Source organism: Salmo salar, chromosome 10 (genome assembly GCF_965601325.2).
Source record: "Salmo salar chromosome 10, fSalSal1, whole genome shotgun sequence".
Taxonomy (NCBI): Eukaryota; Metazoa; Chordata; class Actinopteri; order Salmoniformes; family Salmonidae; genus Salmo; species Salmo salar.
This window is the reverse complement of record NC_138300.1, coordinates 75,541,122-75,613,210: the sequence shown is the minus strand read 5'-3', so window position 1 is coordinate 75,613,210 and position 72,089 is coordinate 75,541,122. Positions and strand designations below refer to the sequence as shown.

General features: G+C 42.6%; 4 protein-coding genes across 6 annotated transcripts; 3 read left to right on the top strand and 1 right to left on the bottom strand.

Annotated features, from left to right (window-relative positions):
- The first annotated feature begins 12,840 nt into the window (after positions 1–12,840).
- LOC106561094 (creatine kinase U-type, mitochondrial) lies at positions 12,841–31,181 on the top strand. Of its 2 annotated transcripts, none has more exons than XM_082957168.1 (10): positions 12,841–12,956; positions 15,341–15,553; positions 16,573–16,771; positions 17,850–17,945; positions 18,977–19,198; positions 19,350–19,435; positions 23,281–23,404; positions 27,314–27,448; positions 28,861–28,986; positions 30,400–31,181. In XM_082957168.1, exons 2-10 carry the CDS (start codon positions 15,405–15,407, stop codon positions 30,505–30,507), a joined length of 1,245 nt encoding a protein of 414 aa, XP_082813294.1. In that variant the 5' UTR covers positions 12,841–12,956; positions 15,341–15,404; the 3' UTR covers positions 30,508–31,181. The 2 variants fall into 2 exon arrangements, with proteins under 2 accessions (XP_082813294.1, XP_082813295.1); XM_082957169.1 differs by lacking the exon at positions 12,841–12,956 and adding an exon at positions 12,997–13,015.
- Positions 31,182–39,118: 7,937 nt separating this feature from the next.
- On the bottom strand, positions 39,119–56,798 carry LOC106561095 (cation channel sperm-associated protein 2). The gene is made up of 11 exons (XM_082956617.1): positions 56,224–56,798; positions 55,506–55,736; positions 55,075–55,187; positions 52,917–53,174; positions 49,507–49,668; positions 43,764–43,888; positions 43,280–43,458; positions 42,871–42,970; positions 42,369–42,376; positions 39,981–40,139; positions 39,119–39,546 (listed from the first exon to the last, which is right to left on the bottom strand). Exons 1-11 carry the CDS (start codon positions 56,420–56,422, stop codon positions 39,515–39,517), a joined length of 1,566 nt encoding a protein of 521 aa, XP_082812743.1. The 5' UTR covers positions 56,423–56,798; the 3' UTR covers positions 39,119–39,514.
- A 534-nt stretch (positions 56,799–57,332) lies between these two features.
- pdia3 (protein disulfide isomerase family A, member 3) lies at positions 57,333–65,608 on the top strand. The gene is given in 13 exon segments (NM_001168519.1): positions 57,333–57,487; positions 58,522–58,600; positions 58,792–58,909; positions 59,033–59,140; positions 59,274–59,403; positions 60,665–60,781; positions 61,094–61,219; positions 61,514–61,696; positions 64,493–64,601; positions 64,872–65,000; positions 65,097–65,176; positions 65,307–65,364; positions 65,504–65,608. Coding segments are annotated over 13 exon segments (1,476 nt in total). The 5' UTR covers positions 57,333–57,353.
- A 2,123-nt stretch (positions 65,609–67,731) lies between these two features.
- isg20 (interferon stimulated exonuclease gene) lies at positions 67,732–70,637 on the top strand. Of its 2 annotated transcripts, none has more exons than XM_014124075.3 (4): positions 67,732–67,779; positions 68,108–68,865; positions 69,220–69,420; positions 69,623–70,457. In XM_014124075.3, the coding sequence occupies exons 2-4, from the start codon at positions 68,131–68,133 to the stop codon at positions 69,821–69,823; spliced, it is 1,137 nt and encodes a 378-aa protein (XP_013979550.1). In that variant the 5' UTR covers positions 67,732–67,779; positions 68,108–68,130; the 3' UTR covers positions 69,824–70,457.
- The last annotated feature ends 1,452 nt before the right edge of the window (positions 70,638–72,089 follow it).

Here is a 72,089-nt window from a genome sequence, read left to right as displayed (position 1 = left end):
CAAAGACTCCTGTCAAAACCAACTGAATAAAACGACTGTTGCCATCTCTATAGGATCAAGGATTATCAAAAGCCGTGCTATAAATCCTCAGACAACCCAAAGATTCCTAGATGCACTTCCAAACTCCCTCCACCTACCCAATGACGTCAGAGTACAAAAATCGGTTAACCACCTAACTGAGGAACTAAATTTAACATTGCGTAATTTTACCATACCCTAATTGCAGTCGCACCCCTAAAAAATTTAAACATTTGTCATAAGTAACTAGCTCCCTGGTGTACAGAAAATACCCATGCCCTGAAGCAAGCTTCCAGAAAATTGGAATGGAAATGGTGCCTCACCAAACTGGAAGTCTTCTGACTAGCTTGGAAAGACAGTACCATGCAGTATCGAAAGCCCTCACTGCTGCTCGATCATCCTATTTTTTTCAACTTAATTGAGGAGAATAAGAACAATCCCAAATTTATTTTTGATACTGTCACAAAGCTAACTAAAAAGCAGCATTCCTCAAGAGAGGATGGCTTTCACCTCAGCAATGATAAATTCCTGAACTTCTTTGATGAAAAGATCATGATCATTAGAAAGCAAATTACGGACTCCTCTTTAAATCTGCGTATTTCTCCAAAGCTCAGTTGTCCTGAGTCTGCACATCACTGCTTGTTTGGAAGCAAGACGTCGGTGTCCACGACGTGGCTGGTTTTCTCTTTGTAGTCCGTAATTGTCTGGAAACCCTGCCACATACGTCTTGTGTTTGAGCCGATGAACTGCGACTCCACTTTGGCTCTGTACTGATATTTTGCCTGTTTGATTGCCTTACGGAGGGAATAACTACACTGTTTGTATTCTGACATATTCCCAGTCACCTTGCCATGGTTAAGTGCGGTAGTTCGCGCTTTCCGTTTTGCACGAATGCTGCCATCTCTCCACGGTTTCTGGTTTGGGTAGGTTTTAATAGCCACAGTGGGTATAACATTTCCTATACACTTCTGATGAACTCAGTCATCATATCCGTGTATTCGTCAATGTTATACTCAAAGGCTACCTGGAACATATCCCAGTCCACGTGATCAAAACAATCTTGAAGCATGGATTCCCGATTGGTCAGACCAGCGTTGAATAGACCTTAGCACAGGTACTTCCTGTTTGAGTTTCTGCCTATAGGAAGGGAGGAGCAAAATGGAGTCGTGATCAGATTTGCCGAAAGGAAGGCGGGGGGAGGGCCCTGTAGCCATCCCGGAAGAGAGAGTAACAATGGTTGAGAGATTTTGAAGTGTGAGAACTACAGATAATGTGTTGATAGAACATCGGTAGCGTTTTCCTAAAATGTACTTTGTTAAAGTCCCCAGCTACAATAATTACAGCCTCGGGATATGTGGTTTCCAGTTTGCACAAAATCAAGTGTTATTCCTTGAGGGCCGTCATGATATCGGCTTCAGGGGGAATATACACGGCTGTGACTATAACTGGGAGGTAATATGGGAGGTAATATGGTCGGCATTTGATTGCGGTATTCTAGGTCGGGTGAATAAAAGGACTTGAGTTCCTGTACATTATCACAATCACCCCATGAGTAGTTAATCATGAAACATACACCTCCGCCTTTCTTCTTCCCGGAGAGTTCTTTATTCCTGTTAGCGCGATGTATTGAGAACCCAGCTGGCTGTATGGACGGGGACGGTATGTGCGGAGAGAGCCATGATTCCGTGAAACAGAGTATGTTCTGGGGCGGCAGGTAGCCTAGTGGTTAGAGCGTTGGGCCAGTAACCGAAAGGTTGCTGTAACGAATCCCGAGCTGACAAGGTAAAAAAATCTGTCGTTTTGCCCCTGAACAAGGCAGCTAACCCACTGTACCCTGGTAGGCCGTCATTGTAAATAAGAATTTGTTCTTAACTGACTCGCCAAGTTAAATAAAGGTTATACAGTGGGGGAAAAAAGTATTTGATCCCCTGCTGATTTTGTACGTTTTCCCACTTAAAAAGAAATGATCAGTCTATAATTTTAATAGTAGGTTTATTTGAACAGTGAGAGACAGAATAACAACAAAAACATCCAGAAAAACGCATGTCAAAAATGTTATAAAATGATTTGCATTTTAATGAGGGAAATAAGTATTTGACCCCTCTGCAAAACATGACTTAGTACTTGGTGGCAAAACCCTTGTTGGCAATCACAGAGGTCAGACGTTTCTTGTACTTGGCTAGGCCACTCCAGGACCTTAATGTGCTTCTTCTTGTTGCCTTCTTCTTTGTTGCCTTGGCCGTGTGTTTTGGGTCATTGTCATGCTGGAATACCCATCCATGACCCATTTTCAATGCCCTGGCTAAGGGAAGGAGGTTTTCACCCAAGATTTGACGGTACATGGCCCCGTCCATCGTCCCTTTGATGCGGTGAAGTTGTCCCGTCCCCTTAGCAGAAAAACACCCCCAAAGCATAATGTTTCTACCTCCATGTTTGACGGTGGAGAGTGTGTCCTTGGGGTCATAGGCAGCATTCCTCCGCCTCCAAACACGGCGAGTTGAGTTGATGTCAAAGAGCTCCATTTTGGTCTCATCTGACCACAACACTTTCACCAGTTGTCCTCTGAATCATTCAGATGTTCATTGGCAGACTTCAGACGGGCCTGTATATGTATTCTTGAGCAGGGGGACCTTGCGGGCGCTGCAGGATTTCAGTCCTTCACGGTGTAGTGTGTTACCAATTGTTTTCTTGGTGACTATGGTCCCAGCTGCCTTGAGATCATTGACAAGATCCTCCTGTGTAGTTCTCGGCTGACTCCTCACCATTCTCATGATCATTGCAACTCCACGAGGTGAGATCTTGCATGGAGCCCCAGGCCGAGGGATATTGACAGTTCTTTTGTGTTTCTTCCATTTGCGAATAATCGCACCAACTGTTGTCACCTTCTCACCAAGCTGCTTGGCGATGGTCTTGTAGCCCATTCCAGCCTTGTGTAGGTCTACAATCTTGTCCCTGACATCCTTGGAGAGCTCTTTGGTCTTGGCCATGGTGGAGAGTTTGGAACCTGATTGATTGATTGCTTCCGTGGACAGGTGTCTCTTTTACAGGTAACAAGCTGCGGTTAGGAGCACTCCCTTTAAGAGTGTGCTCCTAATCTCAGCTCGTTACCTGTATAAAAGACACCTGGGAGCCAGAAATCTTTCTGATTGAGAGGGGGTCAAATATTTATTTCCCTCATTAAAATGCAAATCATTTTATAACATTTTTGACATGCGTTTTTTTCAGGATTTTTTTGTTGTTATTCTGTCTCTCACTGTTCAAATAAACCTTCTATTAAAATTATAGACTGATCATTTCTTTGTAAGTGGGCAAACGTACAAAATCAGCAGGAGATCAAATACTTTTTCCCCCCACTGTATTCTCCTTCTCTCTGGAAGGAGATCCTCGCCCTGAGCTCGTCTACTTTATTGTCCAGGGTCTGAACATTAGCGAGTAATATACTCGGAAGCGGTGGATGGTGTGCACACCTCCTGAGTCTGACTAGAAGTCCACTCCGAATACCTCTTCTCCACTGCGGTGTCTTGGATCCAATTCAGGAAAGTTGTATTCCTGATTGGAAAGCTGTAATAACACAAAAAAAACGTTCTGGACTAATAATGAAAGAAATAACACAAAAACATATATATATTGCAAAGTTGCATAGGAGCTAGAAGCAGAGCTGCCATGTCTGTCGGTGCCATCTTACTCTACCAAGTAGAATTGGATAGGACACAACCTACACAAATCATCTGGACTGCTTAACAAGAGAGAATATACATCTAAAGCCAGGTGTACACTACACAACTTTCAAAATCCTAATATCGCTGAGCCTCTCACATTAAAGGACTGTCTTTCCCGTAGTTTCTTTGTCTTGCCAATGTAGTGTTGTGCACACTAAATGATGTGGCACAGACTTGGGTCACACACTACAAAATTAATCACTTGGTGAGCTCTCATTGGCTATTGCTGATCACCGTTCTCAAAACTTGTCGTTGCACATTACACACTACAAGAGCATTGCAGATTTTGTGCCGACATGTTTGTAAAATATCGGGACGTCTGGGACTGCTCAAAGATGAGATCGTTAGCCCTCAAATTGCGTCTCTGACCCTCTCACATTAAACGAATGTCGGCGATGGCCTCTCGCCCCTTTGTAGGCAACGACATGGGGATTTTGTCTCCAACCTCAAACTTGTCTGGGACAGCTAAATCGGGGCCAAAATCGCGTAGTGTACACCCGGCTTAAGGATGGGAGAGACATCACATCCATCACAGCTCCTTGCTGAAGGTGACGTTGATCATGCACTGCTTCTCGTGGGGTGAGCCTGATGTTAGGCATGTCACGCCTCATGTCTGAAAAATCAAAAATACCTATGCATTTACAAATCAATGTTTTACACAATATTGGATCATATTTTGAGTTGCTGACCTGTTCATCCACAGGCTTGATGTGCTGTAGTCTCCACAACTGGATCAGACTGACTCAGGATTTCCATTCACCGGATGGTCTGAGGGATGCACTCATGTTGGACTGGAAAACAAAGAGACATTTGGTCAGTGCTGTATCAACATCTTTATCTGGACAGAAAATGTACTGTTTGTCATAACACAAACCCACCTTGGACAATGTGACAAATGGTCCCTCAACAACCAATCCTCATGCCTCATTGTTTGTTCTTGTTTCCCAATCAACAGTCTGGATCTTCCTCTCTGCCATGGTAGATGAATTACCTTTCCTGGTAAATTTCCCCACTGGAAAATGGCAGCTGCAGACCCGAGTGTTGTCACTGGGTTTTCTCTCCGCCCATCACAAAGACAAAAAACAAGCTACTTTTACTAGCTAACTAAGTTGATTACTAAAATGGAAACATCTATATTGAAATTCCATAACCCACAGACTTGACTATAGCAATGGTAAAATAAACTGGTCTATCTGCACATATACAATCCTACTATGTGGATGGGACATTTCTGCTGGGATGGAGGAAATATCTGGAATGCTCAACTAGATGATCAGGACACTCTAGGGTACTATTTGCCCGAAGAGGTGAAGTATTGAGATGAGCTATATAATATATGAGGGATTGGAAATGATGCAGACAATTACATAGAGAGAAGCTGTTAGGTTCTCAATAAACAGAGGAAAAGTCTCACGGACGCTTAGTAAAGCTCAAACCAGGTTTATTCACCCACATACAGCTGCATAAGACAAAGAACATATTAACACAAGTACTGGCATTTAACCCTTTCTCCCTTGCTGAGTCTCCAACACATCTGAACAGCCAATACATCTCTGTTGCTAGACATAACCTTTGTGATATCTGTTCTTCCTCACTTCATCTGACCTGACCTCGGCCCCAAATTCCTCACTCCTCCCCATAGGATCCCTGATGTCTAACAATAAAATATTCTGACGGAATGTAAATGTTCTACATTCCCCTCTCTCCCTTAGTGACATGAATAATGATACTTCATATTTTCAAGTTTAGAACTCAGAACCAATCAAAGCCTTTGGTTGGAAAACCATTCCTCATGAAGCTGGTTGAGAGAATGCCAAGAGTATGCAAAGTTGTTATCAAGGTAAAGGGTGGCTACTTTCAAGAATCTCAAATATAAAATATATTTTGATTTCATTAACACTTTTTTTCTTACTACATGATTCCATATGTGTTATTTCAAAGTTTTGATGTCTCCACTATTATTCTAAAATGTAGAAATGAGTAAAAATAAAGAAAAACACTGGAATGAGTAGGTGTGTCCAAACTTTTGACTGGTACTGTATAAGAGGTGTGAACTGTTGACCACACCCCCTGACTTTGAGAAGCTCCGACGCTACCTGAATCAAGCACACACATAAAAACATTTCTTCAGGATTTTGGAAATTCTCCCGTGAACCCCTTTTTATCAGTTGACCCCACATGGAGTCGTGATCCCTGGTTTGGGAGATAACATTATAATTTAGTTCTCAGGCAAGGCTTGATCATGCAAATCAGTTTTGTTATGTCATAAACCTCTTTTGTTCATTTCCAGTTTAAATTTCTGTACCTGTCACAATTTTTTTAAACAAGCAACTAGTTATTATTTATCACAGTTTTGGTTCATGACTGGACACAGTGAACGGGCAATAAATCTAACTGCTTTAAAAGTGTCTAGGTTTTTCCTGGCCAACTCTATTGTCCTTCGCTTATCAGCAAGTATATGTGATAAAAAGGCACCTGATAGTCTAAATCAGAAATCACCCGATCCTGTTCAAAGGTCAGAGCTGTAAAGCACATTATCCTACACGGCAGACAATCAGTGATACAGTGCCTACAGAAAGTACACACCCACTGACTTTTTGCACATTTTGTTGTTACAGATTAATTTAAATTGATTAAATTGAGATGTGTTTGTCACTTACCACATAATATCAATGAAATTATGTTTTTTAAAACATTTTTATAAATTAATTATCTGAAATGTCTTGAGTCAATAACTATTCAAATAAAATCTAATTGTATTTGTCACAAACACGTGTTTAGCAGATGTTATCGCGGGTGTAGCAAAATGCTTGTGTTTCTAGCTCTAACAGGGCAGTAATATCTAACAATACACACAATCTAAAGAAAAGGAATGGAATTAAGAATATATAAATATTTTGACGAGCAATATCAGAGCGGCATAGACTAAGATACAGTAGAATAGTATAGAATACAGTAAATACATATGAGATGAGTAATGCAAAATATGTAAACATTATTAAAAGTGGCTGGTGTTTCATTATTAAAGTGGCCAGTAATTTCAAGTCTATGTATATAGGGCAGCAGCCTCTAATGTGCTGGTGATGGCTATTTAACAGTCTGATGGACTTGAGATAGAAACTGTTTTTCAGTCTCTTGGTCCCAGCTTTGATGCACCTGTACTGACCTCGCCTTCTGCATGATAGCGGGGTGAACAGGCAGTGGCTCGGGTGGTTGTTGTCCTTGATGATCTTTTTGGCCTTCCTGTGACATCGGGTGCTGTAGGTGTCCTGGAGGGCAGGTAGTTTGCCCCCGCTGATCAGTTGGGCAGACCGCACCACCCTCAGGAGAGCCCTGCGGTTGCGGGCAGTGCAGTTTCCGTACCAGGTGGTGATACAGCCCGACAGGATGCTCTCAATCGTGTGTCTGTAAAAGTGTGTGAGGGTTTTAGGTGCCAAGGCAAATTTCTTCAGCCTCCTGAGGTTGAAGAGGCGCTTTTGCGCCTTCTTCACCACACTGTCTGTGTGGGTGGACCATTTCAGTTTGTCAGTGATGTGTACGCTGAGGAACTTGAAGCTTTCCACCTTCTCTGCCGCGGTCCCATCGATGTGGAAAGAGGGGTGCTCCCTCTGCTGTTTCCTGAAGTCCATGATCCTTTGTTTTGTTGATGTTGGGTGAGAGGTTATTTTCCTAGCACCACACTCCCAGGGCTCTCAACTCCTCCCTGTAGGCTGTTTCATCATTGTTGGTAATCAGGCCTACTACTGTTGTGTCGTCTGCAAACTTGATGATTGAGTTGGAGGTGTGCGTAGCCACACAGTCATGGGTGAACAGGGAGTACAGGAGGGGGCTGAGCACGCACCCTTGCAGGGCCCCAGTGTTGAGGATCAACGAAGTGGAGGTGTTGTTTCCCATCTTCACCACCTGGGGGCGACCCGTCAGGAAGTCCAGGACCCAGTTGCACAGGGCAGGGTCAAGACCCAGGGCCTCTAGCTTAATGATGAGCTTGGAGGGTACTATAGTGTTGAATGCTGAGATATAGTCAATGAACAGCATTCTTACATAGGTATTCCTCTTGTCCAAATGGGATAGGGCAGTGCGATGGCGATTGCATCTATTGGGGCAGTAAGCAAATTGAAGTGGGTCTAGGGTGTCAGGCCGAGTTGCAGTTATTCAGCCCCTTTGTTATGGCAAGCCTAAATAAGTTAAGGAGTAAACATTTGCTTAACAAGTCGCATAATTGCATGGACTCTGTAACCCACACATACAATTATCTGTAAGGTCCCTCAGTCGAGCAGTGAATTTCAAACACAGATTCAACCACAAAGACCAGGGAGGTTTTCTAATGCCTCACAAAGAAGATCACCTATTGGTAGATTAGTATTAATAAAAAATCTGATATTGAATATCCCCTTTGAGCATGGTGAAGTTATTAATTACACTTAGGATGCTGTATCAATACACCCGGTAACTATAAAGATACAGGTGCTGATTCCTAACTCAGTTGCCGGAGAGGAAGGAAACCACTCAGGGATTTCACCATGAGGCAAATGGTGACTTTAAAACAGTTACAGAGTTTAATGGCTGTGATAGGAGAAAACTGAGGATGGACAAACAACATTGTAGTTACTCCACAATACCAACCTAATTGACAGAGTGAAAAGAAGGAAGCATGTACAGAATATTCCTAAACATGCATCCTGTTTGCAACAAGTGTAATACTGCAGAAAATGTGGCAAAGCAATTAACCTTATGTCCTGAATGCAAAGTGTTATGTTTTAGGGAAAATCCAATACAACACATTACTGAGTACCACTCTCCATATTTTCAAGCATAGTTGTGGCTGCATCATGTTATGGTACGCTTGTAATCGTTAAGGACTGGGGAGGTTTTCAGGGTAAAAAATAAACTAAATGGAGCTAAGCACAGGCAAAATCCTAGAGGAAAACCTGGTTCAGTCTGCTTTCGACCAGACACTGGGAGATGAGATGAATTCACCTTTCAGCAGAATGCCAAGTCTAGATTGGAATTGCTTACAAGAAGACAGTGAATGTTCATGAGTAGCCGAGTTGCAGTTTTGACTTAAATCTACCTCAAAATCTATGGCAAGACCTGAAAATGGTTATCTAGTAATGATCAACAACCAATTGGATAGAGCTTGAAGAAGTGTGAAAATAGTAATAGGGAAATATGGCACAATCCAGGTATGGAAAGATGTTAGAAACTTACCCAGAAAGACTTACAACTGTGATCGCTCCCAAAGATGTTTCTACAAAGTATTGACTCAGGGGTGTCAATACTTATGTCAATTAGATATTTCTGTTTTTCATTTTAAATAATTTTCAACCATTTCTAAAAACATGTTTTCACTTTGTCATTATGGGGTATTGTGTGTAGATGGCCGAGAAAGAGAGAGAGAGCATTTTTTTGTTGTTAATTCATTTTTAATGGACTCTACAAGGTGTCGTGTTTCATAGTGATGCTGGACCATGTTGACTCCAATGCTTCCCACAGTGTCAAGTTGGCTGGATGTCCTTTGTGTGATGGACCATTCTTGATTCACGCTGGAAACTGTTGAGTGTGGAAAACCCAGCAGCGTTGCATTCTTGACACAAACTGGTGCGCTTGGCACCTACTACCATACCCCGTTCAAAGGCAATTAAATATTTGATCTTTCCCATTCACCCTCAGAATGGCACACATACACAATCCATGTCTCAATTGTCTCAAGGCTTAAAAATCCTTATTTAAATGGTCTTCCCCCTTTCATCTACACTGATTGAAGTAGATTTAACAAGCCACATCATTAAAGGATCATAGCTTTCACCTGTATTCACCTGGTCAGTATGTCATGGAAAGAGCAGGTGTTCTTTATGTTTTGCACAGTCAGTGTGTATATATACACTGCTCAAAAAAATAAAGGGAACACTAAAATAACACATCCTAGATCTGAATGAATGAAATACCCTTATTAAATACGTTTTTCTTTACATAGCTGAATGTGCTGACAACAAAATCACACAAAAATAATCAATGGAAATCCAATTTATCAACCCATGGAGGTCTGGATTTGGAGTCACACTCAAAATTAAAGTGGAAAACCACACTACAGGCTGATCCAACTTTGATGTAATGTCCTTAAAACAAGTCAAAATGAGGCTCAGTAGTGTGTGTGGCCTCCACGTGCCTGTTTTGACCTCCCTACAACGCCTGGGCATGCTCCTGATGAGGTGGCGGATAGTCTCCTAAGGGATCTCCTCCCAGACCTGGACTAAAGCATCCGCCAACTCCTGGACAGTCTGTGGTGCAACGTGGCGTTGGTGGATGGAGTGAGACATGACGTCCCAGATGTGCTCAATTGGATTCAGGTCTGGGGAACGGGCGGGCCAGTCCATAGCATCAATGCCTTCCTCTTGCAGGAACTGCTGACACACTCCAGCCACATGAGGTCTAGCATTGTCTTGCATTAGGAGGAACCCAGGGCCAACCGCACCAGCATATGGTCTCACAAGGGGTCTGAGGATCTCATCTCGGTACCTAATGGCAGTCAGGCAGTCTGGCGAGCACATGGAGGGCTGTGCGGCCCCCCCAAAGAAATGCCACCCCACACCATGACTGACCCACCGCCAAGAGCGGGGCTTCTCCACGGCGTCTCCAGACTCTGTCACGTCTGTCACATGTGCTCAGTGTGAACCTGCTTTCATCTGTGAAGAGCACAGGGCACCAGTGGCGAATTTGCCAATCTTGGTGTTCTCTGGCAAATGCCAAACGTCCTGCACGGTGTTGGGCTGTAAGCACAACCCCCACCTGTGGACGTCGGGCCCTCATACCACCCTCATGGAGTCTGTTTCTGACCGTTTGAGCAGACACATGCACATTTGTGGCCTGCTGGAGGTCATTTTGCAGGGCTCTGGCAGTGCTCCTCCTGCTCCTCCTTGCACAAAGGCGGAGGTAGCGGTCCTGCTGCTGGGTTGTTGCCCTCCTACGGCCTCCTCCACGTCTCCTGATGTACTGGCCTGTCTCCTGGTAGCGCCTCCATGCTCTGGACACTACGCTGACAGACACAGCAAACCTTCTTGCCACAGCTCGCATTGATGTGCCATCCTGGATGAGCTGCACTTCCTGAGCCACTTGTGTGGGTTGTAGACTCCGTCTCATGCTACCACTAGAATGAAAGCACCGCCAGCATTCAAACATCAGCCAGGAAGCATAGGAACTGAGAAGTGGTCTGTGGTCACCACCTGCAGAACCACTCCTTTATTGGGGGTGTCTTGCTAATTGCCTATAATTTCCACCTGTTGTCTATTCCATTTGCACAACAGCATGTGAAATGTATTGTCAATCAGTGTTGCTTCCTAAGTGGACAGTTTGATTTCACAGAAGTGTGATTGACTTGGAGTTACATTGTGTTGTTTAAGTGTTCCCTTTATTTTTTTGAGCAGTGTATGTATACACACTATGCATACAATACCATAATATCTACCCTTATCTGAAACCCAAATAATCTGCATAATAGGATAATCATTCAAGATAAGATAACTATTAGGTTATTGGGAGTTAAAAAGGCCATATATATATATATAGTGAGGGAAAAAAGTATTTGATCCCCTGCTGATTTTGTATGTTTGCCCACTGACAAAGAAATGATCAGTCTATCATTTTAATGGTAGGTTTATTTGAACAGTGAGAGACAGAATACCAACAAAAATATCCAGAAGAAAACGCATGTCAAAAATGTTATAAATTGATTTGCATTTTAATGAGGGAAATAAGTATTTGACCCCCTCTCAATCAGAAAGATTTATGGCTCCCAGATGTCTTTTATACAGGTAATGAGCTGAGAGGGAGTGCTCCTAATCTCAGTTTGTGCTCCTAATCTCAGTTTGTTACCTGTATAAAAGACACCTGTCCACAGAAGCAATCAATCAATCAGATTCCAAACTCTCCACCATGGCCAAGACCAAAGAGCTCTCCAAGGATGTCAGGGACAAGATTGTAGACCTACACAAGGCTGGAATGGGCTACAAGACCATCAACAAGCAGCTTGGTGAGAAGGTGACAACAGTTGGTGCGATTATTCGCAAATGGAAGAAACACAAAAGAACTGCCAATCTCCCTCGGCCTGGGGCTCCTTGCAAGATCTCACCTCGTGGAGTTGCAATGATCACGAGAACGGTGAGGAATCAGCCCAGAACTACACGGGAGGATCTTGTCAATGATCTCAAGGTAGCTGGGACCATAGTCACCAAGAAACAATTGGTAACACACTACGCCGTGAAGGACTGAAATCCTGCAGCGCCCGCAATGTTCCCCAGCTCTTTGGCATCAACTCAACTCGCCGTGTTTGGAGGAGGAGGAATGCTGCCTATGACCCCAAGAACACCATCCCCACCGTCAAACATGGAGGTGGAAACATTATGCTTTGGGGGTGTTTTTCTGCTAAGGGGACAGGACCACTTCACCGCATCAAAGGGACGATGGACGGGGCCATGTACTGTCAAATCTTGGGTGAGAACCTCCTTCCCTCAGCCAGGGCATTGAAAATGGGTCGTGGATGGGTATTCCAGCATGACAATGACCCAAAACACACGGCCAAGGCAACAAAGGAGTGGCTCAAGAAGAAGCACATTAAGGTCCTGGAGTGGCCTAGCCAGTCTCCAGACCTTAATCCCATAGAAAATCTGTGGAGGGAGCTGAAGGTTCGAGTTGCCAAACGTCAGCCTCGAAACCTTAATGACTTGGAGAAGATCTGCAAAGAGGGGTGGGACAAAATCTCTCCTGAGATGTGTGCAAACCTGGTGGCCAACTACAAGAAACGTCTGACCTCTGTGATTGCCAACAAGGGTTTTGCCACCAAGTATTAAGTCATGTTTTGCAGAGGGGGTCAAATACTTATTTCCCTCATTAAAATGCAAATCAATTTATAACATTTTTGACATGCGTTTTTTTCTGGATTTTTTGCTGTTGTTATTCTGTCTCTCGCTGTTCAAATAAACCTACCATTACAATGATAGACTGATTATATATATATATATATATATATATTACATTCAGGGTAGATATTATGGTACTGGGGGGAGGGGCGCATGTAAAGTCTTAGTCATAATGTGTGTATCAGGTGCTCTGGTAGGCACAATCAACTCTAAGGGAGATAAGGAGACACCACGCCTCTCACAGGTCTGCCAGGCAGCCAAAGGCATCAACGGGCAGTGCCATCCAGTACCTGGGTACTGCAACAAGGTGAGACTATCCTGCATATATTTTACATCTGTAGTGTGCCACAAGAATTGACTTCCAAGGTATAAATGTACACATTTTTAGAATTGGTTTTCCATGAATGTTAACTCAATTGCAATTGTTTCTGTACTGTATTATGTTTAACGATTATTATTTATTGCAGTTACACCAAATATTTAGTAGATTTGGCTATTTCAGCCACACCCGTCGCTAACAGGTGTATAAAATTGAGCACGTAGCCATGCAATCTCCATAGACAAACATTGGCAGTAGAATTGCCTTTCTGAAGAGATCAGTGACTCAACGTGGCACCATCATAGGATGCCACCTTTCCAACAAGTCAGTTTGTCAAATTTCTGCCCTGCTAGAGCTGTTATTGTGAAGTGAAAATGTCTAGGAGCAACAACAGTTCAGCCGCAAAATGGTAAGCCACACAAGCTCACAGAATAGGACCAACGAATGCTGAAGCGTGTAGGGCGTAAAAATCGTCTGTCCTCGGTTGCCATGCTCACTACCGAGTTCCAAACTGCCTCTGGAAGCAACGTCAGCACAAGAACTGTTACTGTTCGTCGGAAGCTTCATGAAATGGGTTTCCGTGGCTGAACAAGCCTAAGGTTACCATGTGCAATGCCAAGAGTCGACCTGAGTGGTGTAAAGCTTGCAGCCATTGTACTCTGGAGCAGTGGAAACACGTTCTCTGGAGTGATGAATCACGCTCCACCATCTGGCAGTCTGACGGATGAATCTGGGTTTGGCGGATGCCAGCAGAATGCTTGGTGCCCCAATGCATAGTGCCAACTGTAAAGTTTGGTGCAGGTGGAATAATGGTCTGGGGCTGTTTTTCATGGTTCGGGCTAGTCCCCTTAGTGCCAGTGAAAGGAAATCTTAACGCTACAGCATACAATGACATTCTAGACGATTTTGTGCTTCCAACTTTGTGGCAACAGTTTGGGGAAGAACCTTTCCTGTTTTAGCATGACAATGCCCCCGTGCACAAAGCGAGGTTCATACAGAAATAGTTTGTCAAGATCGGTGTGGAAGAACTTGACAAGCCTGCACAGAGCCCTGACCTCAACCCCATCGAGCACCTTTGGGATGAATTGGAACGCCGACTGCGAGCCTTACCTAATCGCCCAATATCAGTGCCCGACTTCACTAATGCTCTTGTGGCAGAATGGAAGTAAGTCTCCACAGCAATGTTCCAACATCTAGCGGAAAGCCTTCCCAGAAGAGTGGAGGTTGTTATCGCAGCAAAGGGGGGACCAACTACATATTAATGCACATGATTTTGGAATGAGATGTTCGACGAGCAGGTGTCCACATATTTTTGGTCATGTAGCATATGCGTTTTGTCTTTTAATAATATGAGCTAACTTATATTGCAAAAGCATATGTTATGCAATCATCTATCCTGCAATGGAATTGCCATAGGCCTGTATATAAAACACCTCTTGCATAATTTCCTCCTGTGAACTTTGATCAGATAACCCATGTAAGCTTGCTATTTCCTCATTTCATGTCTTGATCACTGAATTATCCCCTACTAAATAGCCTTTCCTACAAGTCTCCCTCAGAATAATGCCTTTGGTTTTCTACAGTAATGCTCTTGTTTTTTTTCTCCACATGATGGAATAAAGTAGGTAACCATGCAGATCGTTTTAAGAGGGATTTCCACTCAATAAAGCCTGTTTAAATACCATAAAATGATATCTTAAGGCAATACAGTACTGTAATAATATTCCCTTTCATAGCCTAGCCTATATATTCAGTTGAATTAGGCTGTAGCTGAATAGGGCTGTATGCTTTTCTACGCCTCTTTAAAAGTTGTGTATCTCAAAAGGAAGGTATTTAGTCACTATACTTGTCCTTAATCCCTGGTAAAAAAAAAATCAGCCCCTTTCTAAACTCTTGGTTCCTGCAATACATGCTGCCTGGTCGGTAATTACGCGAACCCAAACCCCCAATACATTGATTGATAATCCAATTAAGGAAATGTCAAGAGTTATCGATTTGCTCGAATTTCACATGAATGATTCAACTATAGCGCTTGCTATAGCCTACTACACCCATCCATGACGCATTGCATGGTTACTTGTAGTTGTGGGACGTTTGTCCGTGAGTATATTCAAAAATCCACAGATGCACTTTGCACCCTGCTTTCACGGTCTAGCCACAACTAAATGAAGTAATTATGTGTCCAGTGTGTAGGCCTATGGGAGGGGGGAAATACAGACAGAATCCAGCGTAGCCTACAGCTCCTTTAGTGTAGTGTAGGTGGCTTCGTCTATTGCTGTATTCTCTTGGACCCCTTAGCATTCACACCACGCAGTCTTCCTCTATTCCAGTCTCACTCATCCATTCTCTCTGATTGCATCCCTTCTTTTTAGACGCTCGGCATCAGCAAGGCTCCCTTTCATCCATCCCTGCCTCTTGAACTGTGGAAATTAAAGAATGGCAAACAACTTCGCCAGGATGTTGTCCTCCAAACGAAATGTGAGGATTCTGTCATTAATTGGAGCCGGGTCTTTGACAGCGGGCTTTCTGCTCAATCGTGAAAGTGTCACCGCCGGAGCGCAATCACGGAGAGTGTACCCCGCCAGGTAAACCACGACGCCCTTTCCTGCTGTATATGGACATTTTCAGTTCAGCCATGTCAGGTGCGAGAGCGTATTGCCATACTGTCATTAAGGATTTAGATAGAGTAGCCTAATACGTGAATATTATGCTGACCTCGGTGAAATCATTTCACTATCAAAGCAATGCCAGCGACTGGGAGACGAATGTGGTATTTCGAGTCTTTCGATCATAAACGAACCTATGTGTGAACATTATAACCGACCTAGGCCTGTTTATTCTCGATATATATTTAACTTATATTGTACCACATGTTCTTTATGCCTAATGATGAATAATTAATATAGATATAAAGAATTAAATATGCATATTTTCTAAATCATTCTCTGAATGCCAACAATGCCAATGCCAACAAATACTAGGCCACATTGATATGTTCTAATTGAGTTGTTGATGAGAGTTTTTTTTTTCCAGAACCATGGTGGAATTGTCTAGATGTGACCTTGTATGACCTGCATGGGGTCAGGGAAAAATCAGCTTTTGTGACTTTATAGGCCTAATGATAGCCTAATGATAGGCAGAATCGAGCGCAAACCCAACACTGCTGTAGGCAAAATGCTCAACTGGAAAATCGGATTGCATGCATGTGTATTAAGAATGATTGGATAGTCGATTTCCAAAGAATGCTCAACTTCTGGTGTGACCAGATTGTATCATGTTTGGCTACTATACACTGTTATGTCGTCGGTGAAGACACGCAGTACATGCCAAAAGCCTAGTGGTAAGGCTATGTCAAAGAAAATCACAGGTAACCAACCGATAATTATAGCTAGCTCTTAACAATCAGAGACATAGATGGAAATCTGTGTAGGTGTTGACTTGCAGTGAGTCTTAGGTTATAATTCTCAGGAGCATCATAATAATGAACGCTAAATAGTCGTGCACATTTCCAATTTCATGTAGAATTTTAAACTGTCCTTGTTGTTGTTTCTCAGTTACAGTGATATAGCAATTTTTTGGTGAGTGACTGACTGTGTCCTGACAGTGCGGAGTACCCGGACCTACGCAAGCACAACAACTGCATGGCCAGCCACCTGACCCCAGCCATCTATGCCAAGCTGGTGGACAAGACCACGCCCAACGGGTACTCCCTGGACCAGGCCATCCAGACTGGCGTGGACAACCCCGGGCACCCCTTCATCAAGACTGTGGGCATGGTGGCAGGGGACGAGGAGTCATACGAGGTCAGAGCAAGGGGAATTAGTTGGAGGCAGTAGTTCAAGGTCAGTGTAGTGAAACCATAGGCTTTGTTTGTTCTCTCAAAGAGTAGGAGGAGTGGATCTGAAGTCCCTCCTTTGGACCTCATCCTCCAATGAGCTTTGAGAGGAAGATGAGGATTTTGGGAAATGAGCACGGGGAGGAAGAAAGGATTTGACAGCTAGTAACATTTTCAGACACCCCCTGAATTTATGGTTGAAGGTCAAGTTGTGGAGCATATTTAACGACAAAGAAAAGCAATCGCTTTAGCCATAAATAGCCAATTTAGTCAATGGTCTACATTTATCTCAGAGGCATTGAGAATGAATGACTACCCTGTGGCCTATATAACACTTTTGGCATCTAAAATGATCAGTAGCGAGCGCAATGGTTCATGGACCACATTCTATTACAATCCCAGCCACTTCTTAATCTGACAATGGAGAACAGGCACATCCAAGCCTCAAGTTCTGTTTTAGACTGAGACCCACTTCCAAAGCACCAGTGGGGTGCTGGTTTTGCGATAAAGGAGACCGTCATTTGGGATCTCATTGCTTGCTATGAACTTGAAAAGTTCTCAAAATAAAAAGTGATATCATTATTATTTTCCTCACTCGTATGCAGATGATGTTCTGTCTCATCATGTGGCTATGACTGTGGTCTGCATTATTTCCCCGCCCAGTGAGTGGACATTGGCGGCAGGGTAGCCTAGTGGTTAGAGTGTTGGGCTAGTAACCGAAAGGTTGCAAGCTCAAATCCCTGAGCTGACAAGGTACAAATCTGTCGTTCTGCCCTGAACAAGGCCATCATTGAAAATAAGAATTTGTTCTTAACTGACTTGCCTAGTTAAATAAAATTAAAATTGCCCATATACCACACCCCCTCTGGCCTTATTGCTTAACTAAACTGTATTACAATACTATACCGTAAGCCCGTCTAGTAGTTTATAAAGTGACAATGATCATTTAAAGAACTCCCATCCTTTCAGCTTAGGTGTGACAACTGTTGTAGGCTATATGATGATGTTATATGGTCAGACTTCTGATGTGGATGTTGGGGTTTCAGGTGTTTGCAGACCTCCTTGACCCAGTCATCAAGGAGCGGCACAATGGCTACGACCCTCAGATTATGACCCATCCCACCGACTTGGACTCCAGCAAGGTATAGAGATGCAACCTCACTGAAAACAACAGTGTGGGGATTGCGTCCCAAATGGCGCCCTATTCCTTGGATCGTGCTCTACTTTTGACCAGACCCCATAGGGAATAGGGTGCAGGCCCTGGTCAAAAGTAGTGCACTACACAGGGAGTAGGATGCCATTTGGGATGCCGCCTAGGTGTGATAGTGAAGTTATCTAACATTTAGAAGGTGGACAGATTTACTCGCTGGACACTACACCAGAGGAGAACGACTGCCTCCTTTCAGTGAAGCCATGAAGGCCGACCGAGGCTGTTGTTTTAATAAAGCAGGGTCCCCCATTATAGTCAATGGGGAAATGGCAATCTTCGTGGTCGATCTTCATGCAAATAAAGACCAAATTCGAAGACAATCATGGTATCAATAATTGCTTCTATTACACCAGATGTATGTCCTTGAACCGATTTATTTTAAAATCGCACACAGGATAAGTTATAAGGATAGCTTAGTTGCAGCCTGCAGTAACCCGGTTGGGCTTCAACTTGTGATGCTCCATGAGATGGGGCAGTCGTTCTCCCCTGGTCACAGCTTGCAACATCACTTCCTGGAGTAGCTCAAGCTGCAAATGTTATGTCTTGAGAATCCCACCCGTGAGAACTCTTACCCAGATAAAACAGACTTCCTGAGCTTCAATTGCGCCATTGAGTCGTCACATAGCAATGAATGGTGTGACGCTGTCTTTGTCCATTCATATACAGTCAATGCACTACACTAATCAGTTATACCAGCTAATATTATACAATTATGCAGTACATCCATTGCGCATACTGGAATGTTATGTTAAGTGAATATATTGTTAGCTACAATTAATTATATGGCATACAACTCATTTGTTAAGGGAACAAAATATCGAAACAATCATGTCTTAACTTGGCTTAAACCCTTTTGCTCTTTGGGGATCATAGATCATTCACAAATTTCCTCCATCAATGTTGGTGTTGTGATACTGTTTACGAAACGGCATTCATTATTGCTCTATTTCTCTCCGTTTGCAGCTCACGTCTGGCAACTTTGACGAGCGCTACGTGCTGTCGTCGCGGGTCAGGACTGGCCGTAGCATCAGGGGGCTGAGCCTGCCCCCGGCGTGTACCCGGGCAGAACGCCGCGAGGTGGAGAGGGTGGTGGTTGACGCCCTGGCTGGCCTGAAGGGGGACCTGGCAGGGACCTACTACAGCCTCACCCACATGACAGACCAGGAGCAGCAGCAGCTCATTGACGTGAGTCAAGAGGCCAATCCATTTTACGTGTTGTAAGGACATAAAGGAGAGTGAGAAAAGGGAAATAATAGCAAGGATTTTTTTTAGGGGACATTGATATTGCTCCACTTTCATTAATACAGCATCTCCTGTCTCTACTATGTTGACACAGGACCACTTCCTGTTTGACAAACCCGTGTCTCCTCTGCTGACCTGTTCGGGGATGGCTCGTGATTGGCCAGACGCACGCGGTATCTGGTAAGCACCTGTTAGTTATAGATACGGACCCTTAGTGGTCATTAACAGTCATAACAGTGAGAGGTGATTTTCATTGTTGCACAGTTATTTGCATACAGTTCATGCTACACATCACCATGACCCTTCTAGCAAAATAATGCCCACTAGCTTGTAGCTCCTCTAGATTGAGCCTTAAACGTGCATTAGTGGCATGTAGTTCAGCAGTTAGTGTTGGTCGGGTAACCGAAAGGTCGAATACCGAGTCAACAGAGTTTTCACCTTGTCGACGTGTCCTTGAGCAAGGCACTTAACCCTAATTTGCTCTAGGGCCACCGTACTACTATAGCTTACTGTATGCTTCCCAGTTGATACTGTTCGCGCATATATTCTGACAAAATGTCGACAAAACAAAATACGCTAGACAAGGTGGGATTTGTTTAGTATCAGTGAAATGAATTATGCGGGAAATATCAGCGGAAACGCTTTTATGCGCAAATATTTATATAATAACCATCCTATCAAAGTTAACTTGGAGTCCTCCCACTGATTTGTTGGGAAAGAATGCCGTTTATTAGGCAATAGATTCAATAAATGACGATGAACTTCACAGGGTGGTGAAAGTGCAAGGTGATGAGCTTGATGCTCCTTTCCAATAAATATTGAGGGTCTTATTCTGGTGACATGATAATCGATGCTTGGCTGCCCGTCAAATAGAAGTAATCTTGCTCTTTTGTCCATGATAATAATAATAATCTCATCCGGTAGGCTACAGGTGCACTCTAGCCAACAGTGTGCAGGTAACAGTGCGCTCACTTGCTAATACCAGAGTGGGCACACTTGCTATATAATGACATTTTTTTCTGTGACAAAAACCATCAGTAGAGTTGAAAATGCAAAAGGTATTTTATGTGCACTACCTCATCACACACAGCCTTTAATCTGCAACGAGCCAATTTGATGGAAACATCTTTGGAGGAGAAAACACGCTTATTGTTTTTAATGCGGATTTGAGAATATTCACATTACAATCTGTTGCCAATTGGATGGAAACCTAATAGGAAGTCACTCAATTAGCCCATGTCAGTTCAAATGTTTTAAATTGGTAAATGAGTCTAGTTAGTCTAGCCAGCTATCTAAACTTCTAGTTATCATGGGTGAATTACTGACCGGGCACGCAGGGCACATGCCCTGGGGCCCTGACCTCCAGGGGGCCCCCATTGCTTTAGCTAGTCACTCTTGCTCAGGTATCATATGAACGTGGCATAAGGCATGGCAAAATGTGTAGAATTGCAGGAAATTAGCTGTAAAACTGCAACAACAAAAAATAGAATCTGTAAAGCAAATGTATTTATTGAAAATGAAATACAGAAATATCTAATTTACATAAGTATTCACACCCCTGAGTCTGTACTTTATAGAAGCACCTTTGTCAGCGACTACAGCTGTGCGTCTTTCTGGGTAAGTCTTTTCAGGTCTTGCCATAGATTTTAAAGTAGATTTAAGTCTAATCTTTTTGGTAAGCAACTCCAGTGTAGATTTGGTCTTGTGTTTTATGTTATTGGCCTGCTGAAAGATAAATTAATTTCCCAGTGTCTGGTCCATAATTTTTTTTATCCTGAAACTCCCCAGTCCTTAATGATTACAAGCATACCCATAACATGATGCAGCCACCACTGTGCTTGAAAATATGGAGAGTAGTACTCAGTAATGTGTTGTATTGGATTTGCCCCAAACATAAGACTGTATTCAGAACACAACGTTCATTTCTTTGCCACGTTTTTTTTGCAGTATTACTTTAGTGCCTTGTTGCAAACAGGATGCATGTTTTGTAAAACGTTTATTCTGTACAGGCTTCCTTCTTTTCACTATGTCAATTAAGTTAGTATTGTGGAGTAACTACAATGTCATTGACCCATTCTCAGTTTTCTCCTATCTCAGCCATTAAACTCTGTAACTGTTTTAGTCACCATTGGCCTCTCCGGCAACTTAATTAGGAAGGACGCTATTATCTTTGTAGTGACTGGGTGTATTTATATACCATCCGAAGTGTTAATAACTTCACCATGCTCAAAGGTATATGCAATATCTGAACTTCTTTACGAGTCAGTAATTCGGCCATGATAACTAGAAGTTTAGATAGCGGGCTGCGTTGTAAAACCTCCCTGGTCTTTATGGTTGAATCTGTTTGAAATTCACAGCTTTTTTTAAATGTATTTTTTATTTAACCTTTATTTAACTAGGCAAGTCAGTTAAGAACAAATTCTTATTTACAATGACGGCCTCCCGGGGAACTATGGGTTAACTGCCTTGTTCAGGTGCAGAACAACAATTTTTTTTTTTTTACCTTGTCAGCTCAGGATTCGATCCAAGCAACCTTTCGGTCACTGGCCCAATGCGCTTACCCTTAGGCTACCTGCCCGACTGAGGGACCTTGCAGATCGTTGTATGTGTGGCGTAAAGAGATGAGAGAGTCATTCAAAAATCATGTTAAACACTATTATTGCACACATAGTCCATGCAACTAATTATGTGACTTGTTAAGCACATTTGTATTCCTGAACTTATTTAGGCTTACCATAACAAATGGGTTGAATACTTATTGATTCAAGACATTTCATCTTTATTTTTGAATTCATTTGTACAAATTTCTGAAAACATAACTCCACTTTGACATTATGGGGTATTGTTTATAGGCCAGTGACAAAAAAAAAATGTCAATTTAATTCATTTTAAATTCAGGCTACAACATAACAACATGTGGGAAAAGTCAATTGGCAATGTGTTTGTAGATTGACTGAGGTAAATGAAGTACAGCAACCAATGTGGGGCTGGAGTCATTTTTGCTTGTTTTCTCCAAATGACATTTTAGAGTTTGTAAATTGTATAGAAATGCAGGAAATGAGCTTCAACTTTCTTTACGTTTATAAGAAAGTTAACCCCCCCCTCTCACCCCCCCCCCCCCCTCAAGACCTCGCTAAAACTCAGAACCTGGCTATGGCCCTGCAAACAATGCCCTCTCCACATTGAGTTTCAGCCGGTGCCCAGAAATAGCCTGGTGTCCAGAAATAGCCTGGTGCTGCTCCAGCATCGATCACCAGCTTTCTTTATAATTCACCCTCTCTCTCTCTCCGTTTGACAGCTCTCCTCCTTTCATCCTGCCCTCCGCTCTCCTGGCTCCAGACCTATCCATTACTTTCTCTAATTGTTTTTAGGAAGTCCGTTTTTACCGAATGCAATTCAAAACAATGCATTACAATGAGATTATTAATTGTATGGCATTACTGTATGCATAACAATGCATTACTGTGAGATTATTGCGTATATGACAATACTGTATGCATTACTATGAGATTATTGCATATATGGCAATACTGCATGCATAACAATGCATTACTGTGAGATTATTGCGTATATGACAATACTGTATGCATTACTATGAGATTATTGTGTATATGGCAATACTGCATGCATAACAATGCATTACTGTGAGATTATTGCGCATATGGCAATACTGTATACGGCGACCATCACCTCAGTGTTTTGTGCATGAAGTTATAAAGTAGGTACATGTATGGTAAATGGAACCCGGAACATCAACTCTAGCTGGTGCAATGGAGAATAGGAAAATGATCTCTTAGTCGTATTGATATTGTCTAACTCAATCCATTATCCAAGCACTGTGTTTCTTTTCACCAACATTAAGGAAAAGCATCGATATCAATGGTTGAGATCAGCTCCTCCAAAATAGTCTACGTATGCTGGTGGCAGTGGTGGGATCCGTTGATTTCAATATCAATTGAAGTATTGATTTAAGAGAGTGTTTTTGTGATTTTTAAACCGTCTCCACTCATTTGTACCAAACCCAGGCACAACAACACGAAGACCTTCCTCATCTGGATCAATGAAGAGGATCACACCAGGGTCATCTCTATGGAGAAGGGAGGCAACATGAAGAGAGTGTTTGACCGCTTCTGCACAGGCCTGAAAGAGGTGCACACACACTCACACACTTTAGTTATTTATCTAATTGTTCCAAGTTCCTCATTAGATGCAGGAGACGCCAATTTGTTAAAGCAAGGACTGTTATTGAACAGTAGTAATGGCCAAACAGAAGCAATGACTACACTACACACACTCAGAAATACACACAGATATTACCACAGTACTTTGGGAAAGCATTCAGACCCCCAGCCTAATTCTAAAATGAATTAAATAAAACATTTTCCTCATCAATCTGCACACAATACCCGATAATGACAAAGCAAAAACTGTTTTTTAGAAATGTTTGCAAATTTATGACAAATAAAAAACAGAAATACCTTATTTGCATAAGTATTCAGACTCCTTTGCTATGAGACTCTAAATTCAGCTCAGGTGCATCCTGTTTCCATTGATCATCCTTGAGATGTTTCTGCAACTTGATTGGAGTCCACCGGTGGTAAATTCAATTGATTGGACATGATTTGGAAAGGCACACACCTGTCTACAGTGCCATCGGAAAGTATTCAGACCCCTTGACTTTTTCCAAATTTGTTATGTTACAGCCTTATTCTGAAATGTATCAAATTCGTTTTTTTCCTTCATCAATCTACACAGAATATCCCATAATGACAAAGCAAAAACAGGTTTTTAGATTGTTTTGCTCATTTATTAAAAATAAAAACTGAAAAATAACATTTACATAAGTATTCAGACCTTTTACTCAGTACTTTGTTGAAGCACCTTTGGCAGCGACTAAAGCCTGGAGTCTTCCTGGGTATGACGCTACAAGCTTCGCACACCTGTATTTGGGGAGTTTCTCCCATTCTTCTCTGCAGATCCTCTCAAGCTCTGTCAGGTTGGATGGGGAGCATTGCTTCACAGCTATTTTCAGGTCTCTCCAGAGATGTTTGATCGGGTTCAAGTCCGGGCTCTGGCTGGGCCACTCAAGGACATTCAGAGACTTGTCCCAAAGCCACTCCTGCGGTCCAGAGCGCTCTGGAGCAGGTTTTCATCAAGGTTCTCTCTGTACTCTGCGCCGTTCATCTTTGCCTTGATCCTGACTAGTCTCCCACTCCCTGCCGCTGAAAAACATCCCACAGCATGATGCTGCCACCTCCCTACTTCACCGTAGGGATGGTGCCAGGTTTCCTCCAGACATGACACTTGGCATTCAGGCCAAAGAGTCCAATCTTGGTTTCATCAGACCAGAGAATCTTCTTTCTCATGGTCTGAGAGTCTTTAGGTACCTTTTGGTAAACTCCAAGCGGGCTGTCATGTGCCTTTTACTGAGGAACGGCTTCCGTCTGGCCACTCTACCATAAAGGCCTGATTGGTGGAGTGCTGCAGAGACGGTTGTCCTTCTGGAAGGTTCTCCCATCTCTACAGAGGAACTCTAGAGCTCTGTCAGAGTGACCATCGGGCTCTTGGTCACCTCCCTGACAAAGGCCCTTCTCCCCCGATTGCTCAGTTTGGCCGGGCGGCCAGCTCTAGGAAGAGTCTTGGCGGTTCCAAACTTCATCCATTTAAGAATGATGGAGGCCACTGCGTTCTTGGGGACCTTCAATGCTGCAGAAATGTTTTGGTTACCCTTCCCCAGATCTGTGCCGTGACACAATCCTGTCTCTGAGCTCTAAGGACAATTCCTTCGACCTCGTGGCTTGGTTTTTTGCTCTGACATGCACTGCCAACTGTGGGACCTTATATAGACAGGTGTGTGTGCTTTTCCAATCAGACTCCAATCAAGTTGTAGAAACATCTCAAGGATGATCAATGGAAACAGGATGCACCTGACGTCAATTTTGTGTCTTATAGCAAAGGGTCTATATATATATATATATATATATATATATATATATATATATATATATATATATATATATATATATATATAAAAATACTTCAATGTTTTATACGTCTGCAAAAATGTCTAAAAACCTGTTTTCGCTTTGTCATTACGGGGTATGGTGTGTAGATTGCTGAGGATTATAAATTGTTTTCATCCATTTTAGAATAAGGCTGTAACGTAACGACATGTGGAAAAAGTCAAGGGGTCTGAATACTTTCCTGAAGTACATACCATATATATACACTGCTCAAAAAAATAAAGGGAACACTTAAACAACACAATGTAACTCCAAGTCAATCACACTTCTGTGAAATCAAACTGTCCACTTAGGAAGCAACACTGATTGACAATACATTTCACATGCTGTTGTGCAAATGGAATAGACAACAGGTGGAAGTTATAGGCAATTAACAAGACACCCCCAATAAAGGAGTGGTTCTGCAGGTGGTGACCACAGACCACTTCTCAGTTCCTCAGCTTCCTGGCTGATGTTTTGGTCACTTTTGAATGCTGGCGGTGCTTTCACTCTAGTGGTAGCATGAGACGGAGTCTACAACCCACACAAGTGGCTCAGGTAGTGCAGCTCATCCAGGATGGCACATCAATGCGAGCTGTGGCAAGAAGGTTTGCTGTGTCTGTCAGCGTAGTGTCCAGAGCATGGAGGCGCTACCAGGAGACAGGCCAGTACATCAGGAGACGTGGAGGAGGCCGTAGGAGGGCAACAACCCAGCTGCAGGACCGCTACCTCCGCCTTTGTGCAAGGAGGAGCAGGAGGAGCACTGCCAGAGCCCTGCAAAATGACCTCCAGCAGGCCACAAATGTGCATGTGTCTGCTCAAACGGTCAGAAACAGACTCCATGAGGGTGGTATGAGGGCCCGACGTCCACAGGTGGGGGTTGTGCTTACAGCCCAACACCGTGCAGGACGTTTGGCATTTGCCAGAGAACACCAAGATTGGCAAATTCGCCACTGGTGCCCTGTGCTCTTCACAGATGAAAGCAGGTTCACACTGAGCACGTGACAGACGTGACAGAGTCTGGAGACGCCGTGGAGAATGTTCTGCTGCCTGCAACATCCTCCAGCATGACCGGTTTGGCGGTGGGTCAGTCATGGTGTGGGGTGGCATTTCTGTGGGGGGGCCGCACAGCCCTCCATGTGCTCGCCAGAGGTAGACTGACTGCCATTAGGTACCGAGATGAGATCCTCAGACCCCTTGTGAGACCATATGCTGGTGTGGTTGGCCCTGGGTTCCTCCTAATGCAAGACAATGCTAGACCTAATGTGGCTGGAGTGTGTCAGCAGTTCCTGCAAGAGGAAGGCATTGATGCTATGGACTGGCCCGCCCATTCCCCAGACCTGAATCCAATTGAGCACATCTGGGACATCATGTCTCGCTCCATCCACCAACGCCACGTTGCACCACAGACTGTCCAGGAGTTGGCGGATGCTTTAGTCCAAGTCTGGGAGGAGATCCCTCAGGAGACCATCCGCCACCTCATCAGGAGCATGCCCAGGCGTTGTAGGGAGGTCATACAGGCACGTGGAGGCCACACACACTACTGAGCCTCATTTTGACTTGTTTTAAGGACATTACATCAAAGTTGGATCAGCCTGTAGTGTGATTTTCCACTTTAATTTTGAGTGTGACTACAAATCCAGACCTCCATGGGTTGATAAATTGGATTTCCATTGATTATTTTTGTGTGATTTTGTTGTCAGCACATTCAACTATGTAAATAAGATGTATTTAATAAGATTATTTCATTCATTCATATCTAGGATGTGTTATTTTAGTGTTCCCTTTATTTTTTTGAGCAGTGTATATATAAGGTCCCACAGTTGACAGTCCATGTGAAGGACCCACAATAAAACATGGTAGCGTACAAGAACCTTGGTTTTTCGAAGATCATACATGTCTGGACAAGACAAAGGTTCACACCCCCACACCCCCGATCACTGTATGGCTGCTGATCGACAGTCTATGTTTGCAAGAAAAATTTCATTTCAAGGGGAAATAAAATGGCAATCTAGTTTTCCATCTAATCTCAAGTTCTCATGTAATGTTTGGTCAGGTGGAGAGGCTGATCCAGGAGAAAGGCTGGGAGTTCATGTGGAATGAGAGACTGGGCTACATCCTCACCTGCCCCTCCAACCTGGGCACTGGGCTCCGCGCTGGAGTACACGTCAACCTGCCCAAGCTCAGCAAGGTAACACACACACACTGCAATATCTACTCGGAGCCTCAAAAAGAATACACGGCAAAAACGGTCTTACCTAGATTTTTTTTCAATCTTGTATTGAGTGATAATACATTTTAAAATGACTTTTTTTCTTACCAAGATACATTATCTGACTACATTGGCAGATAATGTTGCTTATTTTGACCTAAAAAAAAAGCTTGACACAAGTGGGGTAAGATAATTCATCTTGTTTCAAGATCATTTTTTCTTAATAAGACCTCTTACTAAGATAATACATCTTTGTCTTGCCCCTATACAGATTCACACACTCACAAACACACAAACCTTTATACCCTCACACCAGCGACCAACAAGATCCCCACTTGCCAGTCATTCAAGGCCCATTTGTCTTCTGAACATTCCTCTCCCCTCGCTAACCAGGGCCGTGCTTGTGAGGGCACACCCTAGCAAAACGTTTTTACATCGGAAATGAGTGTTTCCTGTTGGACAAGTTCAGATAGTATCTCTTCATTTCCTACATTTTGTGCCCCATCAAAATCAAATCAAATCAAATGGTATTGGTCACATACACATATTTAGCAGATGTTATTGCGGGTGTAGCGAAATGACTGTGTTCCTAGCTCCAACAGTGCAGTTATATCTAACAATTCACAACAATACACACAAGTATTAAGAATTATTAAATGAATTATTAAGAATTAAGAAATATATAATATTAGGATGAGCAATGTCGGAGTGGCATTGACTAAAATACAGTAGAACACAGTATGTAAACATTATTAAAGTGACTAGTGTTACATTATTTAAGTGACCGGTGATTCCATGTCTATGTACATTGGGCAGCAGCCTCTAAGGTGCAGGGTTGAGTAACTGGGTGGTAGCCGGCTAGTGACTTAAGTTCAGGGCAGGGTACTGGGTGGAGGCTGGCTAGTGACTTAAGTTCAGGGCAGGGTACTGGGTGGAGGCCGGCTAGTGACTTAAGTTCAGGGCAGGGTACTGGGTGGAGGCCGGCTAGTGACTTAAGTTCAGGGCAGGGTACTGGGTGGAGGCTGGCTAGTGATGGCTATTTAACAGTCTGATGGCCTTGAAATAGAAGCTGTTTTTCAGACTCTCTGTCCCAGTTTTGATGCACCTGTACTGACCTCGCCTTCTGGATGGTAGCGGGGTGAACAGGCCGTGGCTCGGCTGGTTGATGTCCTTGATGATCTTTTTGGCCTTCCTGTGACATCGGGTGTTGTAGGTGTCCTGGAGGGAAGACAGTGTGCCCCCGGTGATGCGTTGGGCTGACCGCACCACCCTCTGGAGAGCCCTGCGGTTGCGGGCGGTGTAGTTTCTATACCAGGCGGTGATACAGCCCAACAGGATGCTCTCAATGGTGCATCTGCAAAAGCTTGTGTCTGTAACCCCCCCCCCTGCAGGACCCCCGCTTCGCAAAGATTCTGGACAACCTGCGTCTGCAGAAGAGAGGTACCGGAGGAGTGGACACTGCAGCCGTGGGCAGCACCTTTGACATCTCCAACCTGGACAGACTGGGACAGTCAGAGGTAATAAGGAATAGATAGTGTAGGGTGAAGTTTCTCTTAGACACTAATCTTGAGTCAGTTTGGATTGGGAAGATCTGTACTAGGGGAAACTTCACCCCCCCCCCCCCCCCCCACACACACACACACACACGGGGTGCATCTCAAATAGTCTAAAATGGCATAGTCTCCGCTCCTCTCCTTTACCTGCGCCTACAATACAAGGCAATGCAATAACTGTTATTATCCCAAATGAGGATATTACAACTAAGGTACGACCTGGAAAAACTTGCCAGGAACCGACTGAGATGGTGGACGTTCATCAATAGCCTCAGCTCCTTAGGAGCCGAGGGCTTAAGAAGGCAAGTCAAACGCTGTTATTCAGAATCTGAGAAGGTAGGTCAAAACAATACGGTGAAGAGTACCAAATGCATTTGCTTTTACAGCCCTGTATAGTAAATGAGAGGACACAAGCGAGGAAGCCATTTTAGACTACTGAGATGTGGCCATGGGTTGTACTGGAAGGCTTGAACAGTGTCTTGAGGAGAGAGACCGTCTTGCCTCTGTTTGTGTGTTGTGTACCCCCTTGTGTACCCAGTCATGCTGTCATGCCTGTGTCTGCATGCGAGATGGTGACATGGATAAAAGAAGACAATGGGACTATTCTGTATTGTGTGTTGCTGGTGTGGGTCCTGGAGAGCCACAATGTGTGCAGAGTACCAGACACTTGTACAATCTATGCCAAGGCGCATTGAAAGCTGTTCTGGCCGCTCGTAGTGGCCCGAACGCCCTATTAAGACGCTTTATGTCGGTGTTTCCTTTCATTTTGGCACTTACCTGTAGATCCTCTGCTAACCATGCATTTAGACGCACACACCAATCATGATGTGGTTGATTATTTCAATAAGGTGGGGGGGGGGGGGGGGCTCTCCAGAACCAATCGGTGAGGAATGCAAGGTCTGGGAGTGAAAGAACGGGGGACTGAGAGAACAAAAGCGTAAGAGGGTGAGAAACAGAGAGCGAGCAAGAGAGAGCGACAACTCTCGACCGTCCACAGTCTCTGTCCGCGTGATTGAGGTGATCGGTTTAAGCAGGGCTCAGAATCCGAATCACTGATCTTGACGACATAACGGGCAGTTGTTCGGGATGCAAGATCAACCGTCGATCAGTGATTCTGCACACTCTGGCTGCAAGGCGGTCGACCTCAAACACTCACACCGTGGCTGCGTTCCAGGCAGACCTCATTGCAGATGTTGCAGCAGCCATTGGTCCTGTGCCACGTCATCGACTGCGCAGCCGGGCATCACATTGCTCGGCCTATGTCATTCGATGCGCTTAGTTGATATGTTAAACACCTAACTGGATGTCGTGAGATCTGGCGTCTCTCTCTCTCTCTCTCTCTCTCAACGCGCCCACTGACTCTCTCTGTGTGATCAGGTCCAGCTAGTGCAGACGGTGGTGGACGGCGTCAACTACCTGATCGACTGTGAGAAGAAGCTGGAGAAGGGACAGGACATCAAGATTCCCCCGCCGTTCAAGAAGTAGACCACCCAACCCCCTCCGGCCCAGAAATACCTCTTCTTACCGACCCGTCTGTCTCATCCCCATTCAGAGCCGTAGGTAATGTCCAGATTTAGTCCAACTCCGTTTGAGATGTCGAATTTAAATGGCACCAGATGTTCCGAGAACGTTACACTCCCGGTAGGAATGCACATTTAGAATGTTCTAGTGCATACCTATAGCGCTAATCCCAATGCAACTATATGCAATGGGACTCCTTCTACTTAATAGCCCTCAACCTGACACCTAGGCCTGTTACACCTAGACTACAGCATGTCCTATACTCTATGTGTCCGATACTGCTACTTCCTCGTCTTCCCTCTGTATCGGGATGTGGAGGAACACGGCTATATGCTATACTGCTACGGTAGTGTAATCCATCCATTTGTGGTAGTCTACAGCCAGAGTGTAACCATGTAGTGATAGATGACGACTTGAATGCAGCACAACGACCATGTTGGACTGAAAAGACTTCTTAGAGGTTTGTATGCCGAAGTTTAAGTAAGACACGGGTTAAACTAAGTCGTGCTAATAATAACTCATGCTAAACTACTGTGCTCCGTGATGTACTGTATGTATCAAGCAGCAATATCATTTCAACCCACCATTGAATGTCATTCTCGGACAGATTTTATTAAAGGAACCATGTATTTAATACATTTCCTCTCTCATTCGTCATTAATATTATAAACCTGTTTACGTGCCCGTGCGTTGTTGACCCACGGGCTTATAGAATTGTGTCGAACTTGATCACATTGCAACCTGTAACTGTTTAAAGCGTGTGTGTGTGTGCGTGATTTCATCCCATCATGAAAGCAATGCTTTGAGTGACTTATTACAGTGGATGGGCGCCATAGTAACCAAACTCTCAGTGCTTGATTGTGATCAGCTTGGTAGGGTTTGGGGTCATGTGACAATACTGATCCTCTTCTTAACAGTGCACTGTGCTATAACCAACCGCTGTACTGTGCCAAGACTTATGGCCAAAGGGAGTTAGCGTTGATTGGTTGTCTATGCATTTGATTGAATTACTGTAAATCACTGATTAGTGTGAACAAACTCTGATAATGTGTAGCCAATACACCAATCTGTCGTGCAGTTTATGGTCATAAATCTGAGTAGCATTCACAACGTTGCACAACTACTACAATCGTTAATACTTGCTCATTAAAGACTGGTACAGGAGTGATAACATGTTTTGATATGAGATGTTCTAACAAGAGCACTGTCTCGTACGACTGACTTCAGATCTGCCAGCCAGGCTATTTGACATCGTAACATAATATGTGCTAGAAAACTTAGGGAACAATTTGTCTTGTTCCTTAATGCTGAACATTGACATTGCAACAGCATCCGTGTTATTCAGAGCTGCAAATAAACCCTGAAGTGTTTGTATTACAAGGTTTTAAGAATCCCTCTCTCCATCCAACCAGTGATTGGTTCCGTTGCAAAACGTTTTGCAACGGAAAACAGAAATGAGCAGTTCCTCCCGGTCTTTTTTTCCGTTTGGTGCCTACTGAACCCTGTACAATACAGCCAAGCTACTTGAAGCGCCCCCCGCCAGCTTTGCATTGCAGTCTGCAGATCTTGGTCCTCCTCCCAAATCTCACAGGGAAAAAATGGTGCGTTGCCATGGCGACTGTCTTATGGAGGAACGGGAACTAGGAACTCCAAGGGGGGCTTTGTCTGTGCACAGCCAAGTAATCCTCAAGCCTTCAGTGGAGCTGCAGGACGCACGGGAACAATGACAAGCCAGAAAGCACAGACTCATCATAGCACACAGAAGCCCTGTTTTATGCCTGGTGTTAAAATTGTGCCCACATTTTTAGACCGGTGTAGAAAATGAAAATGACTGATTTTGATGATCTTCCTGACCACTTACTGAGGTAGACAGGGACTTTCTGTAGCTGGATCATCTTGATTAGATCACAAAAACCACATGTAACCAGGGCCTGTAGGGGGATGCCACCACTTGTCACATACACTGAGTATACAAAACATTAAGAACACCTGCTCTTTCCATGACAGACTGACCAGGTAAATCTAGGTGGAAGCTATGATCTCTTATTGATGTCACTTGTTAAATCCACTTCAATCAGTGTAGATAAAGGGGAGGAGACAGGTTAAAGAAGGATTTTTAAGCATTGAGACCATTGGGACATGAATTGTGTATGTGTGCCATTTAGAGGGTGAATGGGCAAGAAAAATGCAAGTGGCTTTGAAAGGGGTATGGTAGTAGGTGCCAGGCACACCAGTTTGTGTCAAGAACTACAACGTTGCTGGGTTTTTCGCACTTAACAGTTTCCCGTGTGTATCAAGAATGGTCCACCACCCAAAGAACATCCAGCCATCTTGAGACAACTGTGGGAAGCATTGGAGTCAACATGGGCCAGCATCCCTGTAGAATGCTTTCGACACCTTGTAAAGTCCATGCCCAGACAAATTGAGGCTGTTCTGAGGGCAAACGGGTGGGAGCAACTAAATATTAGGAAGGTGTTCTTAATGTTTTGTACACTCAGTCATAGCCACGGGAACTAGTAACCCACCCACCCACACACACACACACACACACACACACACAAAAGTAGTCCACTGAGCATTACACAGCATGTAAAGTGTTGGTCCCATGTTTCACGAGCTGAAATAAAAGATACCAGAAATGTTCCATAGCAGACATGTCACACACTGAGCATGTTTGGGATGCTCTGGATCGACGTGTACAACAACGTGTTCCAGTTAATGACAATATACAATGACAATATACAATAGAGAATTGGCACAGCCATTGAAAAGGAGTGGGAAAGCATTCCACTGGCCACAATCAACAGCCTGATCAACTCTACGCAAAAGGAGATGTGTCGCGTTGCATGAGGCAAAATGGTGGTCACACCAGATACTGACTGGTTTTCTGATCCACGCCCCTCCATTTTGTTTTCACGGTATCTGCGACCAACAGATGCATCTCTGTATTCCCAGTCATGTGGAATCCATAGATTAGGGCCTAATGACTTTATTTCAGTTGACTGAGTTCCTTACATGAACTGTAACTCAATTGTTCCATCCTGAGAGTTTCTATTTTTGTTCGGTGTACAAAGCTGAGTCCATCATAGCATTCAGTAGTCAAAATGCATTGCATTCATTCTCGCACCATGCAATCAATTATCAGTTCTAAACTCTTTTTTTCTTCTTCTCTGCGCACATATATGACATACAGTTGTTGGCCGGAGCACGTCTCCAGTGTTACCGGAGGAGGACTGCGTATTAATCCTGCTGTAGGATTTATTGCGGCCAGAAGGTCAAGTGAACCACGAAAATGTACGTGTCACTCAGAAAAAAAACAAATCATGGCTCTCGAGTCAGTGAAAATAGTTGTTCAAAAATAACGAATCGTTCGCAAAACTGCCCGTCACTACTGCTCACTTGAAAAAACACAACCGACGTCTGATCACCAGGAAAAGAAACTGTGAAAGGCTGGTCACCAGTGAAAACACAACAGAGGCTGGTCTGCCAGCATAACCAGCTAGACCATGCTGGTCTGCCAGTATAACCAGCTAGACCATGCTGGTCTGCCAGTATAACCACCTAGACCATGCTGGTCGGCCAGCATAACCACCTAGATCATGCTGGTCTGCCAGCATAACCACCTAGACCATGCTGGTCTGCCAGCGTAACCACCTAGACCATGCTGGTCTGCCAGCGTAACCACCTAGACCATGCTGCTCTGCCAGCGTAACCACCTAGACCATGCTGGTCTGCCAGCGTAACCACCTAGACCATGCTGGTCGGCCAGCATAACCACCTAGACCATGCTGGTCGGCCAGCATAACCACCTAGACCATGCTGGTCGGTCAACTGAACCAGCTAGACCATGCTGGTCGGTCAACTGAACCAGCTAGACCATGCTGGTCGGCCAACTGAACCAGCTAGACCATGCTGGTCGGCCAACTGAACCAGCTAGACCATGCTGGTCGGCCAACTGAACCAGCTAGACCATGCTGGTCGGTCAACTGAACCAGCTAGACCATGCTGGTCGGCCAACTGAACCAGCTAGACCATGCTGGTCGGTCAGCAGAACCAGCTAGACCATGCTGGTCGGCCAGCAGAACCAGCTAGACCATGCTGGTTGGCCAGCAGAACCAGCTAGACCATGCTGGTCGGCCAGCAGAACCAGCTAGACCATGCTGGCAATGCTGAAAAAATGAAACGGCTCCGCTAATACAGGACTAGTAAAGATGAGGCTAGCACTTGGGCTGTTATTGTGCATGTTAGTTCTCAATGTGAATGTGTTACTTTTCTGTTACATTTTTTTTCTATTTTGTTGTTTTCTTCCACTCACCTCCTCACCTCCCAGTCCCCCTTGCAGAGGTTTTCAAAGGTTTTGAATAGCCTTACTCTGGCATTGCCAAATAGGCTAGGCAGGGCAGCAACTAAATTTGTCAGTTGGAACATGTGCCGTTTGAACCACCAGGTCAAATGTGTTGTCATTGTGCAGGGCAAACTATTCAACATGCCAGTTGTATTAGCCAGTATTTATGCTCCTAATTGGGCCAATGACCAGTTTTTATGGGAGTTTTTTTTTCCACTCCTCCCTGATCTGAATGAACACTCACCGATTTATACTAGCGGGGGATTTGAACTGTGTCACATTAGATCGCCCTAAAGCGGTATCCGGGTCCCTTTCTAAATCAGCATGTTTTGTTCATGATTTTAACCAGGAATATTGTGCAACAGACCCTTGGAGATTTAAAAATCCTACATCTTAACAATATTCTTTCTTTTCCCCAGTCCATCAGACGTATTCCAGAATTGATAGTTTCCTTCTAGACAACAAGTTGCTTCCAATACTAAGGTCCACTGATTATGAGGGTATTGTCATCTCAGACCACAGCGCAGTGGTAATGGTATTGTGTTTTCCTGATAACGTTCTCCCACAACGCACTAGTGACTCAATCCACGTCTCTTCTCAGATGAAGAATTGGACACATACGTATATATCTGCCCAAAATGATTTTTACCTTGAGGTCAATCGGCTTTCAGAGACATTAATGTGCACCCTATGGGAAGCGCTGAAAGCGTACCTAAGTGGCCAGATCATATCATATAACGCCGGCATGAATAACAGGTCAGGGCATCTTACAGAACTTGCTAACCTTATAAACGACATTGATCAGAGGCACTCAACCATGCCATCTGCAGACCTCTATAAGGAGAGAATCACATTACAGATGGAATTTTATCAGAGGACCTCCACTTAAAATCCAGACAAAACCACTATGAGCATGAGGAACTGGCCAGTAAACTTCTTTGCCATCAACTGAGGCAATCATCAGCCTCTGACCTAATACCTGAAATCACAACCTCAGCAGGTGTGACCACCTCAGACCAAAAGTGCATCAATGGTCAATTCAAACATTTTGACGAGGACCTTCTAAACAGACACCCGTATTATGCGACATCTACGCAGAAATAAACTTAAGCAGGGGTCACTCCCCCCAACCATGTCACAGGCCATAATATCAGTCTGAAAAAGACCTGCTGAAATGTGGGGCCTACTGCCCTGTTAGTCTGCTTTGCTGTGACTATAAGATATACTTACTAAGGCTCTGGCTATCCGACTAGAAGCGGTTATGCCTGCAATAATACCCCGCCGACCAGACAGGCTTTAATCATTCAGTAACCTACGGCGCTTATTCAATATTATTTACTCACCAAATTATTCCCCCACTCCAGAAGCCCTAATCTCTCTGGATGGCATTTGACCGTATTGCATTTTAATACCTTTTTACTGCTCTTGAAAGATTTGTCCCTACTTTTGTCTCTTGGACAAAAGGCCCTGTATTCAGCTCCTCAAGCATATTGTATGTTCGTACTAACAGCACCCTCTCACTATATTTCTCCCTGCATAGAGGAAATTGTTAGGGCTCTCCTATTTGAGATAGTCATGGAACCCCTAAGCATCTCCCTAAAAGGCAGCGCGGGGACAACACGTATAGATCAAGGACAGGTCCACAAACTCTCTGTGTCTCAGACCCAATCACGTCTATCTCAATTCTTAAATCGTTCTCGATATAATCTCGTGTTTTGTCAATGTTTGAGGTTACAAAATCAATTTGACAAAAAGCATACTCTTTCCGATCAATAACGAAGCAATAGATATACGCTGAGTTTACACCAAACATTAGGAACACCTTCCTAATATTGAGTTGCAATGTGTCGGCACCCCCCCACCCTTTTGCCCTCAGAACTGCCTCAATTCGTTGGGGCATGGACACCTCAACGTGTCGAAAGCGTTTGTCGAAAAACAGTAGGTTTTAAGGGATGGTATAATAACCTTCCAGACAAGTAAATAATTTAACCTACTGAATCAGACGGGACTAAAATTACGGATGTGGTGATTTGTGCTCGTACACATAATTACATTACCTGAGCTCCCCCAGTAAAAGGTATCCCGTCTGAATAAGGCTAAAGTCACGGAAAGAGCAGGTGTTCTTGTTTTGTATACTCTGTGTATCTTTTGATTCATTTCCTTTCACGGTCGCCCCCATTACTTTCACCTATGTAGGGATCTATGTGACTCGGACATTCAAAGACCTGTTCAATTTTAATTTCAAGCCAGCCTTGGAGAAATCTAAGCAGGACCTCAGTCGCTGGTCGACACTCCTCATATCACATACACTGCAGTTGCGGTCAGTGCCGTTTCAGATGATGGAGGACACATTTTTTTTTCATGAGCATGGCCTTATTTTTATTACAGCGGATTGAAAGGCTCATTCATATTCCATTCACCCAGTTAAATGTAACATCGATAGGTTTAGGCTACTACATGATACTAACATTTTCCCTATACCCATCATGAGGTTGCTACAACCTAGCCTATGAATGAAGGTTTACAACGTAGGTGCACACAGGTCAAGAGACACATTTGATGTGACAGACAGTGACACATGGACAGACAGTGACATTCAATACCGCCTTGTGTCGGGGCATAGACTCCACAAGGTGTTGAAAGCGTTCCACAGGGATGCTGGCCCACGTGGACTCCAATGCTTCCCGCGGTTGTGTCAAGTTGGCTGGATGTCCTTTAGATGATGAACCAATCTTGATACACACGGGAAACTGTTGAGCTTGAAAAACCTAGAAGCATTGCAGTTTTTGACACACTTAAACCAGTGTGCCTGGTACCTACTACATACCCCGTTCAATTTTTTGTCTTGCACATTCACCCTCTGAGTGACATACATACACAATCCATGTCTCAAGGCTTAAACATCCTTCTTTAACCTGTCTTCTCCCCTTCACCTACACTGATTGAAGTGGAGTTAACAAATGACATCAATAAGGGATCATAGCTTTCACCTGGATTCACCTGGTCAGTCTGTGTCATGGAAAGAGCAGGTGTCCTTGATGTTTTGAACACTGAGTGTATATGTACTTTCATTTGGAATAAAACGATCCCATGGTTGCGTAAAGCATTTTTGGAAAGACATAAAGGAGGGGGGGGGGGGGGGTCTTGCTCTACCCAGTTTCCTCCATTACTACCGGCCTGTCAATATTCACAAGATAACCTTTTGGGTCTCTACGTTCTTAGAGGGGGAAGCACCAACTGGTGTGGCCACTTATGGAAAAGCACTCATGTCAAACATCATCCCGGTCTCTTTAGTCTGTGCCTCCCCTCCCATCTCTCCCACCCACCAGTTGGTCTGATCCTGGATCCCTAAATAAAGGGACACATTTCTATGCCATATGACATTATTCAGAATATTGCGTGTCCCAATCTTAGATAGACATGTGCGTCAATCAAGGTTACATTGGTACTATCCTATGCAATAGCTGGTGGACAATAGAACGTTTTTATAAAACAAGGCTACATTAAGTTCTCAGAGCAGAGGTTACTCTCAAAGTAGTGGAGAAATGGCTGCCAGACCATGTAAATCGTTCATGGGAGGAAGGGTTTGGAATCGAGATCTCCGAAATCACCTGGCATTCTGCAATTGACAGGATACACTCATCCTCTATCTGCATTAGACATGAGTTACTACAGTTATAAAGTATTTCATCGCCTACACGTTTGCAGGAGTAGACCTACCAGATTGTAAACAGAAATAGACCCAACCTGCTCTAGATGCCATCAGCCAACCACCACTCTGTATCACATGTACTGGTCATGCCCGACACTAGGTCCATTCTGGTGCTCTATCTTTGAGACTTTCTCATATATATGCAATAAAAAAATTGCCCCAACTCCCTTTTGTCCCTATTATTGGGGCGCCCCCGAAGACATTACTTTCTGCATTACCCAAGCAGAGGCCATAGCCTTCTCGTCCCTTCTGGCCCGCGCGATACCCCGCCATCGCATGCTCACTGAGTTAGGGATGTTATGGCACATCTCAAACTTGTGAAGGTAAAATATTCCACCCGTGGCTCCTCTCAAAAGTTTTCTAAGGTCTGGCAGCCATTTCTTAACTACTTTGAGATTAACCTCTGCGCTGAGAACTTAATGTAGCCTTCTTTTTAAAAAAACAACAATTGTTATTGTCCACCAGCTATTGCATAGGACAGTACCAATGTAACCTTGATGTGTCTAAGATGTCACATGTCAGTCTAAAATGGCAGGGAATAATCTTAAGGGGAACTGTGGTGGACACGGTGCATGACCTCCCAGGGGGCTCAGTGACACTGTGTAAGAGTACCCCCTATTACATATTGGGTGGAACTGTGAGACCATTCAAGTTGACTACTACTAGGAATAAATATATTTGACCTCATTGCCTTAGCCTGGCATCCAAACTGAGGTGAAGTAAAACAACGGTGAGCGCAGCATTCAGTATGGTTTAACCAGGCTATCGTTGGCTCTCTCTGCCCTCCACATCAGGGTAAACTAGATGACTAATTGAACATGGACACTGACAATACTGGGAAGAGAAAAAACATGTTTCATTTTCTTCAAAATATGGTGGCTCTTCTTCTTCTGAATAGATGTCGATGTGGGGTCCTATGAGTCGTGCAGGTTTAGCAAAGCCTGAACTGTGTCAGAGAAGACAGAGAGAGTAGGGAGAGTGACAGAGAGAAAACATTTTGTAGGTCTACTGTGTCTATTATGTACTTTATATGAGGTTCTAAAATGAGGCATACTTATTACATGATTAAGGCATCTAACAAAAACACAAGAAACCTATTCAGAAGGGAGCTGTTGTTACAATAGTTCAGACTCATTTCTACTAGTCTCGGCTATCAAGACTATTGCAAAGTGCATAGTCTCAAGTAGTTTCCTCTCCCTATCTCATCTCCTTCATCTGCACTCAGTGCCATCTCTAGCCTTTTGGGGGCCCTATGAGAGATTTGGTTGGGGGGCCCCCACCCCACGTGCAAAACCTTTTAGTCTCTTCGCCATCTAAATACAGTCCGGGAGGGGACGACTACGACTACTACTACTCCTCCTCCTCCGTGTGATTCCTTACCTGCTAAGTTCTGCAGCCTCTTCCTCTCGTCCAGGTTGTGCTGGAGCATCTCCAGCAGCTCAAAGTACCTGAAAAGGGAATCCCGGGGCCAGGTGACCTTCTCGTTCTCCTCCTGCTCCTGCATCACCTTCATGTTCTCCTCCACGTACGACTCCCAGTCTAACAGAGGGGGGTAATACGAGGAAACCAGTTCATTAGGGCATGAAACAGAAAAATGCTGTAAAACTGTTTGCAGCAGAAAACGAATCCAGGGATAACCTCTCTGTTTCAGTTTGTTTTAAGCTTGGTGCCTTTATGATGACCCAGACTACTCTTTTAGAGTGCATCGTAGTAATGAGATCTCAGTGTCCGGGGCATGTTGGTATGTTCACAAAAATTCTTAACAGAATTGATGTACTGTACCAAATATCATCACACACTCCAAATGTACTCTCTATGATTTATTGGGTATCACCAACATTTTGACACAAATTTGGTTCCTTGGAAGTTGTGGGAACGTGTGTTTTTGGTTTCAGATTGGTTTCCAGGAACGGAGCCCTAAGTTTCCTGACGGGTAAAACTGAACTTTTTTTTTTTTACGTTCTTAGAACAAAACCAAACATTTCAGACTGTTATGGGAATGTTTATTTTTTTGGTTGCAGGGAGATTCTGAAAACATTTCACTTGAGTTTCTGGGAGATTTTATTAACTCTCTGAGAACAGAAATTATAGTTTATTTGAAGGTAATTAAATAACATTCTGAGAACATTCTCTAAATGCTATGAAAGTTTTGTTTAGTTATTAGTGAAAGTTTGCTTACAATTACAGTAGGTGTGATCTTGCACACACTTAACAAGATGGAGGATTAGAGAGTTTTGTTGACGCTGAGAATGGAATGTAAATGTAAATAACATTCTTAGAGCGTTCTCTGAAAGTTTCTGTGGTTTTTATGGAAAGTTTTCTCCATGTTCTGAGAACAGAATTTAGCTTATTGATGGTAATGTTTTTGGTAACATTTAGAATTCCATTTTCTTTACAACATTCCCAGAATATTACCAAGAACGGACATAAAAGAGACATAAAATACATTCTCCGAAAGTTCTGAGAACATTGCTTAAGTTACACCGTTTTTGAGAATGTTCCCAGAATGTAGTCAAAATATAACATTAAATAGAACCACATGGGAACTTGTGCAGAATGTTCTGTACTGAAATTCCCACAAAAGATCGTTGTTTCTTAAAGTTCTCTGAACAATTTAAGGACATTACTTTAAATAGAACCATGAGGAAACCTGTAAGAAACGTTATGCTGAAGTACTGAAATTCCCACAGAAGACCATTGTTTCTTAACATTAAACAATTTGAGAACATTCCCAATGTCAAACCATTTAGAGAACATTCTTAGAATATTATAAAAATGTAATTAAATGTAACCATGTGTGAACTTTTAGGAAACGTTCTGTTAAAGTAATGAAATAAAGTTTTTTTGTCAAGTTCTGTCACGTCCTGACCATAGTAAAATGTTATTTTCTATGGTAGAGTAGGTCAGGGCGTGACAGGGGGTGTTTTGTATTTTTTTCCTATGTTTTCTATATCTATGTTTAGTTCTAGTTTTCTATTTCTATGTTGTTTTTTTGGGGTTGATCTCCAATTGGAGGCAGCTGGTCCTCGTTGTCTCTAATTGGAGATCATATTTAAGTAGGGGTTTTTCTTCCTGGGTTATTATATTTTGAGTAGTGTTTGTTTCTCTCTGTGTCACGGTTTGTTGTTTTGTCAATTCAGTTATTTATGTTTTGCAAAGTTTCACGGATTAAATAAATGTGGAACTACAACCACGCTGCACTTTGGTCCCCTCGCTACGACAGTCGTGACAAGTTCCTTAAATGTGCTAAGAATGTTCCAAAGCAAAGCAACTATCCTGTACCATTCATAAAAAGCTGTGGGAAGGTTGTATGCAAAATAACCATAGGACAACCTCTAACCTCTCAGCTCTAAGAAACATAGGGTTCTTGGAATGTTCTTTGTTCTGTGACAAAATAAATTGCTATTTTGTCTCATTCTAAGATCGCAAAGAAATGGTCTCTATTCAAAGTATGATGAGTATATTATGGTGTCCCAATGGTGGTTAGGTTTGAAAAGAACCCACCTTTTTCTGGAATATTACATCTTGTAAACTTTAGTAGATCCTCAGTGGAAAATGACTCTTCATCACCCTCTGCCACTTTGCTCAGCCTAAATGTATATTTGAATATATTAGACCTAACTTGAACTTTTTTCAATTGTGAATTTAAATTAAATGAATTCAATTGTGTCGACATCAAATTGTTTTATACATTTTACGATATGACAGGGACGAGAACGTACATGAAACGTTAAAAGAAACTGTCTTACCTGGCAAATTTCAAATTACTTATCCTCCTACAAAAAGAAAAGCAAAAACATAAATTTTTCAAGATATTTGTCAAAAGACATGACATGAACATATTTTATCTAAACAAAGGTACAGTGAGGGAAAAAAGTATTTGATCCCCTGCTGATTTTGTACGTTTGCCCACTGACAAAGAAATGATCAGTCTATAATTTTAATGGTAGGTTTATTTGAACAGTGAGAGACAGAATAACAACAAAAAAATCCAGAAAAACGCATGTCAAAAATGTTAAATAAATCGATTTGCATAGACTGATCATTTCTTTGTCAGTGGGCAAACGTACAAAATCAGCAGGGGATCAAATACCTTTTTCCCTCACTGTAATATACAGGTTAGTTTCTCACATATTGGCCCAGAAAGTAATGGTGAACATCAAAGACATTCTATCTTGAAAAAGATAATACTTTCATTTCTTTACTGTAATGCTACGTCTTATTCGCCAATCACACCGGTTTGTAGAATCCAATAGAACATCACCCTCACCTGTTTATGATCTCAGCTTTAAAGAGATCAGCTTTGGCCTGGATCTCAATCTGCTGTACCTCTTTAGAGAGGTCACTCCGGATGGCCTGGAAGTTATTCACTGGATGGACAAAAAGGAAACAGACAATTAGTTAAAAAATATCTGAGCATTATCACATTAGCATACCACTTAGACTGCATGCTCAGTAGTATTTATGCAAGTAGTATGGACATTGGAACAGTATGATATAAAACCGTTTTATATCAAACTGGCCCACAAAGTTAGAGAACGTTTTTAATTTCCATTTTAATGTGAAATATCTAGATAAAAGATAAAGACCCACAAACAGTCAAGTCTGAGAATATAAAAAAAGAAAATGAAATAGCTAAATGGATGCTCTTTATCAAAGCATTACGGGGAAGTACCTACCCATAATACCCACAAAGATATTGCGGAATACGAAGGAGCCTATGAGGAGCCAGAGGATGATGTATAGGCCACATATGGCTTTGTCCAGTTCTGGAACTTTGCGGGTGTCGGCGAGCAGAGCGTACCAGTGATCCATGGTGAAGAGGATGAAGAGGGTGATGAAGGAGTTGTAGATATCTCTGGGAGATGATGAAAGTTCATGAAAATGTGTCAAAAATCTTCAAAGATGTAACATGGCTGTAGGTTTTGTTCCTTAACAGAAATGGATTCTGACTGGTTGGACTCTAACCTTATCTGTAATGTAATATCAAGTGTTTGCATTCTACTCTTGAAGGCCTGAGATTTAGGAAAATGTAATGTTTCTCAATGACCACTGTTCACATTAATATCATATTATCTTATCATAACTGAGAATGAGAGAAATACTACTGTTAAATACTTCCAAAGAAATCAAGCTTTCATAGTAAGAGCAAATGTCACACACTTAAAGTTCATATTGTAGACCAGGCCCTCGACGTTGGAGCGAGTGTAACTCTCGAACAGGATGACTCCAACCACAGCGAAGATATAAGCAAACACCAGCAGCAGTAAGAAGATGAAGGTCATAGCCTGTAAACACACAGAGATATTTTGTCGTCCTTCTGTAGAATAGTATAGAATAGAGGCACTTCATAACAGTGGGACCATTTCTATGTTCCATCTGGTCACAAAAGGACCACACATGTATACAGGTAGGACTAATCAAATCATATGTATTACATTCGACTGGTATAGACTTTACAGTGAAATGCTTGCTTACGAACCTTTAAAAATAATAATACAAAATAAAATAGTAACTAACACAAGGAATCAAATAAAATACACAAGAATGGAGCTACGTACAGGAAGTACCAGCACCAGATCAATGTGGAGCTATATACAGGAAGTACCAGCACCGGATCAATGTGGAGCTATATACAGAGAGTACCAGCACCAGATCAATGTGGAGCTATATACAGGAAGTACCAGTACCAGATCAATGTGGAGCTATATACAGGAAGTACCAGTACCAGATCAATGTGGAGCTATATACAGGAAGTACCAGTACCAGATCAATGTGGAGCTATATACAGGAAGTACCAGTACCGGATCAATGTGGAGCTATATACAGGAAGTACCAGTACCAGATCAATGTGGAGCTATATACAGGAAGTACCAGCACCGGATCAATGTGGAGCTATATACAGAGAGTACCAGCACCAGATCAATGTGGAGCTATATACAGGAAGTACCAGTACCAGATCAATGTGGAGCTATATATAGGGAGTACCAGTACCAGATCAATGTGGATCTATATACAGGAAGTACCAGTACCAGATCAATGTGGAGCTATATACAGGAAGTACCAGTACCAGATCAATGTGGAGCTATATACAGGAAGTACCAGTACCAGATCAATGTGGAGCTATATACAGGAAGTACCAGATCAATGTGGAGCTATATACAGGAAGTACCAGCACCAGATCAATGTGGAGCTATATACAGGAAGTACCAGCACCGGATCAATGTGGAGCTATATACAGAGAGTACCAGCACCAAATCAATGTGGAGCTATATACAGGAAGTACCAGTACCAAATCAATGTGGAGCTATATACAGGGAGTACCAGTACCAGATCAATGTGGATCTATATACAGGGAGTACCAGTACCAGATCAATTTGGAGCTATATACAGGGAGTTCCAGTACCAGATCAATGTGGAGCTATATACAGGAAGTACCAGTACCAGATCAATGTGGAGCTATATACAGGGAGTACCAGTACCAGATCAATGTGGAGCTATATACAGGGAGTACCAGTACCAGATCAATGTGGAGCTATATACAGGGAGTTCCAGTACCAGATCTATGTGGAGCTATATACAGGGAGTACCAGTACCAGATCAATGTGGAGCTATATACAGGGAGTACCAGTACCAGATCAATGTGAAGAGGTATGATGTATTTCAGGTAAATACACTACATGACCAAAAGTATGTGGATACTTGCTCGTCAAACATCTCATTCCAAAATCATGGGCATTAATATGGAGTTAATCCCCCCTTTTCTGCTATAACAGCCTCCACTCTTCTGGGATGCTTTCCACTAGATGTTGGAACATTGCTGCGGGGACTTGCTTCCATTCAGCCACAAGAGCATTACTTAGGTCGGGCACTGATGTTGGCCGATTAGGCCTGGCTCGCAGTCGGTGTTCTAATTCATCCCAAAGGTGTTCGATGGGGTTGAAGTCAGGGCTCTGTGCAGGCCAGTCAAGTTCTTCCCCACCGATCTCGACAAACCATTTCTGTATGGTCCTCGCTTTGTATACAGGGCATTGTCATGCTGAAACAGGAAAGGGCCTTCCCCAAACTGTTGCCACAAAGTTGGGAGTACAGAATTGTCTAGAACGTCATTGTATACTGTAGTGTTTAAGATTCCCTTCAGTGGAACTAAGGGACCTAGCCCAAACCATGAAAAACAGCCCCAGACCATTATTCCACCTCCACCAAACTGTACAGTTGGCACTATGCATTGGGGCAGGTAGCGTTCTCCTGGAATCTGCCAAACACGGATTTGTCCGTCTGACTGCCAGATGGTGAAGCGTGATTCATCACTCCACAGAATGCATTTTCACTGCTCCAGAGTCCAATGGCGGCAAGCTTTATATCACTCCAGCCGACGTTTGGCATTGAGCATGGTGATCTTAGGCTAGTGCGGCTACTCGGCCATGGAAACCCATTTCATGAAGCTCCCGACGAACAGTTCTTGTGCTGACATTGCTTCCAGAAGCTTCCAGAAGCAGTTTGGACCTTGGTAGTGAGTGCTGCAACTGAGGACAGACAAGTTTTACGCGTTACGTGTTTCAGCATTCGGGGTTCTGTTCTGTGGCCTACCACTTTGCTTCTGAGCCGTTGTTGCTCCTAGACATTTCCACTTCACAATAACAGCACTTACAGTTGACCGGGACAGCTCTAGCAGGGAAGAAATTTGATGAACTGACTTGTTGGAAAGGTGGCATCCTATGATGGTGCCACGTTTAAAGTCATTGAGCTTTTCAGTGAGGCCATTCTACTGCCAATGATTGTCTATGGAAATTGCATGGTTGTGTGCTCGATTTTATACTCCTGTTAGCAACGGGTGTGACTGAAATAGCCAAATTCACAAATTTCAAGGGGTGTCCACATTTTGTATATATAGTGTATGTACATAAAGGCAGGGTAACGCGACTAGGCATCCAGATAGATAATCATATGAGTAAAATAAAGAGTCTGTGAGTATGCATGTGTGTTTGTGTTGTGTCGGTATCCGTGTGTAGTGTATGTGAATGTGTGGGAGTGACCATGTAGTGTGTGCTCCCTCTCCGGCCTCTAGGTCACCAGGCTGCTCGTTATGGCGCACACTTGTTACCATCGTTACGCGCACCTGCGCGTCATCAGACTCACCTGGACTCCATCACTTCCCTGATTACCTTCCCTATATATGTCACTACATTTGGTTCCTTCCCCAGGCGTTATAGTTTCTGTTCCAGTGTCATGTCGGTATGTTGTTTGTGTTTCTTGTTTTGTATTTAGTTGCGTTTATTTATTGAAACACTCACTTCATGAACTTGCTTCCCGACTCTCAACGCACTTGTTATAGAGTGTGTATATGGTATGTACAGTGCATCCGGAAACTATTCAACCCCCTTGACTTTTTCCACATTTTGTTATGTTACAGCTTTATTCTAATTTTAAAATAATTTTATTGCTCATCAATCTACACACAATACCCCATAATGACAAAGAAAAAATAGGTTTTTAGAATTTTTTTGCAAATTTATTACAAATAAAAACAGATACCTTATTTAAATAAGTATTCAGACCCTTTGCTATGAGACTCAATTTAGCTCAGGTGCATCCTGTTTCCATTGATCATCCTTGAGATGTTTCTACAACTTGATTGGAGTCCACCTGTCATCAATTAATTTGGAAAGGCACACACCTGTCAGTAAAAGGCACATGACAGCCCACTTGGAGTTTTCCAAAAGGCACTTGAAAAACTTTCAGACCATGAGAAACAAGATTCTCTGGTCTAATGAAACCAAGATTGAACTCTTTGGCCTGAATTCCAAGCCTCACGTCTGGAGGAAACCTGGCACCATCCCTACGTTGGGATGTTTTTTAGTGGCAGGGACTGGGAGACTAGTCAGGATCGAGGGAAAGTTAAATGGAGGAAATTTCAGAGATATCCTTGATGAAAACCTGCTCCAGAGCACTCAAGACCTCAGACTGGGGCGAAGGTTCACCTTCCAACAGGACAACAACCGTAAGCACACAGCCAAGACAATGCAGGAGTGGCTTTAGGGACAATTCTCTGAAAGTCCTTGAGTGTCCCAGCCAGAGCCCGGACTTGAACCAGATCGAACATCCCTGAAAATAACTGAGCAGTCCAACCTGACAGAACTTGAGAGGATCTGCAGAGAAGAGTGGGAGAAACTCCCCAAATACAGTGCCACGCTTGTAGCGTCATACCCAAGAAGATTGTAATCGCTGCCAAAAGGTGCTTCAACAAAGTACTGAATAAAGGGTCTGAATACTTATGTAAATGTGATATTTCAGTAAGACATATATTGCAGCTTTTAAAGTCTCTATAATAGGAGACTCTGGAACGAAGCTCATCCATCTTATTCTCGAGTGACTAGACATTTGCCAATAGAACAGACCGGAAAGCCTTTCAGTTTTTCTCTTCGCCTCAATTTCACCAGGACTCCACCTCGTCTCCCACGTTTTGGTAGCCCATGGAACAAAGAAATATGGTCCAGTATGAGCAGTGGAACAGCTGAGTCTGAGTTGAAGTCGTATTTGAAGTTGAAATCGAGGTTAGTAACTGTCAATCTGATATCCAGAAGTGCTTGGCAGTCATATGTGATAATAGAAGTTGACCATGTTACCATGTTACCTGCCTGGGGCCTCATTTATCAACCCTGTGTAAATGTCTCACTAAAATCTGGCGTACATAGAGATTCTAGGATTTAAGTGCACAACAAATTATTGGGATTCATCAAACTGTCACACACAACATATATGCATGTTTTCATTGATAAATCAGACACATACCCGCCTGAAAAACGTCATCCATTCACCTTTTATGTTGACAAAAACGCTCTCATTTGCTGTATAATTTGGACATGTTGGAACTGGGCCATGAGCAGAGTGTTTAAATCCTTTGCAGTGACTTTTTCAAACTAAAAATGCATGCCATCTATAGCAAGTGCCAAATACTGGCTGCGCATTCTGGAGGGTTGATTGCCATTTTGAACAATTTAAAAATAAATGATACAGTCTTGGTATAATCTCCAGCCTTGGGATAAACTCTGAGATTACAGGCCATGATGTCACTCTCTTATCACACAATTATTTTAAGTAGGCTACTAATTACTTTCAAGCATGCTTGGCTATTGAGCGATGGATAAATGTTAGCCTAATTTGTTGTGTAGCGGAAATAAGCAAGTCATGTCAGAAAGGAGAGATGCCCTGCAATATGATTATGATTTAGGCCTATATAATACAAGTAAAAGAAACATATTAGGCTAATTGCTGCAATGCGATCTACTTACAGCAAATGCATGTTTTATCATTAGGCTTACCTTTTAATGTTTTTATTAGTCTACTATTTCTATATTTCCCATGCATCAAACACTTCCATTTCCCAAAAAATAACTATATTTGCTTGCAATACAACTGATCAACCATTAGATGTTGAGTGTATGCATGAGCTGAACGTGGAGATTTTTTTACCTTTATTTAACTAGGCAAGTCAGTTAAGAACAAGTTCTTATTTTCAATGACGGCCTAGAAACAGTGGGTTAACTGCCTTGTTCAGAACGACAGATTTGTACTTTTTCAGCTCAGGGATTTGAACTATGCAACCTTTCGGTTACTAGCCCAACGCTCTAACCACTAGGCTACCCTAATACTTACACTTTCCTGTCAAGTTGAAATTGATAAATGCCAACCTTTGCGTGAAAACTGACAAGCAAGGTTGAGTCCTTTTCGTACACACGTACCTTTGAAAAATTTGTCACTCATGTTTGTCCGACTCCCAAAGTCTGTATCACTCAGTCTCTAACTGCACAATAAATGCTGACACCAATACAGAGGGAGTGTAAAACTGTTGGATCCATAGACATAGAATTACAGTATAATTATTATTCTATGGTTGGTTCCCTACCTTGAAAGCTTTGGAGATGGCCAACACGATAAGGCGGATCTGCCTGAATTTAGAGATAATTTTCAGGGAGCGGAGGATACGGAACTTCTTTAGGAGTGCCACAATCTCCAAGTCGTCAGTGTCCACCCCTTTGAAGACCTTCACGATCTCTGGTATAACAGACTGGGGGAGGAGAGAGAGGTAACCTGAGTACTGTAACTGGGATTTGGACTTGTATGTACAGTGCCTTCAGAAAGTATTCACATCCATTCACGGATTCCATTTGTTGTGTTACAGCCTGAATTCAAAATTGATGAAATATCTATTTTTTTCTCACCCATCTACACAAAATATCCCATCATGACAAAGTGAAAACATGTTTTTAGAAATTGCTGCACATTTATCTACAATGAAATACAGAAATATCTCATTTTTATAAGTATCCACACCCCTGAGTTAATACATAGAATCACCTTTGGCAGAAATTAGTCTTTCTGGGTAAGTCTCTAAGAGCTTTGCGTGCCTGGATTGTACAATATAAAATTATATAAGCTAAGTCAAGTTGGTTGTTGATCATTGCTAGACAGCCATTTTCAAGTCTTTCCATAGATTTTCAAGATGATTTTAAGTCAAAACTGTAACTTGGCCACGCAGGAACTTTCACTGCAACTCCAGTGTAGATTTGGCCTTGTGTTTTACGTTATTGTCCCGCTGAATTGTCCTGGTGAAAGATGAATTAATCTCCCAGTGTCTGGTGGAAAGCAGACTGAACCAGGTGTTCCTCTAGGATTTTGCCTGTGCTTAGCTCCATTCAGCCTTATTTTATATTCTGAAAAACTCCCCATTCCTTAACTATTACACGCGTACCCATAACATGATGCAGCCACCACTGTGCTTGAAAATATGGAGAGTGGTACTCAGTAATGTGTTGTATTGGATTTGCCCCAAACATAATGCTTTGTATTCAGGACAAAAAGTTAATTGCTTTGACACAATTTTTGCAGTATTACTTTAGTGCCTTGTTGCAAACAGGATATTTCTGAATATTTGTATTCTGTACAGACTTCCTTCTTTTCACTCTGTCAATTAGGTTAGTATTGTGGATTAACTACAATGTTGTTGATCCATCCTCAGCTTTCTCCTATCACAGCCATTAAACTCAGTTACTGTTTTAAAGTCACCATTGGTGTCATGGTGAAATCCCAGAGCGGTTTCCTTCCTCTCTGGCAACTGAGTTAGGAAGGATGCCTGTATCTTTGTACTTACTGGGTGTATTGATAAACCATAACTTCAACATGCTCAAAACGATATGCAACGTCTGCTTTCTTTATTTTTACCAATAGACCCCCTTCTTTGCGAAGCATTGGAAAACCTTCCTGATCTTTGATTCGTCATTGGAAAACCTCCCTGATGTTTGTGGCTGAATCTGGGTTTAGAATTCACTGCTCGACTGAGGGACCTTACAGATAATTATATGTGTGGGGTAAGGAAATGAGGTGTTCATTCCAACATCATGTTAAACACTGTTACACACAGTGAGTCCATGCAACTTAGTATGGTTTCTAACTCCTCTAGCTCCACAATGAGAGAGGGTGCAGGCCAGGCAGCAGGGAGGGTGCAGGTCAGGCAGCAGGGTGGAGTGTAGAGACGCAGACTCTCTCGACCTTTAAGTCTTTATTGGAAACTCATCTCTTCAGTAGGTCCTATGATTGAGTGTAGCCTGGCCCAGGGGTGTGAAGGTGAACGGAAAGGCACTGGAGCGAAGAACCACCCTTGCTGTCTCTGCCTGGCCGGTTCCCCTCTCTCCACTGGGATTCTCTGCCTCTAACCCTATTACGGGGGCTGAGTCACTTGCTTACTGGTGCAATTCCATGCCGTCCCTAGGAGGGGGGCGTCACTTGAGTGGGTTGAGTCTCTGATGTGATCTTCCTGTCCGGGTTGGTGCCCCCCTCGGGTTTGTGCCGTGGGGGAGATCTTCGTGGGCTATACTCGGCCTTGTCTCAGGGTAGTAAGTTGGTGGTTGAAGTTCCCTCTAGTGGTGTGGGGGCTGTGGTTTGGCAAAGTGGGTGGGGTTATATCCTACCTGGTTGGCCCTGTCCGGGGGGTGTAGTCGGACGGGGCCACGGGGTCTCCTGACCCCTCCTGTCTCAGCCTCCAGTAATTATGCTGCAATAGGTTGTGTCGGGGGGCTAGGGTCAGTCTGTTATATCTGGAGTATTTCTCCTGTCTTATCCGGTGTCCTGTGTGAATTTAAGTAGGCTCCCTCTAATTCTCTCTCTCTTTCTCTTCTCTCGGAGGACCTGAGCCCTAGGACCATGCCTCAGGACTACCTGGCCTGATGACTCCTTGCTGTCCCCAGTCCACCTGGTCGTGCTGCTGCCTCAGTCTCAACTGTTCTGCCTGCGGCTATGGAACCCTGACCTGTTCACCGAACGTGCTACCTTGTTCCGGACCTGCTGTTTTCGACTCTCTCTGCCGCACCTACTGTCTCTAACTCTAAATGATCGGCTATGAAAAGCCAATTGACATTTACTCCTGAGATGCTGACCTGTTGCACCCTCTACAACCACTGTGATTATTATTATTTGACCCTGCTGGTCATCTATGAACGTTTGAACATCTTGGTCATGTACTGTTATCTCCACCCGGCACAGCCAGAATAGGACTGGTGTAATGATTTTCTTAGAGAAGTGGAGGAGTCAAGTGCAGGACACAGGGATAAAGGTAAACAAACGTGTTTACTAAAATATTCAATCAATCTTCTCATCAAAATACATAGTTTGGAGAAACACCTCCAACTACACAAAACAGACAAACAATCACCGACAAGACAAACAGGAAATGCAGAGGTTTAAATAATGAACATAATTAGGGAAAATCAAAACAGGTGTACACAATAAAGACAAAACCAAACGAACTGTGAAACATGGATCGGTGGCAACTAGTAAGCCGGTGACGTCGACCGCCGAACGCCGCCCGAACAAGGAGAGGGGTCGACTTCGGCGGGAGTCGTGACAACTGGCCACCCCTCAGAGCATGGTTCCTCTCTAGGTTTCTTCCTAGGTTCCTGCCTTTCTAGGGAGTTTTTTCTAGCCACCGTGCTTCTACATCTGCATTGCTTGCTGTTTGGGGTTTTAGGCTGCATTGGTAAAAATGTCTACAAACATAATTCCACTTTGACATGATGGGGTATTGTGTGTGTAGGCACAAAATCTCAATTTAATCTATTTTAAATTCTGGCTGTAACACAACAAAATGTGGAAAATGTCAAGGGGTTTGAATACTTTCTGAAGGCACTGTATGTATAATACATAATGAATAGGCCTATATATAGGTTTGTATTTATTTATGTGCATCTATCTACATTGCATCTACAGTACATTCACATGGAGATAACTCATTATTCAATTCTTTGCTGGTTTGACTCTTACCAGCATGGTAACAGCAAAATCAAAGATATTCCAGGTGCTTTTCCAGAAGTTCCAGAAGTTGTCCAACCACTTCAATACGATCTCCAGGAAGAAGATGGCCAGGATGCTCCAGTCCAACATTTCCAGAACCAATTTCACAATCTCCAGATTGGGGTCCATGTTGTCAAACACCTCTTGGGCAGAAAGAATAGTCAGGTTGCCAGGTCTGCTTCTTGTCCAGCCAACAACAATCAATGAGTTGGCTAAAGCAAAGATAAATCATCTGCAAACCTTAGAATACATTTTGAAGTGAAGAAAGATCTAAGCTGAGTGTTGATAAAAAAAAAAATAATAATTGCCAGGAAAAATAGTTTTGAGATTGGGTGATAGTTATTAATGTCGGAAGGGTTACCACCTTTGAGATGGTGCGCATGGGCAGCCTTCCAAACCCTAGGAACAGCACCCAAGATAAAATATTTCAATGATTCCGCAATCAGGGTAGAAGAAAGATGCAGCAAGAAAGGATTAAGCAAATCAGCCCCAGTGGATTAAAAAAAATTAAAAAATGTACACATCATGCACATCTCAGTAGAAAATTGTTGAAATTAAAACAAAGATTCACTAGAAGTTGACTGATCTCTCATTGCGCCTACTGGAGGTTGGGAGAGGGAAGAGCAGTCAACTAACTGACCAAGGGTCAGTTAAACCACCATTTATTTCAAATAAAAAGCCTGCCGAGATAAAAGGCTGAGTAAAAGCATCACTTATCTCATTTTTCTCAGTAATGACGCCAGTCTGACGCGATTTGCTTAGGCAGGGAAGGAGAGGAATTTCCACGTTTCAGCGCATTAACTGTTTTCCCAAAATTGTACGGCTCACCAGCAGAGTCTGAGATAGAACTTAGAAAGTAGCTTGATTTAGCTTTCTTAATTAAGGAAGTGTATCTATTTTTCAATTGCCTGAAATGCTGGCAATCAGCTACCGAGTCAGTTTGTCTGCCAGAGACACAGTATAAAAATTGATGAAAAAAGTTATAGAGCCAGTTTAGGGTCAGGCATGTAGCCGATAGAGGAAAGCTCAGAGCAAAACATACAGTAGTAACTTGAAGAGATACTTGGGGAGTTAAGTTTTTTAAATTCATCTTCATAATTATATGAAGATCAAAGTGTTTTGTTTCGTATCTCTAATACGTGCAATGATCACTGATGTCATTAGCAAATCGTCACTTATTAAGAACTTGTGGGAGCTATTTGTCAAAATTAGGTTAATCAGCGAGGACTTTGCTGGGTTTCTTACATGAATCAGTGTAGGTTTGGAGATTAGTTGAGTCAGGTTATAGTCCAGACAAATATTCTTCAAATGATCAGAGGCCATGTTAAGCCAATCCAGGTTCAAATCTTCTAACATAACTAATTCAGATTACATAAAATGTTATAAATACTCAGAAATAGTACCAACAGCATCCGCCAATGCAGCAGGACGGCAGTAAATCCCTGCTACAAACAAGTTAGTATTTTGGCATAAAGCCACATCTATAACCAAACACTCACACTTTTTGTGGATAGTGACACTTAGAGAACATGCATTGATTTCACATGTGTAGCCACCCCTCAGTCTTTTTTTCAGGATATCACACCTGAAGATGTTGTAATCCCCAATTCCAATGTCCGTATTCATAATCAGACCACTGAGCCAGGTCTTTGTGAGGAACAGAATATCAGGGTAGGTGTCATGCACCCAGAAATCAAGAAGGTCCATCTTTGACATGACGTTCATATGCAACAGCCCAAGCCCTCTAATTGATTTGAAAACCGAGGGGGTATCCATTTGTGGAATTCACATAGGAACTAATTGCACTGGTCGAGCTAACCGCTATCTGCTGACAGAGTTATCGCTGGGATGACAGTGGTATTCAGGGGAGTTAGAGGAACATAAATTAGGTTACTTACATTGACCACACAACCATTTCTACGGGAAATAACATGCTTTCCATGTCCTCTGTTGCTAACTATGACAGGGGGGACTGGAGCACTAACAGACCCGGACCGTACACTTTGAAATATAGTAGGCATTCAATCTACGTAGTGAAACATCTTATGTCATTGAAAATTCCAGTCAATGCTCATAGACCCGGCTGTGGAAATATGGGGATAAAATGCATTACAAATGAGAATGATTATTTGATATTGAATTGATATGATGAGAGACTTAGATTTTTTTTACCTGCTTGTATCTCCAATACAATGGTGTTCAGAATGATGAGGATGACAATGATATTCATAAATATTTTACCTTGAGAATTCTGTCAAGTAAACAGCACACTTGAAAGGAATATGTGCAAAGCTATTTCCTGAGACAACAGTTGTTCACTTTAATGTTCCTATGAATAATCATGAAAAACATTGAAAACCTCTTGAGCCCAAATAACAACAAAAAAGACATACATGAGTCTTAAGTACATCACTGTAGTAGAAACCACCCCCCCAAAGTGTTATATATATATATATATATATATATATATATATGTAGAGTTTGTTTAGGGTTTGTTTTGAAATGGCTTGCATCTATAGGGTTAATCACTTTACGTCACTGCAGTTCCATTACATTTACAGGTACAACTAAAACCCAAGGCTTTGGTTTTCCATTCAGGACTGGGTGTAAGGATACTCTCTAGAATCCAGTGGGCAAACATGTTCAAGGGCGGATAGTTGGCATGGAGGTTCTCCAGTCGTCCCTGGCGACGGCGGTCCATGGTGATGGTGCTGTCCCTCTGGGGGGAGATCTCGAAGCGCACCAGCTGGTGTGTGTCCTTCCCCATCAGACTGGTGTAGTTCTCCTCGTCTGTCAAATACACACACAAATACACACACACACACACACACACACACACACACACACACACACACACACACACACACACACACACACACACACACACACACACACACACACAGACACACACAGACAGACAGACAGACAGACAGACAGACAGACAGACAGACAGACAGACAGACAGACAGACAGACAGACAGACAGACAGACAGACAGACAGACAGACAGACAGACAGACAGACAGACAGACAGACAGACAGAGACACGAGATAAGCATCCTTGTTATTTAGCAATGCCTTCTTAAAAACAATACACACAATACAATCACAGTTTTCCTGTATTGTAAAGTGTAGGCCAAGCAGGACCAAAGTGTGTAATCATCTGAAGTAAACATACTTCTACAAATCTCTTCACAGACAAACACCTCTAATCTCAAAACAACTGAGGCCGATTTCATTCAGACCAAATAGGAAGCTTTGTCATTACTGTGGGCTACCTAAAACATCATTGGTGCAGTATTTGGGGCTTCCTCTCTGCTCCTCCTGTAACTGGTCCAGCAGATAGAAGCTCTGGATGAGTTTGGACCTGACCACCTCTGCTCTGGGAAGGAACTTCTCAGTGGTTGACTTGCCCCTTTCATTATGGCTGTTGTAGGAGGGAAGATCCATGGAGGGGGGCTCCTGGAAAATGACCATGCAAATTACGGCAATTGTTGTCAGTGATTAGACCCTGAATTTGCAGTAAAGTTTTTAAAGAATGCCATTAATATGACAATTTGGATAGCCATAAATTCACAACATGAAACAGTCTTGTTAAATTATTACTTACCTGTGTCCCCATTTGTCTATGAATATCGTTCAGCTAAGCAAAACGAAAGCAGTTTGACATGATTTCACCTAAGCAGTTTGACATGACTGAAATGTTCCCTTCAACAGAACACAAATTTGTCATAAATCGAAATGGTATTTTACTATGTGTGACGTCACAACAGTATAATCGTTCTAGAGCGTAATCTCTCACCTGTTATTACATCGTTCATCAAAACGTGTTTGATGTTGTCTGTACTTCATAAATCAATCAACTCTATCCGGCTCTTAGTGATTAATACATGTAAAAGTACTGTATCATCTGACACAGAACATTTTTGTTTGGAAAGAAAAACCCAATTTACCAATAGTAATGAATAAGCAATGAACATTATAACACATACTATTTTAATATCTGTGATTTTATATTTTTCCCACAACAAATAACGTTTGTTGTGCTGTGTATTTAGATGAATTGAACTCTTGTGATCAATATCATCAGTATCATTTTTTTGCGATTTAAGTATGATAAAGAAATGAATGGGGATTGGTAGTGAACAAGGAAATCATGTGTGCCTGGCTCTTATTGGCTGATTCAGACAGTATGACGCTGTTCAAAATCCAATGGTGAGACGCCACACTTTGTTCAGAAGCCCAGTAACTCACATCCTTACCGTCTCCACTAATAGCCCTTTCCCTTTCTCTTTCTTTTTCCGAACAGTGCCTCCAACATTGGACCTAGCACATTATCACATTAGGAGGGTTTCGGAAAAACCGGCTTGACTTTTTTTAATTTGCTCCTCTTTCGGCACGTTTTGCAATGTTGAAGTTGTTTTTCTTCATTGTTCTCGCCGGGGCTGCCCGGGCGAGTGATGTGATAGAGTTCTCTGATGATGATTTCGACAGTAAAATTGGAGATCACGGGATGATTCTAGTGGAATTCTTTGCGCCGTGGTAAGGTCTACAGAAACGCATAGCTAACTACATTCTGAGGCTAAATTGTTACAAGTTTGTCTCCAGTGAACAGACACTGTTAGCTAGCTAGCTCTACTGTCCAGTAACTCGCGCAAGAGCAATACGTTAAAAAAAAGTTAATACTCTATAGAATTGAATAGTTGACTTTCTGTCTGTCAACTAACTGTTAACTAGCTACTAGCTAACTATATGTATTAACGTTAGCTAGTTGAGGAAACAAACACTTTTCTAACGTTACCTACTTAATTGTTAGCTCACAACATTTGTTAGCAAGTTAAGAAGTGAATGTCAAATTGGCCACAGCCTAGCCATAGTGACCCATTTCTGCTTATTTCTTACATACACTTTGCTAGCTACATAGCGTTGCTCGTTATCAAATATCACGTTATACTAGCTAGCTGGGTGTCTCAGAATGGACATGGCTAGTATGTAACTAAGTTGGCTACTTTGGATTTGGCCTGGCAAGCCACAATGTTTCATATAATAGAAAATTGAATTTTATTTCGTCGAGTTTCAGGTTGATCATGAGTTTCCTCAAATTTAACTTGTTTACCTCTCAAACTTAACTTGGAGGCTATAAGCGAGCTAAAATGGGTTTAAAATCACCTAACTGCAGGCTTGGGATACCACTTTTGTAACCTTATGATTGGCCAGTGAAGTTTTGGTGGCTACTCCTGATTGGTCCCCAGAACAGTTAGCAGGTAGTTCAATGCTGTCAAACTTGAGCAAGACTTCCTCGGATGATCAGAACCATAGTTAAGATTTTGATAACGTAATTCACAGATTTGTATTTTCCAGCAATAGTGGTTTTCCTTTTTCCTCAACATTGCGGCTCCATTTATTTAAACTTCAATTTACACCCATCCATCACGGTGGTATCAAATTCCACCTGCATTTAAAGCCCACCTCTCTAGATTTCAAACTAAGGTCTGAATGGATTATTAACGGCAACATAAGGGTCAAGCTTTTATTGTTTTACTGATCTCAGTTTACCTCACTTGTGTGTCCCTTAGGTGTGGCCATTGTAAACGACTAGCTCCGGAGTTTGAGGTGGCAGCAACACGTCTGAAAGGCATTGTCGCATTGGCCAAGGTACTTTAGTCACTTAATGCACCTACCGTTTGTACATTAAAATGTTACCTTTGGATTACAACCGGTTGTGTGAAATCCCCATACTCCTGTAAAGGCAGCCATGTCTACAAGGTTTATAAACTGAGTTAGTCACCTAGTTTGTGCTCTTTGTCACGTTCACAAAGTAATGGCCACCTGTCATTGTGCTTTAGGTCGACTGCACGGTCCAAAACAATGTGTGCCAGAAGTACGGAGTTAGCGGTTACCCAACACTGAAGATCTTCAAAGATGGAGAGGATGCCGGTGCCTACGATGGGCCCAGAACTGCAGGTATTTGGACTGAACATGCCGTGTCTTGACCTGATGCGCTTAGATACAAAAGCATAATAACTGCCTGTCATCCACCTATTGCATGTTTTGACCAGGTATTTCAATGGTCTCTCTCTCTGTCAGATGGGATTGTGAGCCATCTAAAGAAGCAGGCTGGCCCATCTTCCATAGAGCTCAAGACTGAGGCAGATTTTACGAAGTATGTCGGAGACCGTGACGCAAGTGTTGTGGGTAGGTATGGCCTTTGGAAGTTGACCTCTGCATAAATAAACAAAACTAAATGACAGAGTTAAGTTTTTCTACTTTTACCTTTGTTGTCAATCATATTTGACTGTATGGCTTATTTCCTGTCTGTCCTGTCCAGGTTTCTTTGCTGACGGTGGAAGCCCAGCCCAAGCAGAGTTCCTTAAGTCGGCCAGTGCCCTCCGAGAGTCCTTCCGCTTTGCACACACCAACTCTGGGGAGCTTCTCCAGAAAAATGGTGTGGAGGGAGAGTGAGTGCTCCTCTTAACATTGCGTTTTCTCCACTTGCCTCAAGGGTAGACCAGCTTTAATATTGCAGATAGATTGTGGCTTCTATCAATGTAATTGTCTGTATAATTTCCAATTCCCCATATTTGTGTTTATTATATTTCCCTAACCCTACCACCCCTCCCCTAGTTGGAGTAAACTAATGAACAACAACACTTAGGCTTCTACTTCCAGCTCATACATACTATATTCATTTTACAAACACTATATTTTACAGTGTTAGGTTCTAATTTCCAGAGTAAAAACTCAACGGACACTTTGAAAGCTCAACCAAGTTTATTCTTCCCAGAGGATCAATACAGCTGTATTAGACAAAAACCTTTTCACACAAGCACTGATATTTAACCCTTCCTCCTAGGCTGAGTGTCCACTTACACATCTGTACAAACATTGTCTTTACTGCTAGGCAGGACACTAAGTGGTATGGGCCATTAACTTTTATTTCTCCCTTAACGTGACCTGACCTGATCTCAAACCCCCCCCCTCACCCCCCACCCCCCCATCACTAATCCATGGCTCTCTCCCCTTATCAATGCCTGCCACGTGATCGCTTCCCTGCACTCAATATTTCAATAGGATACCTGATATCATGTAAACGTTATACATTACCCTCTCTCCCTCAGTGACATGAATAAGTATATATCATATTCTCAGAATCCAACATTAGTTATTTTGTTTGTTTTTAGTCTCATCCTTCAGCTACCCTCAACCCCTCCTATCTCTGAATACCATCCAGATTATTTGCTATATATTAATCAGCTGTGATGTTTCACTAAAGTTCTGAACCTTTCTAGTCGCATAGTTTCTACAGATTGTAAATTAAATGGAACAATTTTTGCTATGAGTATAATTGATCGATTGACTATGACTTTCCAAATCATCCAGCAGTGCTATTTGTAGAGTTTGCTCCAGGTAATTGTTGTAATTGTTCAGCCATTCCTGAACCTGTGACCAAAAACAAGCTACATATGGACGAAACAAATGATCTAATGATTCTGTCTCTTCACAGCAAAATCTGCAGAGCTGCGATGCTTGTGTTATATATATATATATATATATATATATATATTCATTCTCCATTTGTTGCAAGAATTATGTATAATTCATATTGGTAAAACTCAAAGTTCTGAATCCGGTGTCGTTTTGTGTATCAGTTCATAAACCATGTTTGAGTGTCCTTACTTGTTGTCCCGATCTGACTGCTTGTGTTCTGTTTTATTGCAGGGGAATCATTCTGTTTCGTCCAGCACGCCTCAGCAACAAATTTGAAGAGAGCGTTATCAAGTTCAGTGAGGACAAGTTCACCAACGCCATGATCAAGAAGTTTATCCAGGACAACATGTGAGTTTTACCACCTCAAAATGTTTATGTTGCCAGCAGTAAAAAAGCGTTGACAGTTTGAATGGATTTGTTGGTGTGTTTAATGAATTCTTGGGAGATGCATGGGCCAGCTAAGACCAATTTCTCTGTGAAGAGCAGCCTTTTTATTTAAAAAAAATCCTCAATCCCACAGTCAAGATGGATGAGATGGTGACATATTTTTAACAAGTTGTACCTCTTTTACACTGCATTTTGGATGCTGACATTAATGAAACGAGTTGTACCTCTTACACGGATTTGTTTTCTTATTTTTTTTCTTTTTTTCTCCATCAGCTTTGGAATGTGCCCCCACATGACTGATGACAATAAGGACCAAATGAAGGACAAGGACCTGCTGGTGGCCTACTATGATGTGGACTATGAGAAGAACCCCAAAGGCTCCAACTACTGGAGGAACCGGTAGGGTCCCTAATAAATAACACTTATTCCATTATTATTTATTTATTTATTCCATTATTATTCCATTATTCCCAGGAGGGAACCTCCTTTGTGTGCCTTAGTGTATTTTCTCTAGCTGTCAGTCCCCAAGACTAAACTTGTGCCTCATTTTGTGTACTCTGAATGCCGGTTTCCTGGACACTAATGGGGGGAAAAGCATGTTCAGTGGAGATTTGCATACAAGTGGACTCTTTGGGATCCATGACAAAATGTTCCAAAGCATTGTTGTATGAACCCAACTCTCGCTGTCTATAGGGTAATGAAGGTGGCCAAGAGCTTCCTGGACCAGGGGAAAACGCTGAACTTTGCTGTGGCCAGCAAGAACAGCTTCAGCCACGACATCTCTGAGATGGGCCTGGACGCCAGCTCCGGAGAGCTGCCCGTGGTCGGCATCCGCACTGCCAAGGGAGACAAATACGTCATGGCCGAGGAGTTCTCGTAAGTGTCACTCACCATGCAACTCAAAATGGCACTTCGGACAAGGTATCCCTTAAGTTAGGGTGACGTAGAACTGGACGTTATAGACACAAATGCAATAAATTATGATAATTTTTTGAGGGGGAAGTGCTAGAGCTGGGTGTTATGGACAAAGTTATATCGCGATAAATGTAACTTGCTCGATAACAACAAATACCATAATAACATTTAACTGACAGTTGCTTTACATTACAAGTGGCAGGGCTCTAGAATTATTTTTTTCCCAGTGCCAAGACAACTGAGATGGTAGCCTATGATTGAAAAAAGTAAACTCTTTCATCAGGAAATGCATCATTGTTATTTTTATGTGCAACCTGTCAAAATAGGATCCAGAATTATCAGATGTATTTTTCGCTCCTCAGAGAATTTGCTGACCTCTGTGCACATTGGCCTAAAGGCTGTATTTTATTGACCACCTGAGGAAGTGGGAACTCAAAACACTTAGCTAGATTGCTAAATCTAAAATATGGTATTGTTGCTTAATTTATGACTCTATCAGTAAATGTTGGCTAATGTCTTACAAAAAAATTGTCCAGTGCTAGGCCTAGGCTACTTGATGCAGGGCTATTCACTGCGAACGGTGTGCTCCGCGGCACATCAAAACCATACCACGCTACAGCCTACTCCGGCTGTAAAGTGGCGCCATGAAATCAGTATTATGAGGTGAGGCGTGTCTGATGTACTCTCGGAAAGCTGTTACACTCCTCACTAGTTTTTCTGTCTTTTTCCCGCAATAGCATTTTGAGCAACGGTCATACAATGCCTTCAAAGTATTCACACCCCCTTGACTTTTTCCATGTTTTGTTGTTGCAGCCTGAATTTTTAAGTTGATTAAATTGGGGTTTTGTCACTTGCCTACACACAACACCCCACGAAGTGGAATTATACATTTCCTTGAGTCACCTAAGTTGAATGAACTCATTCTGTGTGCAATAATAGTGTTTAACATGATTTTTGAATGACTACCTCATCTTTGTACCCTACACATATAATTATTTGTAAGGTCCCTCAGTTGAGCAGTGAATTTCAACCACAAAAACCTGGGAGGCTTTCCAATGCCTCGCAAAGAAATGGACCTATTGGTAGATGTGTAAAAATAAGAAAAGCAGGTATTAAATATCCCTTTGAGCATGGTAAAGTTGATAATTACACTTTGGATGGTGCATCAATACACCCACCCAGTCACTACAAAGATACAGGCGTCCTTCCTAAGTTGCCGACGCGGAAGGAAACCGCTCAGAGATTTCACCATGAGGCCAATGGTGACTTTAAAACCGTTAGAGTTTAATGGCTGTGATGGGACAAAACTGAGGATGGATACACATTGTAGTTACTCCACAATACTAACCTAAATGACAGAGTGAAAAGAAGGAAGCCTTTACAGAAAAAGGCACTAAAGTAATACTGAAAAAATGTGGCAAACAATTAACTTTTTGTCCTGAATACAGAGTGTTATGTTTGGGGAACATCTGCTACAGCACATTACTGAGTACCCCTCCATATTTCCCAGCATAGTGGTGGCTGCATCATGTTGGTGTGCCTGTAATCATTAAGGACTGGGGAGTTTTTCAGGATAAAACACAAATGAAATGGAGCTAAGCACAGGCAAAATCCTAGAGGAAAACCTGGTTCAGTTTGCTTTCCACCAGACACTGGGTGATTAATTCACCTTTCAGCAGGACAATAACCTAAAACACAAGGCTAAATCTACACTGGAGTTGCTTACCAAGAGGACCATGAATGTTCCTGAGTGGCTGAGTTAGATTTTCAAGCAGATTTAAGTCAATCTATGGCAAGACCTGAGAAATGGTTGTCTAGCAATGATCAACAACCAATTTGACAGGGATTGAATTTTGAAAAGAATAATGAGCAAATGTTGCATAATCCAGGTGTGGAAAGCTCTTAGAGACATACTGCTGTAATCACTGTCAAAGATGATTCTAACATGCATTAATTCAGGGGTTGAATATTTATGCAATCAATTGTATTTTTCTTTTCATTTTCTTCCACTTTGACATGAGTATTTTGTGTTGATCGTTGACAAATGACTAAATCCATTTTTAATCCCACTTTGTAACACCAAAATGTGGAAAAAAATCAAGGGGTGTGAATACCTTTTTGAAGTCACTGTATGCTTGTGGTTCTCAAAATGCATCGCTCCCTCGTCTTTGTGCACAGTTAGGAGAGGGAGTGAGCGTCAGCAGCTGACGGGTAGATACTTTCATAGCAGGCAACATAATGCATAGGCTATTACTGTTGACCAAATAATGGTTCTAGAACAATCTACAGGAACGTTGTGTAGCAAAATGACCAATGTAAGCCAAAATGCTTTGATAAGAGGAAAACAATGTGAGTGTCTGTAATTTTCGGTTTATCGTTCCAGTTCTAAAATGACACTGGTTCATGATTTAGTGGTTATGAGTTTATTGATCATACAAGTGCTACCTGTAATTTACTTGGGGAATTCACTTACATGCACTCATCACCTTCACGTAACAGTGGGTACAACCTGCCATTGAACTCATTAACATTTCAAGCGTCCCTTGAAGAATGTTAAAAAAGCACTTGGGGCTTTTGGAGCCAAATTTGTGACATTTAAACTCTGCAGCAAAGGATATCATGTACACTTTCCACTCAGTATAGAAGCACTAATGGGTCTTGATGACCTCTGTAGAAGTAGAAACGTCCTGTGTCTGGGTTTTATTTCCCCACGTGCTATTCCCTACTGATTCAGTCCATTGTCTTGGTTTTCCACAGACGTGACGGCAAGGCCCTGGAGCGTTTCCTGCAGGACTACTTTGACGGCAAGCTGAAGCGTTACCTTAAGTCTGAGCCCAGCCCTGAGAACAACGATGGCCCCGTCAAGGTGAGTCAGCACTTGAGACTGAAATTGCAAGTGGTTAAGGGTGCTCCCAAACCGGGGGGGAAAACACAGCAACTCAATGATTTCCAATGAGAGGAGTGTGTTGGGGGAGGGCCTAGGTTTTTTTTAAATGGCGTATTCTCAAGGTTTGTCTGTGTAAACCATTCTCACCAAGGCCAACCTTTTAAAAAAAAAAATATATATATATATATATATATATATATATATATATATATATATATATATATAAAATCCTCCTCTGTTGTTCTCCAGACTGTGGTGGCTGAGAACTTTGACGCCATTGTGAACAACGAGGAAAAGGACGTGCTGATTGAGTTCTACGCCCCGTGGTGCGGCCACTGCAAGAGCCTGGAGCCCAAGTGGAAAGAGCTGGGAGAGAAGGTAAGGGCTACTGATTTTTTTTAAATCTTCTTGACTATGTCATGGCCATTCTACATTGGCACGTGAAACTAACCCTTTCCCTCCCCTACCTCACAGCTGTCCAGTGATCCCAACATTGTCATCGCAAAGATGGATGCCACAGCTAATGATGTCCCATCTCAATACGAAGTCAGGGGGTGAGTGATAAGTCTTCAAGTCATAACTATTTGGAAAGTGCTTGACACACACAGGACCTACATGTCAAACAAGTCCTGTCTGTGTTACACCCTGATCTTCATGTCCCCCCCTCCCTCCCCACTGTTTCAGATTCCCCACCATCTTCTTTGCTCCAGCTGGACAGAAAATGAGCCCAAAGAAATATGAGGTTCGTCCCGAGTATACATAACATATACGGCTTGGGTTATAATATCTGGCTCATGTAAGACTCAAAGGGTACTCCCACTTAAACCTCATTGTCTCACGTTGATGCAGCAGCTTACCTGGCATGATGGGTTTTTTTTCAGGGTGCTCGCGAGGTCAGTGACTTTATCTCCTACCTGAAGAGGGAGGCCACCAACCCTCTGGTGGCTCAAGAAGAGAAGTCCAAGAATATTCAGATCGAGCTATAGAAGCTCAACTGGAGCCAACATTCCGAGGCGGGAATCACTGACAGAACTACATTCTATTCCAATCTTTAGTGAACTACAGAATGCTCTGAACCCTCCCTTGGGTCCTGCTGCTCTGGGAACACTGGAAGGTGGTGGTGGCCAGGGTCTGCCTGATTTTCTTTTTTTTTAATGTGTGGAAAGAGGGACAGTTTTGAAATTGAGATTATTTCCCCTGGTCTGTACCTCTGCACTTTGGTTTGAGACCAATTTCCAGTCTATTGTTTAGTTTTTTCTGAAAGCGGGGTGGTTATGGTATTTTTTATTTTTTTTTAACTACATTTTGGAAGGATTGGGAATAAAAGGCCCACAAAAACAAAATGCATGTTTTTATTTGAATTTATGGAGAAATGTATATGTTTTGAGTCGGGTGTATAGAACATTATCAAGCTGTGTATGACCCTAGTAGTAGAATAGAAAAAATATATAATTCCTTGAGGAATTTTATGGTAATTAGGATCTAAAACATATTCTTCAAAACCACAGGGGACCATTCTATAGAAAAATGTTGCACTTTTAATGGGAGTGTTTTTATAGCTTACTCCTTGACCTAAAAGCATGCTCCATGGAGATACTCTATTGAAAGGGTGTTTTAGTCCAGGAATAGGCTTATTCTGTTTCCAGGAAACCGGCCTTGATTGTGAGAGGCAATTTCCAGAGATGACAGTGTGCAGTCTTTTGCAACAAAGTCAAGTGTAATGGTTTATTTTCCTCTTGTGAAAACAGTTTGTGCTTTGCAGATGTTGCAGTGCAATGTCATTGATTTTCGAGCAGAGGTGTGAAGTTCTGCTGTGACCACTGATTCCTAAATTGAGCACCTGAATGGTTAAGAGCAGGGGTACTTGAGCACTATATGAGAAGGTCCTGTCACACATTTCCTAGGTGGCAAAGGTCTGGATTAATATTGTCATTTATTGGTGTAACAAACCCCCATCTCGCAAGTCGTGACCTCAGACTGTTCACTACTCTTGATAGCAAAGAGAAAATGTTGCAGTTTTAATGCTCATATCCTGTAATTCTACTCATTTTGTCATGTCTTGTTCATATGGTACCAGGGGTTGAGGCCTGACTAAGTACCCCCAAAAATAAGATTTTGAAATATTCTTTGAGCATAGCCACAGGAATTAGTTGGGGGGGGGGGGGGGGGCTGTGGTTTTAGGGTATGGAAAAGTACAAGGTGAAATACACCCACCAGTTGAAGCTCATTTACTGTACTTATATACCATTTTAAAACTTTGAAATGCTATTTTTTTTATTATTTTATCTTCATTTAACTAGACAAGTCAGTTAAGAACAAATTCGTTTTTACAATGACTGCCTACCCAAGCCAAACCCTGACTTGCCACTCGGGAGCCTATTTGCAGAACAGCAAAAACAAATAATCTCAATATTAGGTTATTCGTTTTAAAGATTTGTGGAATGGTGTGTGTGTGTGTATAATGTACTACTCAACCTCTACAGACAGCTATATCGAACTGCTAATACAGTTTGGGGTGGCAGGTAGCCAAGTGGGTAGAGCGTTCGGCCAGTAACCGAAAGGTTGTTAAATCGAATCCCCGAGGTGACAAGGTAAAAATCTGTCGTTCTGTACCTGAACAAGGCAGTTAACCCACTCGCGCAAACTAGGCCGTCATTGTAAATAATAATTTGTTCATAACTGACTTGCCTGGTTAATAAAAATACAGGACTTGTAAAGGCCCAGTGCACTACTATTGGGAAACAATATTTTTGCCCTAAAATATATATTTTGTATTAATATTGGGTTTTTTGTTTGTTTTTTGGGGGGTGCTGCAGCATCCCCAGTACCCCTACTTCCTGCGGCTATGTCTCTGTGTTCCAATCGGTTTGAATCAGACTTGAACGCTGGAATTAACTGATCTTCCTCTCCAGATGAGGGCAACATCTTTTGGACTTTTTCAGCACATTTTGTTAACCTGGAAGTTATTCTGTGAAATGACATCAGGCCACGAGTTGATATTTTTCTCTGATTGGTTTAACTATATGGTCCAATCAAAGTTGAGAACGAATGCCGAAGGCGGGGCTTACTTGCGTTCCAGCCAATCAGTGCCAAGTTAGTAAAACTTGCCTGGGCTTGTTCAGTCGAGTGTTCGGGATGGGTGGACGTGTCAGCAGAGGTACTGTATGCATGTTTTAGGTCATTTATGTATTAATTCGTTAGCATAATGTTTTGGTTACTCAATGTCATACAGCTAAGCAATTACTGTATGTTATTTTTTTCGACATTTTGATTGTTCATTTGATTTTTGCCACGTTGGTGACACGCGGTCCGGAACACGGACAGATGTGACATTTAGACACATTATCTTTGGCATCATTTCTACTCTTTGGTTATGAATTTGTTGAGCTTTCTCAATTGAGGTAGCTAGTTCTAGCCATTGTGACATAACTAAACTTATAGTCTTTTGTCTTTTCGTTCGTTTTTGCCAATGAAATAAATAAAAGGTATGTTGCAGATGTGATACTACATGGAAAGAGCAATGTCTGAAGCATGGACTTCAATTGGAAGCAAAACCCAAAGCAATTCTTGGGGACTTATCAACAACTACAGATATTTATCCCGGAAAGCCATGTTCCTCAGTGCAGTGGAGAACGCCAGAGAACGGAAGAAGCATCAAAAGAAGAATAACATCTCCAATAAGAGAAAAAGGATAGAGGAAAACAATAAAACGCGGGACACTCTCCAAAGAGTGAAACATATCAAATTACCTGCGAGACACACGTGTCTAGAAGTTGATGGCACTCTAAAAACCACAGACTCATGGACTCATGTTGCTAAATTTGGACCGCCATTGCTCCCTACAGTAGAGGGTTTACCGATAGCTGCTTCTGGGGACAACCGTGTCTCCAACCAGCAGACTTCAGCAGGCAAAAAGCTGGTTGGGGCCGCTCTGAGTGAGCTATGGGAGGTGGACAGTGGATTCTCGTCTGAGGCCAGCCCTCCTGCTAGCGGACGCAGTTCTCCCTGCCTCACCATGTGCCCGACCACGGTGGTGGCAATGGACTGCGAGATGGTTGGTACAGGGCTCGCCGGGCGCACTAGTGAATTGGCACGCTGCAGCTTGGTAGATTACCATGGCAATGTCCTGTACGACAAGTACATCCGTCCGTGCCAGGCTGTGACCGACTACAGGACCCGTTGGAGTGGCATCCAGAGGCACCACTTACAGAACGCTCTGCCCTTCCCCAAGGCTAGGACAGAGGTAAGAAGAGAACTAGCTCCTAATCATCACAGGATTGTCTGGTACTCTTTGGCCTTTTTAATAATATTATTTCGTTTGTGACTTCTGGACCAAAGATTACAAACACATGTAGACATGTGTTTGCATGTACACTAAAAAGTTACCAATAAACAAAACAATTCAAGCGGTAGAATCACATATTGCCTGGAAATATGCTAAAATGCCCAACTGGACTTAGCAAGGGTCTCAAAGGAAAGTAGATGTGCAATTGAAGCTGTTTATGATTTGTTTAATACTTTGATTATTCCTATTTGTCTTGTATGTGTGTTCCTGTTGATAATGGCCACCAATACTATGTCTGCTTTCCTGGTCCAGATACTAGGAATACTGGATGGGAAAGTGGTGATCGGCCACGCTCTGTACAATGACTTCCAGGCCTTGGATTTCAACCACCCAGGTCACATGATCAGGGACACAAGTGGTATGCGTCTGCTCAGGCGACTGGCTGGCTTCCCCACAAAGCGCTGCGTCTCACTCAAGATCCTGGCCAACAGCCTCCTAAACAGGAAAATACAGGTGAGCGCTCCTCTCTGCCATCTCGAACCAGAGATGGCTAGGTGCGTTTTGGTGACCATGTTTTTAAAAGCGTCTGAGGTTAGGGATCTGAATAGATCGATGGATATCTTAATAGTCTTTGACTGTGTTGGGTTGGTCATTGGCGTTTAGCGTTTGTCATTTTGAGTCTGATGTCACGTGGTCTTTGTCTTGTCCCTGACAGGTTGGAAGGAGGGGCCACAGTTCAGTGGAGGATGCTCTGGCTTCCTTGGACCTGTATAAACTGGTGGAGGGGGAGTGGGAACAGGACATGCGAGAGAGAATGACGGACCGAGACACAGGCACTCTCCCAGACCCCGCTACCTCAAACCACTACATGCAGGACCAGTACTGGCCAGAGGACTTGACCGATGATGGCCATTGAGAGAAGCCTGTATAGGAGGGTTGATGGGGTAGAGGTAGGCCAGGGGCGTTTTAAGTCAAGGGATCCAAGTTTGGCAAGCATGGCAGTATGGTTTAGTCAATATCAAGCTGCTCTTCTGACTGGCTATTAACTGAAGTTCATGGAAAAAGGGGTGATATTAGATGAATCTGATTAGCTGATGTTGCACACATCCATGCTGGGAGCCACAGTTTCCACAGGGGATAAGGTCATGGCAACACGTCAAGTCGCTCAATGTCAAGAATGGTGTCAAGAAAGGGAGTGAACTGGGAAAGGAGGGGAGGGTAAATGCAATGACGAGGGATTTATTTGAATGCATTTCAGCCGTATGTCTTTGTATGTAGAGCATGTTTGACTTAACATGAAGATAAAGTGGTAATCGGATACGAAACACATGCTTAACTTACTACTCGGATAATTAGAACAATGGCAGGAAGTCTATGGGCATCTGCTAGCAGCCCTTGTGATAACACTAGTTAAGAGGTAGTTTTGCAAACCAATGTTAACTTCCTTCATACTAGACGACACAATTTTTTATCCACGAGTTCATCGAACTCTGGAAGTAGATAATGGGCTTCTGCGGCAAAATCCTGAAGTATCCCTTTAACGCACCATTTAAGCTGTCTTGCACGAAATTACACCAGTATCTCCCGGTGAGTGGTCCTTTGCCCCTTCAGTCACCTAATAGTGAACCAGACTGCCAACTTGATGTTTTATGCTGCTGTTCTATGAAGACCCTGCTGTGCCTGTGCCCTAATTGGATGTCAATATGTTGGAATAAAATAATTTACGAAAATATGTACTGTCTTAACTAGAGGTCGACCGATTATGATTTTAATTTTTTTTATACCGTTTATTGGAGGACCCCAAAAAAAGCCGATACCGATTAATCTGCTGCTTTTATTTATTTGTAATAATGACAATTACAACAATACTGAATGAACACTTATTTTAACTTAATACATCAATAAAATCTATTTAGCCTCAAATAATGAAACATGTTCAATTTGGTTTAAATAATGCAAAAACAAAGTGTTGGAGAAGAAAGTAAAACTGTAATATCTGACATGTAAAAAAAAAAAAAAGCAAACGTTTAAGTTCCTTGCTCAGAACATGAGAACATATGAAAGCTGGTGGTTCCTTTTAACATGAGTCTTCAATATTCCCAGGTAAGAAGTTTTAGGTTGTAGTTATTAGGACTATTTCTCTCTCTATACCATTTGTATTTAATATACCTTTCACTATTGGATGTTCTTATAGGCACTTTAGTATTGCCAGTGTAACAGTATAGCTTCCGTCCCTCTCCTCGCCCAAGGCACACATCGACAACAGCCACCCTCGAAGCATCGGTATCCATCGCTCCACAAAAGCCGCGGCCCTTGCAGAGCAAGGGGAACAGCTACTTCAAGGTCTCAGAGCGAGTGACGTCACCGATTGAAACGCTATTAGCGCGCACCCCGCTAACTAGCTAGCCATTTCACATCGGTTACACCAGCCTAATCTCGGGAGTTGAGCACAGCGAAGAGCTGCTGGCAAACGCACAAAAGTGCTGTTTGAATGAATGCGTATGAGCCTGCTGCTGCCGCTCAGTCAGTCAGACTGCTCTATCAAATATCAAATCATAGACTTAATTATAACATAACACACAGAAATACGAGCCTTAGTTTCCGGATTTGACCATACTAATGACCTATCATTTTGAAAACAAAACGTTTATTCTTTCAGTGAAATACGGAACTGTTCCGTATTTTATCTAACGGGTTGCATCCCTAAGTCTACATATTGCTGTTACATTGCACAACCTTCAATGTTATGTCATAATTATCATAAGGTGAATGCACCAATTTGTAAGTCGCTCTGGATAAGAGCGTCTGCTAAATGACTTAAATGTAAATAATTATGTATAATTCTGCCAAATTAATTACGGTCTTTGTTAGGAATAAATGGTCTTCACACAGTTCACAACGAGCCAGGCGGCCAAAACTGCTGCATATACCCTGACTGCTTGCACGGAACGCAAGAGAAGTGACACAATTTCCCTAGTTAAAAGAAATTCATGTATTAATTAAATATGCAGGTTAAAAAATATATACTTGTGTATTGATTTTAAAGAAAGGCATTGATGTTTATGGTTAGGTACATTCGTGCAACGACAGTGCTTTTTTCGCGAATGCGTTTGTTAAATCATCACCCGTTTGGCGAAGTAGGTTGTGATTCGATGAGAAATTATAACAGGCACCACATCAAT

Bases quoted from the DNA above. Each gene is read 5' to 3' on its own strand.
- isg20 (XM_014124075.3), top strand. From the start codon at position 68,131: ATGGAAAGAGCAATGTCTGAAGCATGGACTTCAATTGGAAGCAAAACC. The intron at 68,866-69,219 runs GTAAGAAGAGAA...TTCCTGGTCCAG, and splicing joins TCCCCAAGGCTAGGACAGAG to ATACTAGGAATACTGGATGG. The intron at 69,421-69,622 runs GTGAGCGCTCCT...TGTCCCTGACAG, and splicing joins TCCTAAACAGGAAAATACAG to GTTGGAAGGAGGGGCCACAG.
- LOC106561094 (XM_082957168.1), top strand. From the start codon at position 15,405: ATGGCAAACAACTTCGCCAGGATGTTGTCCTCCAAACGAAATGTGAGG. The intron at 17,946-18,976 runs GTATAGAGATGC...CTCCGTTTGCAG, and splicing joins CCGACTTGGACTCCAGCAAG to CTCACGTCTGGCAACTTTGA. The intron at 28,987-30,399 runs GTAATAAGGAAT...CTGTGTGATCAG, and splicing joins ACAGACTGGGACAGTCAGAG to GTCCAGCTAGTGCAGACGGT.
- LOC106561095 (XM_082956617.1), bottom strand. From the start codon at position 56,422: ATGGTCATTTTCCAGGAGCCCCCCTCCATGGATCTTCCCTCCTACAAC. The intron at 55,737-56,223 runs GTAGCCCACAGT...TGTATTTGACAG, and splicing joins CTGCACCAATGATGTTTTAG to ACGAGGAGAACTACACCAGT. The intron at 55,188-55,505 runs GTAAATGTAATG...AGAATTCTCAAG, and splicing joins CTTGGGTTTTAGTTGTACCT to GTAAAATATTTATGAATATC.